This window comes from Protopterus annectens, chromosome 12.part0 (assembly GCF_019279795.1).
Source record: "Protopterus annectens isolate FY-2018-M chromosome 12.part0, PAN1.0, whole genome shotgun sequence".
NCBI classification, from domain to species: Eukaryota; Metazoa; Chordata; order Ceratodontiformes; family Protopteridae; genus Protopterus; species Protopterus annectens.
This window is the reverse complement of record NC_056746.1, coordinates 915156347-915228435: the sequence shown is the minus strand read 5'-3', so window position 1 is coordinate 915228435 and position 72089 is coordinate 915156347.

The following is a 72089-nucleotide window of genomic DNA, read 5'->3' as shown; positions in this document are numbered from 1 at the left end:
TCCTAAGGTTTAAGTCGCTTGCTCTAGTGGTTTTGGTGGATTTGGATTTTTGAGGTGGAGCATGTCCATTAATTCGGGTTGGACATGGCCTGTATGTCAGGCACATGTCACCTCTGAGCAGACGGTATGTGACTGAATAGAGCTGGAGTTTCTTCAATCTGGCAGCATATGACAGATTTTGGAGTCCCTTTATCCTTTTGGTGAGGAACTTTTGGGGTCTCTCCAATTGCTGCAGATGTCGGGTGAGATACATCCCGAATGGGGCATTGTACTCAATCATTGGTCTGATAAGTGAAGAGTACAGGGAACAATGACCTCACTAGATCTGGATGTGAATCCCTTCATGATCAGGTGGGCAATGTAGAAGGTCTTTCTAACCACTTTAGCAATGTGAGTGTCAAAAGAAAGGCCACTGTCAACCTGGGTCCCCAGGTCCCTGATAACCTCTTCTGTGCTTAGTGGATTGCCACCTATATGGTAGCTTGGGGTTACCTTGTTTTTCCCGAAGGGTATGACTCTACATTTTTGGCGTTTAACTTCAGGCCATGGCTCTGGCACCAGCTATCTGTTTCCGTGAGTCCCTTCTGAAGGATATCCATGTCCAATGCACTTTCCACTATGGCCAGTTTGCAGTCGCCTGCAAACTTTGTCAGCCAAAGTCCTCCCATGCTGGCCTGTACTTCTGAGAAGTAGATGCCAAACAATAGGGGCCAAGGACCGAGCCCTGTGGGACACCACTTGTGACCGGCTTGGAGTCTGATGCAGCCAGCAACTCTAACCCTGTGGGTTCTGTCCTTAAGCCAGTTTGCAACCCATCTTGTGACATATGGGTTTACATTTAAGCTGGTAAGTTTTTCTACAATACCGAGGGGGGTATTGTTGTCAAAGCCTTTGCAAGGTCAAGGTAGGCTGTATGGACTGCCTTTCCCTCATCAATGGCCTTGGTGACTGTTTTGAAGAAGTCTACTCAAGTTCAAAAGGCATGATCTTCCCTTGACAAAGCCAAACTGGGTCGGGTCCAATGTCTGCAAGTCCCCTATATCTTTGTTTATGAGCTCCATTATGATCCTCTCCATAGCTTTGCAGACTGGACTTGTTTTACCAGGGTCCGTGGGCGCCCGCCTTTTTTGAGGGGGGGGACATGTTGCCACCGCCACTCCTTTGGGCACGATCCTGTGGTAAGGCTGAGATTAAACAGCTGCCTTTAATTCCTCATTTAGCCTGTAGCACACAGCCGGGGACACCATCCGGTCCCATTGATGCTGTGTTTTTAGCTTTAGAGAGCAGCTTCACCCGCGCATTTGAGATGTCCGGGAGGCTACACTCGGCTGGGATAGTTATCTCTCCTTTAGAGAGGGGTGAAGTTTGCACTGAACCTGTCTGCCAGTATGTTGGCAATGTCTGTGGGTTCAGTGATTTTGTATCATTTTGGACTAATTCTGAGCATATCTGGGAGTTTCCACCCAGGTTCCTAACATAGCTGAAAAGGCCTTATGATTGTCCTTTGAATCCATGGCAATTTTTCTCTCAAAATTGGCCTTAGTTGATTTTATGAGTGCTCGTATTTTTTACTAATAATGATCAGGGGTGACTTCCCTTTTATGGATTTTGTTCTATCATGTAATAGCTTTCTCCTCTTATTGTAAAGTTTGTTAATGGCTGGGGTCCACCAGACTGGACGCTTGCCCTTTGTGGAAAGAGTCTTGGTTTTATTTGGGATTGCCTGATCCATGCAGTCCTGGAGGTGTTCATAGAAGGCATTTGTAAGGGCTTCGCTTGGGTTGTGGTTTCCTCTGGCTCAGGGGCCTTGAAGGATACTACACCAGTCTTGAGTAGTGTGAAGTTTGCTTTAGAGAAGTTCTTCACTATGGTCTTTTGTTTGGGGTGGGCGGATGTGGATTTCCAGTGAGATTAGTTTATGATCAGATCTCACCAATGAGGGATATACTTGTGGAGCATTTTGTCCCCATGTTTGTGACAATGAGATCTAGTATATTTTCTCCTCTCGTGGGAACAGTGACTAGCTGTTCCATGGCATTTGAATTTATGAACTCCAGGAACCATTGGGCTAGAAAGTTAGGGCTTGAGTAATGTTCCCAGTCTATATTCGGGTAGTTGAAGTCACCCAATATGATGGTGTTTGGAGATACATTTATACCCTCCAGTGTCTTCAGGAAGGCTGTGTGGGGTTCCTGAGTTTGAGAGGGTGGCCTGTAGCATGCTACAATTTGTAGAGCAGTTTTGCCTATGGTTAGTTGCACCTGGATGGTTTCGAAAGCTTCAGGCGTTGCCACCAACCTGGAGGTGTGGGTATCCTTTATGAATATGGATACACCCTCCTTTTGTGGTGTGGTCCGGTTTTGGGCGGAACGCATGATATGAGGTAAAACCTAATAGTGCCAGGGTGCTCTCAGGAGCCTTGAACCAGGTTTCAGTTACAGCACAGACATCGATGTTCTACATACTGAGAAGGGCCTCGAGTGCATGCATTTTGAGATTTAGACTTCTGGCATTGAGCAGCATTACCCTCAGTTTCTTCCCATTTTGTTTTCTAGGGTGGTAGGTTTAGAATTTGAGCCTTGCCTAAAAAAGGCACTATGGGGTGGCAAGAGCCTTAGCCAATATCCGAATCCCAGGGTGACAGGTGCAAGCCGCCCTCATAAGCAAGCGTGGTTTGTCAAGCATGTCATCCCAGGCAGACAGACACTGGATCCCCTTTGAATGACACCAGACATTAAGCCAATTGTTAAAGCTGATCATCTTGTCTCTATATTGTGGCATCATTCTTGGTGAAGGAAGGATACTGCTCAGGGTTAGGGTCATACCTGCCTGGGCTACATAATCAGAGAGCTCCTCTATGTCTCTTTTCATTTAGTCCAAGGAGGTACGTCTCAGGTCGCTCACACCAGCATGGACAATGACTGTGTCATATTTGTACTGTGCTTGTGTTATGTGGCGGATTCTAGCCCGATAGGCAGCTTACTGTGACCCTCTCCTTGTTCAGCCTGGTGAGTGGGACGTCAGTGTGTCTGACTATGGAGTCACCTATGACAAGTATGTTTGGTGTTGTATTTGGCCTTAAGGGCTGTGACTGCTTTGCACACTGCTTTTGTGGTTTATGTGTTGCTTGTGGGGTGTCTTGAGGTAGCAGTTGTTTGGGTGTCTGCTTTGGGGGCCTCTGCTGTTTAGGTAAATCTTTACTCAGAGCCTCCAGTATGTCTTTGTGTGTTTATGTGTTTGATTCAGTGGAGTGGTAGCATTATGTGAGGCTGGTTTTGTGGTGTGTGTAGTTGCTTTCTCCTCCTGTCTGGTCTTGCCAGTCCTGAGTTGAGAGAGCCCAGCCTCCAGTTTGGCTAAATAGCTGCATCTCTGCAAGTATTTGTGTTATGTGGGAGGAGGAGAGGGTTGTCTGTGTACATGAGGCAGTTATAACATTGCCTCAAGATTCCCAGATTCACCAGCTGGACCGGAGAGGAGATTGACAACTGACCTTTGGACATGCTAGAATAATATTGGGAAATCCTTAATTGAAAACAAGGGCCAGTGGGGAGTGAGGGTGTAGTGCTTTTAATTTTTAGTGCTGACTTATATAATTGCTTTAGTGAGCAAGTGCCAGGTAACTTGAGTGCAATGTGTTACAAGTAACTAAATGCAAAAATGACAAACAGTAACTTTCTTTCAAGTGAAACAAGGAAATAAGTACAGTAAGCAATGCAGATATCACTAGTGATCCACAGAAGCACTGAGAAGTTGTGTATTAGGTGGAATTAGCTTCCAGGGAAATAACAAGCAAACAAACAACAAGCATATAAACAAAGCTAGATTCAGCAGGCCTGGATCTAGTCTATGCTAGAGCAAACAAGGTGAACCAATTTCAGTAAGATACAGTTCAAATATTCAGGCACTATAAACCTTTAACCAGAAATTCCCAGCTCAGAAGGGCAGAGTCCAGCCTCTTCTCCCACAAGAGTGCAGACCACGAACGTTCTTAATGTAAAATAACTGGCCTGAAGCCCAAGTGCCTAAACCAGAACTAATACACTTGGACACTGGGCTCTCAATCAGCAGTTCCCAACTTAGAAGGATGAAAGCTACCTGTCCTGCCACCACAGTGCTTGCCACAAACCTTCCTAATGTAAAACAACTGGTCTGAAGCCCAAGTGCTTAATCCAAAAGACTTGAATGATAGCTACACTTTAATCAAGTTACAACCAAGCAGTAATAAATACCATTGAATACTTTAGAGAATGTCTGGATTAGTGCTCAAGTTACACAAACAAAGCTAGATCCAGCAGGCCCGAATCCAGTCTATGCCACAGCAAACAAGGCGCACCAACTTCAGTAAGAAACAGTTCAGATATGCATGCACTATCAACCTTCAACCAGAAATTCCCAGCTCAGAAGGGCAGAGTCCAGCCTCTCCTCCCACAAGAGTGCAGACCACGAACCCTCTTAATGTAAAATAACTGGCTTGAAAGCCCAAGTGCTTAAACCAGAATTAATACACTTTTTGAATAACAGACACTGAGCCCTCAATCAGCAGTTCTCAACCTAGAAGGATGTAAGGTACCTGTTCTGCCACAACAGTGCAGACCACAAACCCTCCCAGTGCAAAACAACTAACTGGTCCGAAGCCCAAGTGTTTAAACCAAAAGGCTTAGAATGAGTTACACCAAGCAGTAATAAATACAACTGAGTATTTTAAGATGATGCAAAAGTAAAAAGAAGACATTATACATACTCTGAGTAACCTAGCAAGTGGCTATTATAACAGCAGGCTGTAACAGGTCAGAATAGCTGCAGGATGTAGAGGCCATCACTTAAATGTGTCAGTAATTACAATCAGTGACCGCTGTTTACAGTATAGTACTGGAAAACCACAAATGTATGAGGAACACAACAGACATATAGGGCAAAATGCTGGACATTCTGAAAAAACATGTACAGGGAGAGGTATGCAGACTGTCACCCTGTGTGTGGTGCCACATCATGCAGTCACATCATACCTCTCAACCTCTTAGAGCAGGAAATCTGGCCAAAGCTATGAATACAAGTGGGACCAAGGCCCACAAATAGGGACATGTTTTAAATATTTGCTCCTTCAAACGTAGAATGTTGATAGAATAACAGGTCTTGCATTAGCATGAATCTCCCGATGTGTATGGAGTCTGAAACTCTAATGTCTGTCATTATATATTGACTTTAGTCTTCACTGATTTTCCATTAATTTGCCAGAAAACCACAGTGTTATGTGAAACGGACCAAAAATATGATGCAAACTTCTGGACAGTCTGTGAAGCTCTGTACAGTTGTGAGGTATGAGTCACATATTAAGGTCAGCAAACAACCAGGGAATGCCTTGAACAATATCAGGGAAGTGCAGTACTGTGGTAACAGGTGCAGCAGTCAGTGGCCTGCAGCACACAGAATCCAGGACTGGAGTACAGGTAGCTCTGGCCTGGAGTCACCTTGTAAGTACTGACAATCACACTTAGCTAACTTGAGCCCAAGTCTGTTGTTTCTACCACCCAATGACCTGCTATGTGGAAATATCTCTGTACATACATACAGCTGTGTATACATAAATCTGTCTCTCCCTGTCCCTTTCACACTTGATTAGTGTCCCTATCAGTATGCGGCACACACACACACACACACACACACACATATATATATATATATATATATATATATATATATATATATATATATATATATATATATATATATGATAACATCAGGTACATATAGCTATATAAAGTACAGCGATACATAGACTCCCCACATATATCTATAAAACACATTTACGTAATGTACACACGCAACATTTAAGGAGACATCCCTTTTATACACATTTATATAGATATGGATGGGGATGTATGAATGTCCCCACATACCCCAGAATGCTGGGGTTATCTGCACGTGCACATCATAAAAGTTGTCTGATGGAACCAGACCAAGGCTGCAACAGTACATAATCCACTCACCCACAAACCCCTGTGCCTGTGGACTGTCACCCTGTAGACAGACACAGGTATGCAGGTGGTGTAATGTACAACAGGTGCAACACATACCTTGGACAGGCCATATTGGCACTGGCCACATGTCTGCCTATCAAATTGCAAACAGCCACATATGGCCAAACTGGTAAGTGTACACAACATCAGAGATATTACCAGGTATCCCACCCCTAGGACACTAGACACAATAACAGTACCAAGCAGTATCACTCTGAAGGCCACACATGCTAACACAAGGCCACTTTGCGTACTCCACAAGTACTGTGCCTACATCAGCATATACAACAGACATAACCTGTGGCACCTGTGATAAGTACTGTGAGTCATAGTGTGTAGTACTAGGTAAGTAGGTGTTCTAATCACACATAATCCAACTCTGTGTGTGTGTATCAATATATCCCCTCACAGCAGTATGGACATGTATCTCTGTGCAATGGCATGCATTTTATGGCCCTGTGACTGGCTGATGGCCTCTAAATTCCCTCCTCTACAAGGCCTGCTGATATCATCCACTTTAAGAGCACTGGCTGACAATCTATTAATAGACACACTCTGTGGAACATGCAGTAAGGACTACAAGCTTTAGTGTGTACTATTAGATAGATAGGGGTTGTAACCTCACAGCATCCAACTTGTGTGCATATGTGTGTGTAAATAGATCCCCATGCAGCACTTCAAACAAGCCCATATGGGCTATCTCAGTACAATGGTTATGCATTTTATGCCCTGTGACTAGCTGCTGGCCTCAACACTGGCCTCCTTTACAAGCCCTGCTGATGTCATCCATCTTAAGAGTGTTGGCTGGCAGTGCAATATCAGATAAACAGCATGGAAAATGCGATAAGTACTGCAAGCTGTAGTGTGTAACAGTAGATAAGTAGGGGTTCTATTCTCACATCATCCAACTTGTGTACATGTATGTACATATATCCTCTTGCAGCACTACAGACATGCCCATCTGGTTTATCTCTGTGCAATGGTTGTGCATTTTATGGCCCTGTGACTAGATGTTGGTCCTAAATTGCCCTCATCTACATAAGCATAATTAGTGGATAGGTAGGGGTACTATTCTCACATCATCCAGTGTGTGTGTGTGTGTGTGTGTGTGTGTGTGTGTGTGTGTGTGCCCTCATCTACATAAGCATAATTGATGTCCACCACCATCTAAATTTGTACATGCAGAATACTCAGGTGACACATATCAAGGGTAGCAGACCTTGTCACAGGGTATGAAAGCATTATGACTCATTGTCTCTGGCACACTGTTCTATACATATGCACCTAGGGAGCCATGCACATATACTGGCATACCTTGCTGACATCATATTTCTGCTGTGCTGCCTTGCCATCCTGTGCCTCTATATTTCCACCATGTGTCCATAGTTGAAGCGTTCAGACACCTAGGACACAAACATACAGAGGTCTGTGACACACCTGTCATTCTGTAACACTGCCACCAGTGTACCATCAGGCAATAAAGACACGCAAGTTTGATGTGTAGTTAAGACACATGCCAGCATACGGTACCTGTCCTGGCCCACAACAACTACCATGGCATAACACTACTGCACTACACAAACACATGTAAAGTAAAATAGTCACCCTGTGCATCAGACACATTTGCAGGTCACTGCATTGATAGTACGGGTGGCAGGGATGTGGGACAGGTATCATCACATGCACAGGGTGTGGTGTGGGGGTGCCAGAGGCCTAGGCTGTGCCAAAGAGTTGACAGCATGTGTCTGAGTCAGGAAGGGGTGCTGATTAGATGGGCCATGGAGAGGTGCCGTGTGTGTTTGTTGGTGACCTCCATGTGACAGTGGTTTTGGAGTGTGTGTGTATACACAGTCAAGCCCAGTGTTAGCCCTACATGTGTGTATGGTGGACAGCTGTGGACCGTACATGATAGAGTGGAGAGTTCTGGCTTCATCAGAAGTAGCATGGGCACCACCATGCCCAAGGTCATATGTGGTGCTAGTACCTGACGGTGACTGCCCAGGACCACATGCCCATGGCCTGCCATGTCATGGTTTGGACAGCACACTTCCCTCTGTAGCGCTGGAGGTACTGCCAATATGGGAGTGTGAGTGTGCATGGCCACATGGACTCTCAGTAGATGATGTTGCTGGCCTACATCCACATGTCCAATGCCCAACTCCAACCAGATGTTCCAGCACAGACAATGTTTGGTCAGAGACAGACACTGTCTCAGCCCACCATCTGTCCACTACATCAGTGAAATATTCCAGGGCATCACCAATGCGGTGGAGGCAGTCACAGATGTCAGAATGTGCTGCATCCACAATCCTAAGCATCCATCTGGTGTTGAATTCAGAATGTGCCTGTGGCTCCATGACAGCCTGAAACATGCAGTGAGTGACCCATGATGTGACACCTGCAACAGGAGGTGGATGGGCAGTAGTCCTCTTTCGAGCACCCCTGTCAATCTGCCTGTGTGGGACTTCACCAGCTCTCTGGCTATGGCTATTGTCTACACTCACTGACACCATAGTTCTCAGACTGTCCTGTACTATGTCGCCACCCTCTGACTGTCCAATATCTGTAGCCTCTGGTGACTGGGTATGTGTGGGCATACCGACTCTGTGTGGGAACAATGGGGCAGAAGAGGGATGTCAACTTCTGGGACAGATTCAGCCCCCAACAACCCTACCTGTGCCTCACTATGGCCACCATCATCATCAGAGTCTGATGAGACACTAACAACAGTTTGTGAGGGGGACAGATTCCAACCCCCCATGTTCACCTGTGAGAAGCAATAAAAATGCAGTACATTACCACCTGCACTGTTATGTATGGTAATACACACAGACTCATACAGATGAGGATCCGCAACTACATTACATGTGCCACATCATCTTATCTCTGATCCCATGCACAACACACAAACTCATGACAACACACACAGTCAACCCAGGTCCTGTATAACATGCACATCACCTGCATCCAGGTAACGTTGCCAGTACAATACACCTGTGTGGTATGCAATATGATAATGTATGTGATAGAACTACACATAAAACCAAGTACACCTATCTTGAGAATGATATGCCAGTTGTAGTATAACTGCTTCAGGTATGTACCATCTCCCTATTGTGTTTGAATGGGCATCTTGGAGTAATTGCCTCATGTATAGCAGGCTGCATAGTTGCTCATAACTATAAGTGGAAACATGTTAATGTTTGTACAAATACACACCTGTCATTCCCTAGGCTATGCACTGTAGTTAACTGCTTTGAAATAGAACATACAACTATTCTACTCTGGCTAAGCACAACAGATGTGCATAAGGCAAAATGGCAGCCCTTAACTTTCATAGGGTATATATGATCCATAAAACAACTGTATCACACTTACCAGGGACAGGACCATGGACTGTGGCCACACTTGATGGGCCCATGCAAAGGTGAGGGAGAGGTATTATCAGCAACACCAAATGTTGCAGTGTTGCAAGGTAATCTGTGCGTATATCCACATGTACAGTAGCTAATGTGATACCGGCTATATTAGTGACATTATAAGTATGTGTGCACAACTGTGGGTAAAAGCCCAAACCCTCCCCCCAGTGCAGATAGACCTGACATCCATGTACTGGTCTGTAGAGCCTGCCATAATGACTGATACAGTATTATACAGGTGAACACAGTAAGCTTACCTGGATGCTCCTCTGATGTGGATGCTGTGGCACCCACCTCCAGGATGTATGGCATGATGGATGTCTAGGAACTGTTGGTTGATCCAAGGTTCACCAGGAATTCCTTTGTGGCCAAGAGTGCTTGTTCTGTTGCAAGTCCTCCACCAGTGGCAGCATGATCCCTGGCAACAGTAGCTGCCCTTTCACATGCAGCATTGATCATATCTGTGGCCCGGTGTTATACCTGCTCATAGGTCCTATCCTGTTGGCCAATCTGATTAACAGCCCTCACAAGGTCAGCCTACAATGCTGCCCACTGTTCATGATTGTGGCGACCCCTTGAAAGCAGGATGTGATGGTGGAATATGAGGGCATCCAGTCTAACATCATTCTCTGCAGATAAAAATGGTGGATATCTCCATTGGTACATTGTTCCTACAAGACAACAAGAGGGGAACACATTACAGGATCAAATACATGGATGTCCACTATGTACAGACCCTACACACCGATAATGGCCTGCACTATCCACTGTTCCCTCACACGTCATACCCCACAGTCTGGCATGTGTGTCTATCACCAAGATAGTAGCAATACTGGGTAATGTTCCTGTGTGCCGTGACAGATTCTGCTGTATGTCTCTACACCCATCACTGCAGTGTACTGTGGTGTGTCTCCTATGGTAAAATCCCTACTAATATGTCATACAACCACTGTCAGACAATGTTGCTATTACAACAACTATATTGGGACAGTCCGGCAACACCATTGGGCCACAATGACAGACATCAATGCAAACCTGCTGTAGCATATGTTCCCTCTAGGCATCATACCTCTCAACTATACAGATTTTTGCAGACTGTCACCATGTTTGCCTCATAGATGTGGTCCTTTTTGCACAAACATGTGGATGTGGAACAAATGGTTGTCCAATCATTGATAGTTGCTGTCAGAAAATTAAAATGGAATCTAACTGTCACCCATCGGACCCCTCAGAAAACACTTATACTGCAGTAATATTTATTAGTCTATTCACATTCTTACTTTGCATGGCCAGTATGTATACTCTGTAGCTGAAGGGCCTTTGTCCCTCGAATTAATTATGGCTTTGTCCTGATTTCTTACTGTAGGAAGTTGAGAGGTATGTTAGGCATAGCTCTCAATCAGACAGGGACGAATGTCCACAAAACAGGGACTTAGCCAGAGTACATCAGGGACATTTAGGGACACGTTTAAAATATTAGTACTATTTATGTGTGATACTGACAGACAGAGAGGAGGTGAATTACAGTACATTGTTTGATGTTACAGGAGTGTACATCCTTACTTAGTGTCACTATGTTTTACGTATAATCCACTATATTTACTACAACAGCTAACCGTTGTATGAGGGATTGACAAGGACAGAGCAGAGATGTGATTCAAAGCAGGGTCAACTGAGAGGCATGCCTGTAGGCGTTGGACAGCAGAGTATCACTAACATGTCAGTATCATAGATCTGATACAAGTCTATTGTTTTAATCCCTATTCCCCATACCTCCATCCTCCCATCTGCATCCTGTTTTATGGGGGAGCTAGTACATACCTGGTAGAGTGATGTATTCCCTTTTTTGAAGCATTCCTCTGTCAATGCTTTGCACATACACTGTCTGTGTGAGTAAAACCACATACAGACCTGTTCCCCATAAGAAGTTGCTTGCCTTTTCTAGGTAATGCTGATTAACAGGTAATTACCTCTGCACCAATCTGTGGCTCAGAATTGCTAATTGCATCCAAAACAGCTGAATTTCACTATCATTAGCCAATGACATGGCACCACAGTGCAATATATATATATATATATATATATATATATATATATATATATATATATATATATATATATATTTATATAAGGCCTTCATGTAGGCCTTGGCCCCTTTCTTAGTTTTTGAGAGGGACATTTCTGAAGTGTGGAGACTACAGCATCACAGAGGGTAAGTACAAATACTGTCCACTATAGACATGTATGACGTATGTCCACAGTTTTGCCTCATATGTTTGGTCAGTGTCCCATGACAGTGTGGTCATCTGTCAGTTTACTGGCAAAGATTGTGGGTTGAGGTCAGTAATGGTAGAAAGACATGTGAGTGCCACACTTCATACACATCAGAATGTGCATGCTAATGCAGTACCTGCTATTCTATAAACTTACTATCTTTGTAGGGGCAAACTGAAAAACATGTACTTATCTCTGGGCCTTTGCCACCCCTTTATGTATGGTTGTGTCCGGATTCCTTGTTATAGGGGGTTAGGAGATATGGTCGGTCTGTAGCAGCTACCTTAACATACAGTCATGTATGCTCCAGGTCGCAGCTGCTGCTGCAGCCTAGGACACATGGGAAGAGTGTGAACACTTTGGAAGCCAGCAAGCTGTATGCATAACTGTGGCAGCAGTGTCAGCCCTGTCTTTACAGCAGAGCCAGGGTAAGGGTACCCTTTACAGTCCAATCGAGGCATGTGCTTAAGGTACATCTGTTATGCAACACTGGCAATAGCAGAGTAGTAGGCAACATATAGTTAGGCTGTATGAAAATGTGCAGTGTGTCCCTACCTGCAGGCCTTTGACTTGCAAAACTGGGTAGCAGATAATTCAGTAGCAGTAACCTATGGGGATTAAAATTGCATGACTCAGTCATTACTTGCTGTCTTCACAAAAATGTAATTTAATTGCAACACACTGGATTCAAACCCAGGACTGTGTGTGGCAAAATGCTCTGTATGCAAGGCATTTAACAGACTGAGCTATTAAGTTTTGGAGCTTGTGTATTTGCCATATTTATGTGCAGACATACAAGCTGTGACACACGCTGTCTGCATCAATCAGTATGTGCATGGCTTTCAAAGGCAGTTGTTCTGCAGCAGGGTCCCAGTTGCACATATGTGCTGTGCCTTTCATGCCTTAGCATGTATTATTAATATTTTTGCATCAGAATCCCAGGTATGCTCCCACTTTTCACATTAGGTTTGATTTCAGTCTGTCAGTGGCAATCAGTATGTTTTGCTGAAAACAATTGCGCTAGTAAAGATCTGTGTGGCCTGGTGGGTTAGTGCAGTAAGCTGTAGTTGACAGGAGCCTGGGTTTGAAACGTTGCAGGGGTGATTATTTTTTTGTATGTGTGAGAAACACATAAGATCATTAAGGCACATTAAAGCTCATTTAAGCAGATTTGCACCGTGGCATGGTGTCATGCTCAATGCAAACCTGTGCTAAAAAATTATATAAAAAAGAAATGGGGGTGATAGGACAGTGGGGTGAGGACAACATAAATGTGTTAACAAGCCAATTGGACAAAATTAGTTGTGTTCGGTGGACTCATGCGAAATGGAGAGCTACAAAGAAAAATTGCCAAGGACTCCAAAGATAACCACAAAGCGTTCTTTAGCTATGTCAAGAACCTAAGTGGAAGCTCTCAGATCTGCTCTGAGTTAGTGCAGAATGGCACAAAATACACTGAACCGACTGATATTGCCAACATTTTGGCAGACAGGTTTAGGGCAAACTTCACCCCCCTCTCACCCTGTAAAGGGCCCATAAGCATACCAGAAGAATGTAGAGCCCCAGCAATCACTGACACTCAGGTTAAAACAGCCCTATCCAAAGCCAGAAATACAGCTTCAATGGGACCAGATGGTGTCCCAGGCTGTGTCTTACATGAGCTCCAAAATGAACTAACCCCTCACCTAAACAAACTATTCAAACTCAGCCTTTCTACAGGCTACGTACCCATAGAGTGGCGCACAGCAACAGTTATCCCACTCCACAAAGGTGGAGCCACAACGGACCCCAGGAACTATTGCCCTATAAGCCTGACTAGCCTGGTCTGCAAGGCTATGGAGTGCATCATCATGGAATTCATTAACAGAGACATTGGAAACCTTCAAACATTGGACCCTACCCAGTTTGGCTTTGTTAAGGGCAGATCACGCCTCCTAAACCTGGTGGACTTCTTTGAGACAGTTACCAAGGCTTTAGACGAGGGAAAGGAGGTCCACACAGCCTACCTAGACCTCACAAAGGCTTTTGACACCATTCCCCATCCTGGTATTATAGACAAGCTCACCAGCCTGAACATAAGCTCCTACGTCACGAGATGGGTTGCCAATTGGCTCATGGATAGAACCCACACGGTAAGAGTTGCAGGCTCTAGGTCCGACTCTAAACCAGTTACAGTTGGCATCCCTCAGGGCTCAGTCCTGGGATCCGTCCTGTTCGGTATATATATTTCTCAGAGGTACAGGTAAGCACAGGAGGACTGTGGCTGACCAAGTTCACAGACGACTGCAAACTAGGGGCCATAATTGACTCTCCAGCTGATACAGACATCCTCCAGAAGGGTCTCACTGAGACAGATACATGGTGTCAAAATCATGGCCTCAAGCTAAATACCAAAAAGTGCCTAGTCATCCCCTTTGGAAAAAACAAAGTACCCGCAAACTACCACATACGTGGTAGTCCCCTAAATACAGAAAATGTAATAAGGGATCTGGGGACCCAAGTAAATAGTAATCTCTCCTTTGATAATCATATTGCCAAGGTGGTTAGAAAATCCTTCTATGTGGCCCACCTAATCACAAAAGGGTTCACATCTAGAACAAAAGAGGTTATTGTGCCCCTCTACTCATCACTCATCAGACCCATCATAGAGTACAACGCCCCATTTGGGATGTACCTTACAAGACACCTGCAAAAGCTGGAAAGACTACAGAAGTACCTCACCAAGAGGATTACTGGCCTCAAATAGATGCCCTATGCAGCCCGACTGAAGAAACTCCAGCTGTACTCGGTTGCATACTGCTTACTCAGAAGTGATCTCTGCCTGACATACAAGGCCATGTCCAACCCAGAATTGATGGACATGCTCCACCTAAAAAAAAAAACAAATCCCCAGGAGCTACACGCTCCAGGGATCTAAGCCTCACCAGAATGATAAATAGAATGTGCTGGAGGGATAGATTCCTGTCCCAGAGACTCCCCATGCTTTGGAACAGGATTCCAATCTACATTAGGCAGAGCATCTCACTAACACTCTTCAAGAGAAACCTTGACGAGTGGATGAGAAACAGAAAATTTACCCTGGGGATCACTGCAGTGGCTCTGCTGGACAGAGGTACAGGGAACTAATCTAAGGGGGTGGTGAAAGCCAACACATTCTGGCTAGGCTTATAGATGCCCTCGGGCAGATAGCCTAGTACTTACCTATGAACCTATGTATGGGACAATTTTATTTTTGTGGGACAGGTGCCCTTTTTTTTTTTTTTTTTTTTTGTTATAAGGACAGAGTGGAATGTTGGGGAAGGGATATAGGTATGTGTGGGGAGGTAAGTCGGGTAGGAGAGGATGCAACTGAAGACAGACAAGACAACAGACAGGGGCAGTGTGTAGCATATGAGGGGGGTAAAAACGGTTGGATGGGAGAGGATGTTGTGGAATCTGACATTCCCATCCATGGGCAGTAGACAGTGCTCCTTCACTGCCCCAAAGGTGACTGTGCTGGAGGCTGGGTGCCAGGGCCAGCCATTCCCACCAGGATATCCAGTCTGCCCTCAGTCCGGTGCAGGTGACATTCATAGCTCTTATGGACAATCCTGTGCATCATGGCCAGTAGTTGATCTTGGGTGAGTACCACCCCTCTGCCAGTGCTCCCAGGGGGCAGAGGGGCCCCATCCCCTTAGGCAGTTCCACCCAAAGGTGTTGCAGGGCCAGTGGAGGGGGCACCACCGGCTTGAGTCTCAGATGTGCCGGGAACCAGTACCATAGCCATCTGAAGTAGGGTAGATGGATCAGCAGGAATCAGCCTACCCTGACGTGCTATGGTTATGGAGGTAAAGCAATATATATATATATATATAGGTTAGCTATGAACAATATCATTGTTAGTAATAACAGCATGTCAGAACATTGGAAATAACCCCATTACATTTCAATGCATATTATGTGAAACACAACAATAAATAACAGAGCAGTCAGTATACTAACAGCATGCCAGTAACAGTTACAGCATAAGGTCAACAGAATAGGTAATTCAACAAGACATGTTAATATGCAACCATTTTAATACATAACAATAATAAAACACATGCCCCAAAATAAAGTTTATGGAATCACATATGTTAATAGTAAACAATAACCAATGAATAACAATAATAAATATATGAAGATAAGCGGTGGGGGGGGAGAGAGAAATACAGTCCATTAAAACCATTATATGCTATATAGTTGACAACAGTACTGCTATCTACTCTACAGGTCTGTCCTTTCTTTATGCATAAAAGTGCCCTATAGTTGCTGTAACACATGCATACCTCTCAAGCTATCTGCATAGGATAGTATGGGCCAAGCAGTAACAACGGCAGCTACACAACTACACAGAACACTTGCACATCAGGTGTACCTATTTAACTACCAAGGTGTACTGTGGGCTGATATAGTGTTACTTTGCTATTTACATAATAATGTTGATGATACATCTGTGACAGAGGGGTTACGCACTAGTAATTACATTCTGTGACAGGGTGACGCTTGAGAGACATGTATATGTACAGTACAGAGAGTGAACAACTATCATGGCTTGCTTGGCAGGCATGTGGATAGAACCCAATAGCAGTGTAGAAGACATCTGTATCAACTGTATTAATTGACTGCAGCAACCTTTAACAAACATTCCAGGCATGCAGCCATACCAAAGTTTACACATTTTATTTCTTTTCTTTTCATTTATTATTATTATACTTATTTCCTTTATTTTGTGCTGTATTTTCACATTCCTGTTAATGATTGTAACAGTCTGTGACATCTAAATACACAATAATTTACTCATAATATGGGCTACCTCACCCATTTACCTGTAGTTCTTGTGGAGAGAATATCTGTAAACATTACTTGACTGATACTGTTATATTTAGTGCTACACTGCACTGGATTCAAACCCTGGCTTGTGTGTGGCAAAAATGCACTTGATACAGAGCATTTAGCAAACTGAGATAACGAGTCACTGCTGATTACTGACTGACTGATATCTGCCTAGAGCTCACCTGGCATCAAATTACGACCTAATAATAGTAGAACAGTTTTATACTAGACTGCAGTGACAGTTGAACACACATGCATAAAATTCAAGGATGATAGACAGACTAGGTAACCTGTACATTACTAGATAGAGTGCATGTGTACACAGTACATTGTTAGTCTGTTGAAATATCTGTGAAGTCAACAAACAATATCTGATTATGGGTTATTATTTGCAGTCTACAACTATTACACTGTTATACCTGACTGCAGCACTGTACCTCACAGCCTGAAAGTACGTAGCTGACATGCAGTGGTGAAAGCAAGACAATCCTGATGAACATGATTTACCTTGGTGTTATTGCTATTGGTTCATGTGTTGTTGCAGACCAGTTGTCATAATTAATTTATTACAAAACAGCACTGAATCTACATTTATTGCACAACAGACTTTATTAGCTATACCTTCATGCATGTACTGATATTATTTCATTTTTTATTACAGTACAGTTGTCATATTTGATTTCTTGCAAAACAGCCCTAATTCCTCACTTCTTGCACAGCAGACTTTATTAGAGATACCTTCATGCAGTTGCTGCTATAGTTTCAAGTTTTTATTGTACAACAGTTGTCATTATGCAGGTGTTGCAATACAGCTGTAATTCCACAGTTATTGCACTACAAACTTTATTGCATATACTTTATTATGGTTAATGCTTTAGTCTTCCCTGCTTGTAGCACTACGGTTGGCAGTATGCACTTATTGCAGTACAGCTGTAAGTCCACATTCATTGCAATACAATCTTTACTGTATATACCTAATCACAGTTAATGCTTTACTCTTTCCTGCTTATTTGACTATAGATAGCAAAATACATCTGTACTCACCAAACTCACAGCGCACCCTGGCCAAGCACCCGGCATGCACCTTGAAGTTGTGAGTCCTCTCCTCTGCAGCTGTTGTGAGAGAAGAACACCATTATGCATACCAGTTTAGCAGACATTCAGATTAGGTATTGGTGGAACAGAGATGACAGTACTTATATACATGTGAGACATCCCCTTCCTGAAATTCTTGGACCCAGGTGACCAAGAGATCCCCCTTACATCTCTTCAAGTCATTGTGGTGGTGGTGATGACACTGCTCAGCTGTGCGGGGGATACCAATTGCACCAGTGTGGTCCCTTGCCAGCTGGCCCCATGCCTTCACCTTGCACTCTGAGCCCTGGTAACCTCCCTCCATCAGCTGACCGTCACATTTTTTTTACAAGGAGTCCAACCATGACCCTGGAATGCAGGATGCCCCAACTCTGTGCCCAAAAGCAGTAGCCCTCTCCAATACCTGCCATAGTAGATGCTTTAGTACTCTCATCCTACCTATACCTTTACCCTATTTTATGCCACTATGGGCATTTATTTACTTCTCAGTTATACTAAAGCATAAATGTATTACAACTTTATATTTACTAATATTCTGAAGGGAAAAAAAAAAAAAAAAATATATTATTTATATATATTTGTATTATTTGTACTACTTGTATATTCTACTAGAGTACTGACTGTATATTCTTCTAGTTATCACATGCCATGTAAATGGTCCTCTGTACTACTTATAAATGTTAAGAATTGCTTTGTACTGTTTTCATCTAATATTGTATTGTATCATGGAGCTTTTCTCCCCGGGCCTCCGCTGAAAATGGACCTGTGTCCAGTCGGACTTTCCCGGTTAACAAAAATAAAATAAACAAATAAAAAATAAATAGTATCCCTCAGAAACAGAACTCCAATGGATTATGCTGTATTCTCACCTAGTGAGCTTAATATAGCCTTTTCCCATTACTGAAATGCTACTGCACCATGCAAACCAGCTCAGCTCAGCCAAACAGTGCTTCATGGTGTGCAAACCAGCCAACCAGTGCCAAGCAGTGCATAAACATTGTCAGCCATAATTTTGTTTATGCAGTGCTTAGCAGGTCTTAACAGGTCTTAGCAGAGCTTAGCTAAGTACAGCAGGCCAGTATTTAAAAATAATTTTCATAATTTCTGTTTCAAACAAAAAGGCTAACTTGTCCTTCCATGTACTCAGACCCTGCACCTACTGCACAGGAGGCCGTAACTCTAACCATTTAGCTATGGGGATATGTGGAATGTTGCTACCTTTTAAGCAGTGCTGAGCACTGCACCGCACCATGCAAACCTGCTCAGCTATGCTCAAACTTGACCTTTAAGTACATAATTAAATACATCCGATTTCTATGTTTAGATGTCTGGCAGGTGTCTTGGCACTGCTTAGTACTGCTGTACTCTACGCCATGCAAACAGGCTTTTAAAAAAAATTAAGTTACATTAATATAATTCAATTGGACAGTGCAGGGAGTGTGTTACTCATCTGTAGACAGAGTTAGCACCACACTCCCTACACTGATTCATTAACAATGTTCCACGGCTCTCCCTTGGCAATGTGCCATGATTATTATGCATGGCACACTGCCGAGGGAGAACCGTGTATACTGACACGGTAACATTCTGTGTAGGCTCTCCACTATGCCTACATGGAATTTATTAAATCTAGGGTGGCTCTTCTTCTGTGTTTTCAGTTTTTTTTTTTTTTTGGTTTGCCGGAAGTCGGCATTTTAACTGCCAACATTTGAATAGAGAGCCATTATATTGTTTAACTGTCTACTGACAGAAACTGAAATTACATTAATAGTCAGTTTTTGGGGGTGTAGCTAAGCATTTAAGTTGCTCTGCAGAACATTTTTTTTTTTTTTATTCTTAAGTTCAGACTCCAATCTATGTTGCTAAACCACTGGTGTCTTTTCAGTCAGTCTTTTGCTAAACTTAAATGGATGGTGCAAAGATGAATGGTCCGAGGAACAGATGCATAAGGTGGCTGCAGAGAGGACTGAGAGGATGGCAAGGACAGTGAAGAAAAATGAATTACTAAAAAAGGTAAATAAAAAGGATCCCAGAACAAATCCTTTAGATACCCTCATAATAACTGCAATAGGAAGGGTTAGAGTTTGTATAACCTTGACTCTTCAAGCATGGTTATGCAAGTAGCTGTGGTCCAGTTAAAATTAGTTAAAGCCTCGCTGAGATGAAACAGATAAGTCAAAACTTCAGTGTACAAAATCTGTAAAAAAAGTGATTTTTTTTTTTCGGTTTTGAAGTGGCAAATCCTTATGTACCTGTTATGTCCCCCCGCTCACTTAGTTTTTATTTTTATGTATTATTTCCACAGTTGTACAACAAGACCTGACATAGTGAATCATTGCCGACATGCAAATATAAATCACACTGACAGTGATTTCTAGTAAAAGTGATTTGAGTTCAACATCTGGAAATGAACTTGATGATAAGTTTAAACCTTGTCAGTAAATTGTAGGGTAATGTTTTGAAACCAGCCAACGTCAGTAGCTTTAAACCTATAATGCTACAGTTCAGAGTGCAGCTGTGGTGATTTACTGAGTCAAAAGCTTTTTCTGCTGCCGGTAAAGACAGCCCCTGTTTGTTGTTGTGGCCCATATAGAAGTTATGCTGATTTGTGTACATAAGGTCATAATGGTAAAGGTAGGAGCTGACTGAACACTGCTTTCTATAGAGTTTTGTTTAGTGAGGAAAGACGGGAGATGTGGCAGGAAGATCTTACATGCTTGAATGGCCCTTGTTTAGGCGGGGTTTAGGCTGGAACTGTAGCAGCTTTCCATAGTTGGAGAAAGTACTGGACTGCAAGGAGATGCTAATAACATAACAGAATAATTGACAGACAAATTATTTGTATGCTTTCAAGAACTTAAAAGCCCACCAGATCAATTATAGTCATAGCTTTGGTGAGACCTTCTATAGCCATTGACTTCTCTTAGGGTTGTTTCATGTGGTTTGAATGTTAAAGTAAAGTTTTGTAAGTAGCCATATATATGGTTTTATCTGAAATGTGGATTACTGATGTATGAATCAGTGCCACTGCCAAAGAATTTTGTGATTATATTGGTGATGGTGAATGGGAAAGTAATGAGTTGATATTTTTGTTACATTTTCACTTTGGGCTTGCAACCTGAGCACGTAAAACCTGTACCTGCTACAGAAACAAAGAGCGCTGAAATGTGCTCGTTGTCCGATGTAGCACATGGTGCATTAATCAACAAGAGAGAGAGAGAAAGCTACATTTTCAGATAATTTTGATTAACCAGCAAGGTTATTAACTTCTTGCAAGAAGGTTTTTAGTTTGCCTTACAGCCTTGATTAGAATGACTTTAGATACATTAATTTTACTTTGCTAAGTGACTTCGTATACTTATTTCTAATGCTGCAGAAGGTGACCCAGCTTGAATGGAAATGAAATACTGTAAAGGTGGTCCTTGCAAATTTTTGGACTTGAGCTCACTTTTGATTTCTGAGTAACCTAGAGTGTTGTTTTATTGCTAACCCTCCAATAACAGCAGGGTAGTACTCCTTTGAAGTGGAAAGATGTTTAGTGTATGTCAGCTTGGCAAACTGCACAATGCCCACACTGTTGGTACAATCAGTCTTTATATGTGAGCTCCATAACTGCATAAGTACCACGTATTGTATCAGCTGCGGAACACAAGCAGATATTCATAGGTTCATAGGTAGGTACTAGACTATCGGCCCAAGGGCCTAAGTAAGCCTAGCCAAACATGTTCTCTGGCTTACGCCACCCAAGAAAGTTATTTTCCTGTGCCACTGTCGAGCAGAGACACAGAAGTGATCCCCGGCGTGTATTTCCTATTTCCCATCCACTCATCAAGATTTTTCTTGAAGAGTGCTAATGAAGAACTTTGCTTGACATAGATGGGTAGCCTGTTCCAGAGTATGGGAAGTCTCTGGGACAGGAAACTATCCCTCCAGCATGTCCTGTTTATTGTGGTGACAATGTTTATGTCCCTAGAGCATGAAGCTCAGAGGGATTGGGATTTCTTTGGGTGTAGCATGTCCAACAGCTCTGGGTTTGACATAGCTTTATATGTTAGGCAGAGATCACCTTGGAGTAGACGATATGCTACGGAGTAAAGCTGGAGTTTTTTGAGGTGGTCAGTGTAGGGCATTTGTTTGAGGCCAGTAATCCTCTTTGTGAGGTACTTCTGTGACCTTTCCAGTTGTTGTAGATGTCTTGTGAGGTACATACCAAGAGGGGCGTTGTACTCTATAATGGGTCTAATGAGTGTCGAGAAGAGGGAAACAATGACCTCTTTTTTCCTGGATGAGAACCCTTTTATGATGAGGTTTGCCACGTAGAAGGACTTCCTGATTACTGTGGCGATGTGACTATCAAAGGAGAGACTACTGTCCACCTGGGTCCCAAGGTCTCTTATCATGCATTCGGTGTTAAGAAAATTGCTGCCTATGTGGTAGTTCATGGGTACAGAGTTTTTACCAAAAGGGATGACACTGCACTTTTTAGCATTGAGCTTGAGGCCATGGCTCTGATACCAGGCATCTGTCCCAGTGAGGCCCTTCTTTAGGATGTCCACATCACTTGGGGACTTGACTATGGCTCCTAGTTTGCAATCACCTGTGAACTTCATTAGCCAGAGGCCTTCTGTGTTAGTCTGTACTTCAGAGAAGTAGATACCAAACAGGAGAGGTCCCAGGACAGAACCCTGTGGTACTCCACTTGTCACTGCTTTGAGGTCAGATTTGGAGTCTGCAACTTTTACAGTGTGGGTTCTGTCAGTGAACCAGTTGGCAACCCATCTTGAGACGTAGGGATTTATACCTAGTTTAGTGAGTTTAGCTATAATTCCATAATGGGAGTATGGTGTTGAAAGCCTTGGCAAGGTCAAGATAGGCTGTGTGAACCACCTTACCCTCATCTACGGCTTTGGTGACTGCCTAAAATAAGTCAATCAGGTTCAGAAGGCATGATCTACCTTTCACAAACCTGAAAGGGATGGGATCCAGAGTTTGGAGGTTACCATTGTCTTTGTTTATGAGTTCCATGATGATACGATGATGGCCTTGCAGACCAGGCTCATTAGGCTAATAGGTCGATAGTTCCCAGGATCAGTGGTGGCTCCCACTTTGTGAAGTGGGATAACTTGCTGTGCACCATTCAGTGGGCATAAAGCCTGATGCGAGGCTATTATTGAACATGGTGCTTAAGTGGGGAGCCAGTTCGTTCTGAAGTTCGTGTAAAATGCAGCCTGGGATGTTGTCCGGTCCCATGGATGCTGTGTTTTTGGCTTTAGAGAGTGCAGCTTTTACCTGGATAGTTGTGATTACAGGGACTCTGCATTCTTCCTGTATAGATATGGGTCCTTTAGGAGGTGAGAGGGGGGTAAAGTTAGCAATTAACCTATCTGCCAGGATGTTGGCAATATCAGTTGGTTCTGTAATTTTCTTGCCTTTGTGTTGTAACTCAGAGCAGATCTGGGTGTTGCCATCAAGATTCTAAGCTATAGAATGCTTTGTGGTTGTCCTTGGAATTAGTGGTGATTTTGTTTTTGTAGCTAGCCTTGGAGGATCTTATAAGGCATCTCAGCTTCTTACTGAAGCTGACCAGGGAGCTCCTCCACTCATGAGATTTTACTGTCTTTTGCAACAGTTTCTTCCTTCTGTTGTACAGTTTGTTTATGGCAGGGGACCACCAGATTGGCTTCCTTTTTTTGGAGGATAGTGTCTCGGTTCTGTTTGGGATAGCACGATCTATGCACTCGTGTAAGTGCTTATAGAGTGCATTTGTGTAGGATTCAGCAGTTGTAACTGTATTGTCCATCTGCATGGGTGTCATGAAGTTCACCATTTCTGTCTTAAGAAGCATGAAGTTGGCTTTGGAGAAATTTTTTACTGTGGTTTCCTTAATGGGGGGTGGGGGCGGGATGTGGATATCAAGGGTGATTAGCTTATGTTCGGATCGGACCAACGAGGAGTTGACTTCAGGTGTGGAACACCGGTCACTCATGTTGGTAATGACTAGGTCTAGGATATTGTTGCCCCTGGTGGGGGTGTGGATAAGTTGATCCAGGGCATTGGAGTTTATGAATTCCAGAAAGCGTTGAGCTAAGGAGTTGGTTAATGAGTAGTTTTCCCAGTTAATGGTGAGATAGTTGAAGTCGTCCATTATTAGGGTGTTTGGTTGAACCCTAATATTTTCTAGTACATCAAGAAAAGAGGAGTGGGAATCCTAGGGCATGGTGGGGAATCTGTAGCAAGCTACAATTTGGATTGCAGTTTTTCCCAGAGTTAGTTGCACTTGGATAACCTCAGATGCATTATGCTGAGCAACTAGCCTGAAGGTGTGGATATCCTTAATGAATATGGACACACCTCCGCCTTTGGTGTTTCGGTCCAGGTTACATGGCCGGAAAGTGTGGTATGAGGTATAGCCTGGTAGTGCAGGGGTGTCTCTGGAGCCTTGAACCAGGTCTCAGTCACTGCACAGATATCGATGTTCTCCATGTTAAGGAGTGCCTTGAGTGAGTGTATTTTGAGATTTAGACTTCTAGCATTGAGTAGCATTACCCTCAGTTTTTGCTTGCCTGTTCCTGTTATGGTGGTGAATTTGTTATTTGAATCTTGTCTAAAAAAAGCACTATAGGGGCAGCAAGAGCCCTAGCCAGTATCCAGAATCCCAGGGGTGACAGGTGCAGGCCATCTGTGGCACAGCATCTTGGTCTTTCAACCATGTCATCCCAAGCAGACAGATATTGGATCCCCTTAGAATGACACCAGAAGCTTAGCCAATTGTTGAAGTCATTTTGTCCTTGTACTGCGGTATCATTCTGGGCGATGGCAAGAATGCTACTTAGGGCTAGGGTCATACCTGCCTGGGCTACAAGATTGGAGTGCTCTTCCTTGTCTCTTTTCATGTAGTCCAGGGAGGTACGTCTCAGTTCATTCACACCAACATGGACAATGACAAAGTCATATTTGTACTTGTTGTGGAGTGACCTGAGTGTTTGGGTTATGTGGCAGATCCTGGCACCCGACAGGCATCTGACAATAAGCTTCTCCTTGTTTAGCCTGGTGAGTGGGACATCAGTGTGCCTGACTATAGAGTCACCTATGACTAGTGTGTTGGGCACGTTGTTTTGCCTTATTGGCTGTGGTTGAGTGGCACACTGAGTCTGCGGGCTATGTGTCATTTGGATTGTGTTGGGGGATGGAGGTTGCTTGTGTTTCTGCTTTGGAGGTCTCTCTTGCTTAGACAGATTATTATTGAGAGCCTCCGCGAATGTTTTTGTATTACTATGAGTGGATTTTGGTGGTGTAGATTTAGTGAAACTATGTGATGAGTGTGGTGTGGTGCAAATGTTTACCTTCTCCTCATGACTGTCAAGTTCATTCTTGGTTGGAGAGAGCTTTTCCTCCAGTTTGGCTAGATAAGTGCATCTTTCACAGGTTGTAGTGTTGGGTGGTAGGAGGAGAGGGTATTCTGTCTCTTTAACAGGGAAATGACTGCTGGAATGGATTACCATAAAAGTGATCAATGCAGAAGGTGCAGTAGGCATGACGACATTTTAAACGCAATCTCCTTACTGATCATGTTATAATTAAAGTCTGATGTCCCTGCTGTGCACCTGAACCCTGAATAGCACTGTAATACCCAACCTCTGCACTGCAGATGTACCAAGATGTGTCACTGTCACTGCATACATCTCAGTGTAACACAGACTTGCGTAACTGTACTGTTGAATTTCATGCAGAATAATTCTTGCAGCTATGGAAAACATGTTAAATTCAGTATCTTTGCAGACTTTGTAATGTCAAACCACTAGTGAGTGCTACCCCTCCCACTCAGAGCAGCAAAATGTTAACCCACTGTACATAAAATATGCTTGAAGATATAGTGAGCAAACGGAGCTAGAAACCATCATAAACATTTTCTTTCCATGTCTGTATCTATCTATTTAGCCATGTGTCTATCTATCTATCTATCTATCTATCTATCTATCTATCTATCTATCTATCTATCTATCTATCTATCTATCTCTCTATCTATCTACCTGGAATTCAAGCAATGGGATCATTTAGTAATTAACCTAGCACCTCCTTCTTTTGGTGATGAAGGCACTTGCATCACCACAAGGGCTCTTACATCATGCAGATGCATGCCACTCCATACATGCCTGACAAAGGATTGCGATTTCTGCCTTGAGTGACCATGCACATCTGCCAGCAGCCTGATCCCCAGCCATGATCTGCTTCTACCCACTAACTGAATGTAGGTCATTTAAAGAGCAGTGGGCATGACCAGGCTGAGGCACACTAACTTTTCACATGCCCATCCTCCTCTGCTTATGCCATCACACATCTCGGTCACTACTTGAATTCAGAATACCTGGAGTGTAATACACCTTACATATCTGGGTCACTACACAAATTCAGATAACCTGGAGTGTAATACACCATACATATCTGGGTCACTAGTCAAATTCAGATAACCTGGAGTGTAATACACCATACATATCTGGGTCACTACTCAAATTCAGAATACCTGGAGTGTAATACGCCATCACAAATCTGATCACTACTCAAATTCAGAATACCTGGAGTGTAATCAGCATTCATCTCTGTAAGCCATCAGTGCAGCCTAGTGCATATTTGTTTTTAACAAAATCATTAATGAAAATATTCCCACAAAATATTTTGTAAAATGACATAGCTGATTATCCATAAATTCGTGTTTTTATGCACAAAATAAACTCAAGCCTAGTTAGGGGCTATAGGAATGCCTGTAGCAGTGCCCTGATTTTGTCTGTAATGCTGTATAAATTTAACACGTATTTTTGTTTATCCATTAAAAAGCAACATTTTATGTGTTAAGTTTATATAAAGTAATTCAGCATTTGGTAAAGCAGATATCATCAGGATTTGGTTTAATCAGCCACTTAATTCCTCCTTCAAGGCCTTGAGCATGCTTAGTGCTGTTGTATAGAGTTTATATAAGAAATTCAAAAGTCTGTTTCTAAAACCACTTCTTTCAGTTCATGCAAATGTTAATTAGTATCACAAAAACATCCAAATATGTTAACAACAAATGGTATAAGAATATAATCAATAAAACTGAAGGCTAATTCACTAACATAACATGTTCCCAATGCTATTTATTAAAAACTTAAAAAACTCAGTCGTTATATCAGGATTGAGTGTGGGCAGTCAGCTACTATAATGATCAATATTAACATCTATAAATGAGATGGCATTGCTTACAAAAGCAACAAAAATATTTCACAGTGTTGCTATTTCAAAGAAATCTAGTCTTAATTTAGTATCTAGTAAATTATTCTTCGTAAAAATCTGGGTGAACAACATAAAGCAGTGCTTTTGTCTATAACTTGCATAGAGCTGATGATCAACAGAATACCTTGTTTTTTTCTGATTATGTTTACAACGTCTGTTTTACAGAATGATAACAAATGGAAAAACTATCTTTGTGACACAATGTGCCACTTCTTTTATTTTATTTTAGTACTACTACTACTACTAAAATGATTACTACTATTTACTTTACTATCACATGCACCAATATCAGTAGAAAGAACATTGAAACATGAATTACTTAATTGAGAATTACATTCTAGGAGTGACAACAAATAATCCTTTGATGTCTGAGTGAACCAGAGGCTGCAAGGGTTGAAGATGTTTCCATATCTGGATGACCGATTCCTGCAGTCTCCATCATGAAACAAGCTGATGTCTGCTCAGGAGCTTCCTGTCAGTCTTGTTCAGTTCCTGGTCATTACAGTGAATGCTGCAAAGTCCTAATTGGATCTGTCACAGAAAGTGACTTTTACAGGCTGCATCCTCAAAAGCTCATCTTCCCACAGACGGGATCCTTCCACTACAAAACTTGGTCTCATAGTTTGTTTAGCCTCTGTTATTAACTGCCTTCATATGCCAAAGAGAGGAGAGATTGATGACGGTAAGAAGTGACAGGGTTCTAGTCACAAAGCATTTCATGCAAGATCCTATGAAACTCCATTCCATTGCTTGCGGTTCAGATCTCATTTGGTGACTTTATACTCCAGCCCTAGCTCTGGGCAGTCCATTCCAAGTCCCGATACCTGTAGCAGTTGCCACCATGTACACATCTCCCTAAAGTAGGGAGACACTGTCAAGGGCAAGCAGTCCAAGATGCATGATCACAGCTGGAGGTCAGTTTGCACATCAGTGTTCTGGAGATGAGGGTAATAATGCTTCTCACCCTACAGGTCATTCAAGACTCCCGTATTCAGGGTGTGATAGCCATCTACATTGGTAATATGGCAGCGGTATGGTACATAAACAAATAAGAAGGAACTGGCTCCTGTCCTCCATGCTGAGATGCCTTGAGGGTATGGGAATGGGCTATATCAACAAGCCACTTTCCGAGTGTGAACCACATTCCTTTGCAAGTCAATTCTCTAATGAACATGTTAATTTGCTGTTTACTGAGGCCTCATGCACAGTCCCTCTGCCCATTAATGGGAAGTAAGCTCTTTGGTCATTGGTGAAAACCCTACCGCAAACTGTTTGCATCCCCAGCCAGCATCAAGTGCAGCAAGTCTTTTTTTCCCTGACCACTGCTCTGGGGCAATGTCTCAGGAATGCTATCTTTAAAAGTGGCTTTCAAAACTCTTTTATTCCCTCTTATTCAGTAGTTCATTCAGAAAGGCAGTCAGAACAAGTACAAAGCAATTCTTACAGATTGTTTTGGCCTTGATAAGCTTGGTCACTCTTGCTCAAGCCTCATCTTCTGGAGAAGCCACTACAGTTGTAGTCCTTCATATCCGTACTGACCCATTTCTGCATCAGGCCTCATCCAGATCTCCACACCTTTTGACTAATTGCATGGCTTCTTCAGTATAATTAAGTATAATTATACATAATTATAATTATATATATGTATATATTATATATAATTAGAATTAAGCTCAGCCTTCCTCCATCTAAACCAAATGCTAGTGCAGAGTTAAGGATTTTGTCTTAAAAACATACTTTGCAACAGCCTTTACTTCATCTAGAAAAGTTTCAGAACTGCAAACTTTGTGCAGAAGCCCTTCATATTTTGTTTTTCACAAAGATAATGTTTAAATGTGACAAAATATCCATCTTTTATGCTGCTTAAGGTAGCCACTGTGACTAAACCCGTTCATTCTATAAACCCGCCTACATTCTTTCCAAACTTTCAAACTATTCTAATAACGGAGAATGATTGTTACATTCCAGTGATGTCCATAGACAGCTAAGATTTTATGTGGACAGAATCATTTTCTTTAGAAAAAAGACTAATAACAAAGGGGATCAAAAATAAAGTGACAATAAATGGTTGACTGACTGTTAAAATTATTTTACAAAAATACAATAAAACTTTATCTTTTCAACAGTGAGTACACTCTTCCAGAGTAGTGTTTGTCTCTCTGGAAGATATTTGTACAGCATTTATTTGGGCTTCACTAAACACATTCACAAGACACTATAAACCACACCTGCAGCAATCACTGCAGTTTTCTGTGAAACATGATTTAGTTAAATGTGTTTTTGACAAAATGTTTATTCAATGAATTTTATTCAACCATTTGTGATTTGACAAAAAGTGCATTAGATAAACTTAATCATAACCATGATTTAATGAATGGAATGCTTGTTGTTTGTACTCATTTTTCTGTGTTTATGTATAGCTGTTAGCAATGGAAACTAACCTTTTCAAAAGTATACACATTTTCCTGAAAACATAATTAAACTTAATAAGATTAAAATCTTTAGAAATATTTACATTTCTAGAAAAATCACTAAGCTGCATTTTTTTTGTAACTGAGACAGAGTTCTAACATTTCACAGCTAAGATTTGTAAACAGATAAAGTGACAGGGAGAGAACTTTTTTGTGAGAATATATATCTGAGTGCAATAAAATAAAATAAAAATCAGCAGATTGTATAGTTTCAGAAGAGATAAGGAACTGGAGCATTAATCAAGCAAATATTTGGTAGTCAGTACAGAGAAGTAAGAATATGAGCTTGTGGCAAGTTTGTTTCCTGTAGTCCAGGGTTTGATTCCTTCTGTCTACAATAAGACTGAGCATGACACTTAACTAGACAGAGCTCTTGGGTTGGCCCTGAAAAGGGATAGTTCTGTTCAGCAAGCATATGTGGGTAGTAAGAAAAAATATCCTTAAACTCAATGGGCACAAATAATATGTACATGAAACTACAATTCTGAAAAACATCATGAAATGTTTTATATTTATGTTAAGTATTTGCACAAAATTATTTTGTTCTACTATCCTTGGCTATAAACCTTGCAGTCTAACTAATGCACTATTGCTAGTTTCTGAGTGTAGCACTGCAAAACATTTTCCTTGCTGATGTTATTTTTCCTCTGTACCAAATCACATTATACGTTTGTTTCATAATGTGATATATTTCCATTCTTTTTGAATCTGCTACATCGCTGTCGGAATCGATCTTTGTAGATCCACTTACTGTCCAATTCTTATTTAATTCTAATTGCTAAATCGTCTGTCACTAGTATATGTAGAGGTGAGCGGCAGAGTTAATGTGATTGTTTGTTTGTTCTGTGGTTTTAATTTCTCCAAGTGTATTGGGTATCTAATACCATGATGGGAATGGACTGCATCCCTAAGTCAGGATACAGTTACAGTTCATGAAATTAGTACTGTTTTATAGGATCATATGGCCATATGAAGTTACTAGGCTAATGACCCTAGGGCCTTTATAAGCCTAGCCAAGTTCTTACCCTTATTTCTATGATAAGCATCTATTGCCTGTGTCCAAGAGGGACACAGGTGGAACCTCCGGGGTGAATTTACTTTCACCCATCCAATCGTCCAGATTGCGTTTGAAGAGGACCAATGAGGTGCCCTGTTTGACAGGAAGTGGAAGTCTGTTCCAAAGGTGTGGTAACCTCTGGGAGACAAATCTTTCCCTCCAGCAGGTTTTATTAATGTCACATACCAGGTTAAGGTCTTTAGAGTGAGTAACCCATGTATCATTTGACTTACAGAAATGTAGCATTTTGAATGACGCTGGGTCAGAGATTGCTTTGTATGCAAGACAGAGATCACCTCTGCATAGTCTGTATGAAACAGAATAAAGTGACAATGATTTCAGACAATACTCATAGGACAGATGCTGAAGACCTTGAATTTTTCTTGTGAGGAACCTTTGTGGTTTCTCCACTTGCTGCAGGTGGTTAGAAAGGTACATGCCAAAAGGGGCCATTGTACTCAACTACTGGCCTAATGAGGGCAGAGTACAGGGAGGTTATAATTTCTTTTTTTTTTGGAGGCAATGCCCTTCCTTATGAGATGAACAATATAGAATGTCCTTCTTACCACTGTGGAGATATGGTGGTCAAAGGTAAGATTGCTGTCAACCTGTGTGCCCAGGTCTCTCATCACTGAGTGTGTACTTACGGTGTTGATATTGATGTGGTAGTTAGCAGGAGCATCGTTCTTATTGAAAGGGATGATAATACATTTTTTGCATTGAGTTTAGGGCCATTACTTTGGCAGCAATCATTTGTTTGTGTAAGACCCTCTTGTAGGATGTTGACATCATTTGGAGATTCTATGACCGCTCCCAGTTTGCAGTCATCAGCAAACTTTGTCAGCCTCAGACCTTTAGTTTTTGCTTGAACTTTAGAGAAATAGATTCCAAAGAGTAGAGGTTCCAGGACTGATCCCTGTGGAACACCACTGGTTACAGGTCTGCTGCTGGAGGTGGATTCCCCCTACTTTGACTATATGAGTGGTATCAGTAAGCCAATTAGCAACCCATCTAATGATATAAGGGTTGATGCCTAGTTGGGTGAGTTTGTCAATGATGCCTGATGAGGGATAGTGTCAAATGCTCTGGCTAAGTCTAGGTAGGCCAGATGCACAGACTTCCCCTCATCCAGGGCCTTGGTGACTGTTTTGAAGAAGTCCACCTGGTTTAACAGGCATAATCTCCCTTTGACAAATCCAAACTGAGTAGGGTTAAGTGTTTGGAGATTACCTATATCTTTGTTTATTAGGTCCATGATGATTGCTCCATGGTCTTGCAGATAAGGCTAGTCAGGCTAATAGGTCTATAGTTCCTGGGGTCAGTGGAAGTACCTTTGTGCAAGGGAATAACGGTGGCTGTTTTCCATTCAGCTGGTATGAAACCGATGCTTAGACTATGATTGAAAAGAGTACCCAATGATGATGCTAATGCATGTTGGAGCCCATGTAGGATGCAACCTGTGATGTTATCAGGTCCCATATATGCTGTGTTTTTGGTCTTAGAGAGGGTATTCATGACCTGCTCTTTAGAGATACAAGCAAGAAGACAGGTGGTAGGGATTTCATAGGGGACATGTGGTGGGGACAGGGGAGTGAAGTTTTCACAGAACTTCTCCACAGGCTCAGTATGTGTGGTATCATTAACTACCAGTTCTACACAAATCTGGGCCTTTCCTTTTAGGTTATGGATGTAACTATAGAATGCCTTGTGGTTGTCTTTTGTTGAGAAAGTTAATTTGGACTCATAATTTGCTTTGGAGGACTTCACAAGAAGTCTTATTTGCTTGTTTAAGCTGAGGAGGGAGTGTTTCCAGTTTAGGAGGGCTCGCTCCCTCATACTCTTAGACAGCAATTTCTTCCTCTTATTGTAAAGCCTGTTAATTGCAGTTGTCCACCAGGCTGGTTTGCTCTTCCTTGAGAAGCTTGTTTTGGTCTTATCAGGTATGGCCGAGTCAATGCAGTTATACAGGTGTTTGTATAAAACATTGGAGTAGAGCTCGGCTTAGTTGCCGGTTCCATCTGAGGGAGGAGGTGCAGTGAAGCTATTTATACCATCCTGCAAGAGGTTATAATCTGCTTTGGAGAAGTTTTTTAGTTTAGTTGCTGCTATGGGGGGGAAGGGGGTAAGTGTGATAGTTACTTCAAATGAGACCAATTTGTGGTCAGATCTCACCAGGGAGGACCTCACAATAAGAGTGCTACAGTGGTCCACCATATTGGTGACCACCAGATCCAGGATGTTGGCACCCCTTGTGGGGATGTCAACCAGCTGGTCCAGGGCATTGGAATTAACAAAGTCAAGGAACCTTTGGGCAAGTGAGTTTGACTATCAGTAATTTACCCAGTCAATGGATGGGTAGTTAAAGTCACCCAAAAGAGCGGTGTTTGGATGTATCTTGATAGACTCAAGTAGGCAGAGTGGGTGTCCTGATTCATGGAGGGGGTCCTGTAGCTGGCAATGACTTGAATAGGTGTCCTACTAACAGTTAATTGCACCTGAAGTATCTCCAGGGAGTCATACTGTTTAACCAATCTGGAGGTGTATTTATCTTTAGTAAATATTAATACACCACCTCCTTTAGTTTTCATGCCTTCAGTTTGAGGTCTGAATGTGTGTAAGGAGGTGTAGCCCAGTATGGCTCCACAGCCTTGAACTAGGTCTCTGTGACTGCAAAAATGTCTGCGTCTTCCAAGTTGAAGACTGCTTCCAGTGAGTGCAGTTTCATGTTGAGACTCCTAGCATTTAGCAGCATAACCTTGAGGTTGTTTTTATATGGAGTTTTTTACACTGAAAATTTTGTCCTTGAGACACTATCTAAAAAAGGCACAATGGGGGTAGCAAGAGCCTTAGCCAGCAGCCAAAATCCTAGGTGTGGCAGATGAAGACCATCTCCAGCAAAGCATCAAGGTCTGTCTCCCATGTCATCCCAGGCTGATAGATTGCGGATTCCCCTAGAATGACACCAGAAACTAAGCCAGTTATTGAAGTCAATCATTTTCTGCTTGTATTGAGGCATCATCCTAGGTGAAGGTAAAATGCTGCTTAAGGCTAGGGACATACCTGCCTGAGCCATATAGTCCGAGAGCTCAGTCATGTCTCTCTTCATATAGTCCAGAGAGATACATCTCAAGTTGTTCACACCAACATGGACTATGACAGAGTCATAACAGTACCTGTTGTTGAAAGGCTTGAGTGCGTGTGTGATATGGTGCATCCTGGCACCTGACAGACAGCTGGTCATGATCTTTTCCTTATCCAGCCTGGTGAGATGGACATCAGTGTGTCATAATGGAATTACCTATGACTAATACTGGTGTGTGAGCTATTATGTGTAATATGTTCTGCAGAGGAAGTATTATGTGTAGTGTGCTTGTGTTTGTGTTTGGGAGGTCTCTGGTGTTTAGGTATGTTTCTGGTGAGGACTTTCACATATTGTAGGTATGTGTGATGTTGGTTTGGGTGGAGTAGGAGCTGAGGTGTGCATGTTGGAAACCCGCTCATTGTCATATGTCCTGACTGGTGAGTGAGAGAGCATGGATTCAAAGTTCTTAATATAGCTGCATCTCTCACATTTTGTGTTTGTGTGGACTAGGAGTAGAGAGTTGTCAGTGAACATGAGGCAGTTGCTTCACTGCCTCAGGGTGTCCATGTCGACCAAGCTGGCTGGAGAAACTGTGAGAAATCATCCATCTATAGTGATAGGTAAATTTATGTGATAAGGAAAAGAGGTCACATTTAGGATAGGCTAGTGGGTGAGATGTGTGTTGGTACCCCTAAGGCTAGGCTTAGTGTTCCACCTGACAGTAGAGCAAGGCCTCGAGAAACCTCTGGAGGACCACAAGCAAAGTGCTAAGGGAAAATTTAACAAACAAAACTTTTGCTTCGATAACCACCAATGGTAACCACTACTACACAGCAATCACGATGGAGCGCTACACTCAAACAAGTGCAAACACTGGGCTTAAATAAAACAAGAAAATACCCTTTTTAACTCAAACTAGCCAATAAGAATGCTCTCTATGAGATCTAGTCCAGTCACCCTTGATTAGACGGGATTCGGACAGCACTCTCCTCACACAAGGATGCAGAAGGGCCTTCACCTGCAAAGGTGGCTTGAAGCTGATGCTCATACATTACAAAACTGACCCAGAAATAGCAAACTTGGAACTGGGCAGTGCTACAGCTGAACTAGGAAAGTGTACAGTAAAATGCAACAAAAATAGTTCAGACAATTCAACAGACAGTGGAATGCAAATACAAATTAAAAGTGCAATATTAGAGCAAACACAGGCACTTATAGTAAGTTGGAAGCAACAGATGCCTCAGATATTTCAGTATCTCAGGGAAGAGCTGGTTTTAGTGCTCGCGTGATACTATACAGTATAGATTCAGTGAGTCTGAATCTAGTCTCTGCTATAAATACAGAAGTACGAGAAATTCAAATTCCCAGTATAGAAGTTTGGAGGCCACACTCTCCCTCCACAGAGTCTAGACCACAAACCTTCCTAATGTGAAACAGTTGGTTTTGGAGCACAAGTGTTTAAGCCAGAACTAAGGCACTTCAGAATACCAGACACAATAGGCCTTCAATCAGCAATTTCCAGTAAGAAAGATGTAGGCTATCCTCTTCTGCCACAAGAGTTTGGACCACAAATCCTCCAAATGTAAAGTAAGTTGTTTGGAACCCAAGTACTTACACCAGAATAAAGACACTTAGAATAACAGGCACAATAAGCCTTCACCAGCAATTCCCAACCAAGAAGAGTCTAGACTACACTCTCCCACCACAAGTGTATAGACCACAACCCTCCCGATGTAAAGTAACCAGTTTGGAGCCCAAGTGCTCAAACCAGAACTAAGACACTTTCAGAATAACAGACACAATGAGCCTTCAACTAGCAATTCCCAGCTTAGAAGGGTATAGGCTATACTTTCCCACCACAAGAGTCTAGACCACAAATCTTCCTAATGTAAAATAACTGGTTTGGAACCCAAGTGCTTAAAACAGAAAAAAAGACACTTAGAACAACAAGCACAGTAGGCTGTCACTCAGCAATTCCTAGTTTAGAAGCATAGAGGCTACCCTCTCCTCCCACAAGAGTGCAGACCACAAACCTTCTTAATGTAAAATAAGTGGCCATTTCGTTTTTGAGGATAGCCAAAAGTGCTCTTCTCAGTACCTGCAATGTGCCCAGAATTGCCTCCTCCTGTAATTCATATAAGATTACATATCTAGATACAACTGTGAATTCTTTTTTATTAGACCCATTGCTCCTACTACTACTGGAACTGTCTATATGTCTTGCATATTGTCTTCATTTCTGCCTACAAATCTTGATATTTCATGACTTTGTGGTTCGTTATGCATAAGACACTGTAATCATAGAATGTAGTCATTCCAATGATCAATGCTACTTTTGTCTTTTTTTGATGGACTACTATATCTGTTTTTTGGTAATGGTGGATTCCATGTGATATAAACTTAATCATTCTATATAATGCTTTGTGGATCTTCTAAACTATTTATATATTGAAGTGTTTGCACAATACCCATTGCAACAGTCTTGCCTCATTATTGTGCCTAACAATATATAGGCCCTCTGCCATGAGTCTATCACACCCAGCAACAGAATGTGCGACTGTTTGCAGTTCATGAATTTGTCTGTTTCTCCCAAATGTTCAATGAATTTTGTAAACCAATGTGTACATAGTTCACTATCCTGGGCCGCCATTATTAACCTTTCATATTTTGGTTTCAATTCACCTCTCCTTAACCACTCCTGAGTCAAATCTTGGTCAGCATGATTTTGTTCCAGGAGATCTCTGTACTTGCCACTATATTTACTGATTTTCCATATTTTCTTTGTTTCTTATCTGCTCCTTCTCCATATATATATATATATATATTTTTTTTTTTCACATTCAGTTGCTGCCTGATTTTTGTCTTCTTGTTTGATTTCCATTGGCCTTCCTTGGCCTATTACTTGAATGATACATTCACATGTCTTCTTGAGGGGGTATGATCTTGCATTCTGAATAGATGTATCATTTTTGGCTATAGCCTTTTGGCTTTATTAAGATATTATTAGATTCATCATATATGAGTGTCCATATTGAGTAAATTATATTTGTGTTTGTTATAACCCCTCTGGAATTAGGATTGCAGGGGACTCAGCACTGGACATGAAAACTTGGACTCAGTGAGGCAATATAGATTTTATACTGGTTTTGGCTGGTATAATTTTCATATGGTATATTATAATAGCCCCCATGGGGGTAGTAAAAAATATTTTAATACATTAATATAGTATTATTGTATCTAATTGCCTAGGCTGACATTGTCCAAATACGGAAGCCAGGGGCTGATATTGTCCATTTATAGAATATTTCTGGAGGCTTTCATTGACTTTAGTATATCTAATTTACTCAATATGGAAATTTCAAATTTGTTGCGGGGGCTTTCCTCTGATCAGGACGATTTGGCTTTTTTGGCATAGGAATAGATAAAGAGTCAGAAAGCGGGACCATACTGCTCAATAAGGAGGATACTTGTGAATCACTTTTTGTTGATTTGACTAAACATATGAGATCTCTTAGAAATAATGTTTGGCACTATAAGCGGTAGCGTTGTTGCCTCACAGCAAGAGGTTCTCCTGTTCGATTCTCGGCTGGAGTGCATGGAGTGCCTTCTGTGTGGAGTCTTCATGTCCTCCCCGCAGTTGGGTGGGCATTTGAAAGACATGTGTAAATGGGCGTGCCTTTGTTGAAGGTTGAACGTCGAGCTGGCACCTCGACGTTCGGGAAAATCTACTGCCAATCATTAGCGGACCGGAGTTCCGCTGTGGCGACCCCTAACCGGGAAAAGCCGAAAGACAACAACAACTATAAGTTATTTAAGGCCTATATGATTAAGGGAATCACACCAAGGGGCCTAAGAATTAAAACGCAGGAAATGGTTAGTAATCCAGATGATGCCCTTCTTAAACAATGGTGGGAAGCACAACAAAAAGCCACAATGAACTTTGTGGAAATTCTAGTGGGATACCATGATAGAACTATAGATGCTGAAATCACATTATGTGAACAAATCAAGGAATATAAGGGACAACCCACATATATCTCCTGTCTTAAAAAGTTGAGTATAGAATTTGTGAATCTTGAAACACAGCTAAAGGAGAGAAAAAAGAAAAAATATCTCAGGGATGTGGAAGATTATAAAAGAGGGGACCCTTTTACCAGAGATAGGGATAAACATGTCCAGTTTTCATAACCGTACAGAAATTATTCCAAAAGGAAGCATCCGAGATCAATACTTAAGAAATTCCCTACTTCTGGTACAGATACCTCAGGGGAAGATTCTTACTCTGGGCTTGACAGAGAGACATCAGCACCTACAGGCTCACCAGCACAGAAGAGAAGGAATTCCAGCATCCCTTTGGAATTAAACCAAAAAAGGAGGAGGAGGGGCAGAAAACACAGGAAATATAGAAAACATGGAGGGTTTTTTTCGGATGTATGTGCAGAAACATTAAATGAAAATGTGTTAAATATATCATCCTACCCCATCTCCTCCTTAGAGAAAAAGATTCTTAATAAAGGATTGTCATTTATACCTGGCTATTTTGTATGTGAAGAAAATTTTGCAAAGGATGTGATTGTTTATTTTAGAAATCTTAATCTGAAATTATTTTTTCAGGATAAGGAAACTATGGACAAACATGAGGATTTCAGATATCATAAGTCTACCTTTAACTCCCCTATGAATCACAATGTACTACTATTTCAACATTCTGTTCTTAGAGATTTACATTTTAGTTCTAGAGAGAGTTATGCTAGGGCTAGTAATGTTACCAAAGAGGAGATGACCACCATTAAAAGTCTAGTGAATAATCATGATATAGTCATCTTGAGGGCTGATAAAGGAAGAGCAGTGGTGGTACAAGACTGGGAGCAATATGATCTGGAAGCCAATAAACAACTGGCGGACAGTAGGTATTATGTGCATCTCACATATAACCTCACTAAGTACTTTAAGCAGCAGATTGATGAGTTTCTTTCTTTAGCTGTAGAAGAGGGACTCATTACTAATAGTACTAGGAAACAATTGACGATGTCAGATCCCAGTAATCAGTATATGTATTTTCTACCGAAAATTCATAAAGATCTCCACAACCTCCCAGGAAGGCAGATAGTATTAGGAAGGGGCTCTATGACTGAGCCACTGTCCTAATATCTTACTAGATATTTGAAACCTTTACTTAAATGGGTGAGGGCTCGATTGAAAGATACCACGGATTTCCTTCAGGTCATCTCTGAAATGCAATTGGAGGCAGATTGGTTACTCTGTGCCTTAGATGTCAAAGCCCTATATACCAACATTCCACACTGGGCTGGTATTGAAGCATTAGAATACTGGTTATATAGGTCAGAGTTACAGCAATCATGCTTTAATATTATTCTTCTTTGTCTCACCGAGCATGTACTGACACAAAATGTCTTTTTCTATCAAGAAAAATGTTATTTACAGATTAAGGGTACAGCTATGGGGGCATCATTTGCCCCCATATATGCAGATATATTCATGGCATATATTCAGGAGCAAATCATATATGATAGCTCCCACAATCTGTATATAGAAGAAATAGACATCTGGAAGAGATATTTAGATGATTGCTGGATGGTATGGAGATCGGATGAGGAACATCTGAAATAATTTGTTGAATATCTGAACGAAAACAAATAGGGGATTGAATTTATGGTAAACTAGGACAAAGAAAGGATTACTTTATTGGATGTTATGGTGATTAAAGCTCCTGATAGCACTTTAATAACAGAAGTCCACCGTAAATTCCCTGAATATAACTCCCTTCTCCATGCCTCCAGCTATCACCCCCCACATATATGTAAAAATATTCCTAAATTTGAATATATGAGGGTTAAACGTATATGCTCGATGAATGACTCCTACCAGCATTTCAGAGATGACCTGTCCAATAGATTTAAGGAACGGGATTACAAAGTGGGTCACATTCTACAAGCCAAAAATATGGTTGACAACATGGAGAGAGAATATCTCTTACAATATAAGAATAAAGCTGATATACCTAAAGACAATCTCAGGTTTGTGACTACTTTTGGAAGAAATACTGGGACATTAATGGACAGTGTGCAACGAAATTGGAACATCCTAATGGCTGATAATAAGCTTTCTGATATGTTAGGGGACAGATGTCAATTTTCCTTTAGAAATGAAAAAGACTTGGCGGCCTTCTTTAATCATTATAAACATGGGCCCCATAGTCTAAAGGGAAGCTTACAAAGTACCCTAGAGGGAGAAGTTGCTATAGGATGTTTTCCATGTTGTCAGTGCACACAATGTCATAGAATATTACAAACTAAAACTTATAGTACTAAAAATACTAGTCAAGTATATGATATCCCTTTTTTTGCCAATTGTAATTCAGACTGAGTTATCTACCTTGCCATTTGCAAATGTTCTGCATTCTGTATAGGTAAGACTTCGAGACCAGTAAAACATAGAATATGAACATTTTAGTGAAATTAAAAACAAGAGAAACACAAATGCACTATACAAACATACTGAGTCCCACAAAACTGCAATATTCCATTTTATTATAATTGATCGGATTTTTAGGAATAAAATTCAATAAATCAGGCTGGCATGAATTGCTCAACACTAAAGAGAAGAAATGGATAATTAAACTGGGAGGGCTGTTTGCACCCGGGTTAAATGAACATCTCTAATTGGTTACACAGGCTTTATAGACGTATATAAATGACTAGTTAATTATGTATTATTACACTGATGAAGGCTATGTAAGTAAGTAGCCGAAACCGGTCTGTTTGTCTTCTATATACTGTTGTTATGTTTATTATTAAATATAAGTAAGTAGCTGCCACAGTCTGCTGGTCTAATGTTTTGATGTGCTTAGATTTCCATTCCCCCTTGACACCCCTTGACACCAAAATGCTTCTGCTAAACTGAACAAAGATGTCATCTTAGACTTCTTCTCCTCATGTTTTAAAACTTTCACTAGGTTTGGATCTGGTGAGATCAGCAGATATGTATGCAGTACTGTGATTACATATCTACCATGCAATCAGTTTCAAGGAGGCCCGTGCCTTCTTTGGAATGAGAAGGATTGGGTCATGGCAGAAAGGTCTCGTTACAAGTCTATCTTTATAACTAACTAAATATATGAATCAATAAATTGTGTGATGCAACACTTTCATCTCATCTAATTCTTCTTGATTGAAGGCAGTATAATGACCCCTGAATTTAAGTACATAAACACTCTGTGTGAATTGGCAGATTAGCAAATCATCTTAATAGCTTAATTAAAATAGTGCAGTTTAAGACTGGTGATCATCATTAATGTTTCCATGTCAGGTACCATAGTTCTTATGCCTACTGACTAAACAATTATCATGATAATTAGCAAAAAATACCATCTACTTATTATTTTAATTATGATAAATCCCTCATGTAATCATCCAGTCATGTACCAAAACACTTCTGCAGACAAAATGTCGTGGTGTCCACACTTGTTTCAAATGATGGTATCAGAATACTGTCATCACAGGAGAGTATACAACAACCTTATGTACTGTTCTGAAGCCCATGTAAATAAGGTTCAACCCTAAGGGTGAAGGCTGAGAGGTTATCTGATGTTTAACTTAAATCAGGTACAGTATATAGTACTCCTGTGTGCTCCCTGGGATCAGTCTATTATGGTACATAATCACTGTGGCACAACTTTCAGGAAAAAAAAACAAAAACAACAAGATGGCTTGATTTAACTATTGTTTCTGTTGTACTGCACCTGTATTTTGTGGCAGAACATATATGCAATACCTGCAGAGCTACTGGAATATGCAAATCATATGTGGATACACTAGGTATTGTTATATCAAAACTGTACTACAGTAAGGATGTGACTGTCCATGGCTCCACAGTAATAGCAATATCCACTCATTCTATAAAATATCATCCTTTTGTGACTACCTCAGATATGTACTGTACCCAAGGGATGCAACTGTGCATGGCTCCACAAATAACAATATCCACTCATTCTATAAAATATCATTCTTGTGTGACAACCTCAGATATGCATTGTACCCAAAGGATGCGAATGTGCATGGCTCCACAAATAGCAATGTCCACTCATTTTATAGAATATCATCTTTGTGTGACAACCTCAGATATGTGTTATACCCAAGGTATGCAACTGCTCATGGCTCCACAAACAGCAATGTCCACTCATTCTGAAGAACATCATCCTTGTGTGACAACTTTAGATATGTGTTGTACCCAAGAATGGGACTCTGCTGATTCCAATAAGAATAAAGAACTAAGTGTGGAGATGTGGGAAACCATCTAAACATATAAATACTCCACCTAGAATCATGTCCTGAATTTTAGCATATTAAACCTAGTCTTTGAAGTAACTACTGTGTTGTCTCAATGCAGCACCATGACTGTTTTGTGAATAATGTATGAAACAGCACAACTGAATGTCTTCAACAGATCTAAAAAGAATCTTTTTTTACAATTTCAAGAACTGCAGTAACTATGGCATCAGAGATCTGAGCAAGGTGGAAGGTCTATTATCTTTGGCATGGAAATTTTTCTGTTCATGGCACAAAAAGTTTATATCTCTCATGATAGCTCATTCTTTAACTGAACAGGATTGTTTCATAAACTTTTGGAAAGTGGGAGAAGGAAATATTAGAGATGTCACATTAGCTTCCAGCTAGATTAGCATCTCACTTTTTTGTAAAATAGCATACTGATACTTGCTTTCCATACCTTAGTCCTGCTAAAGGTATGTCATATATATGAAACAAAGCAATGCCTTGCAACTGAGTTCTATTTCTTATCATTGTAATACCAGTTCCATCTAAATGTGCTGAGTTTTACAAAGGCAGGTAGTGAAATAATGCTGTACTCAAACCCAGAAATCAGTAGATCTGATGATATAATTAGAAGAACTGATCAGGGGCATTACCCATGCTGTGGACATCACCAGTCATGTTGGGCAATGCCATCAACCATGGTATGCAATAGTTTAGGTTAAAGTAAGTTCACAGAAGCTCCAGATTCAATTGTTCTGTTAAACAATGCATGGGCTTCTTTCACATGTACAGTCCTGAGATGAAAGACAGACAGTGAATCATTTGCTCTCCTGAAGTATCATAAATAAGTCATGCTGCATCCCAGATGGATTGCTAGATGATGAAAAATATTGCGTGAGTTCCTAAGTATGTGTAGTTATTTTTATTTAATTTATTTAATTATTTATATTGTTTACTGGGGGAAGTGCACTGATCTCAATGGGCAGGCACAGCCTGTGTGAGTAGGTCACATAAGAAATGGACAAAACATATTTACAGATAAAAGGATATGCTAAAAAACAAACAAATAAATAAATAAATATATATATATATATATATATATATATATATATATATATATATATATATATAGATGCAAGAATATCCTACAACATTTAGCTCAAGAAGCAGTCTACAATGTCAAAACTTGGATGGATAATAGAATTATGCTTAGCAGAGCTGTATGCATAAGATGTAGCCATAATGACAGAGACAGCTTATGCTACAGGGATAGCAGCACATCATTATATAGAGAGGTATGAAAATATTAGAAGAGGCAAGTGAGAATAGTTGTAGGAAAGGATACCAAGGGGACAAGACAGAGAAAAGGTGAGAGAAGCATGCGGAGGGAAGAGGAGTAGAAAGGAGAAGTGTGAGAGAGATGCAATGAGAGGCAGTAAGTAAAGGGGATAACAAGCCTAGATAAAGCAGGATGAAATAGGGATAAAGAGGTGTGAGAGGGCTGCAAGGTTCATGTAACATGACCTGAGTCAGTTCAGCTGCACTTTGTTTGGGCAAAGAGGTGTTCCTTGATCAGTTGTTTGAAGTCCGAGTACTTTTGGACATCTTGGATTGAGAGAGGAATGGAGCTCCATAGTTTAGGTGCAAAGATGGCGAATGCATGGCCAGTGCAATAAGGCTTACTTTTTTGAGTTAGTAGTGTTGATATTGAGAGATAGCCATGAGATACATGTGGGTGGTTTGCTGAAAAGCTAATGAGTGAGAGTGGACAATGTCTCAGGAGAATGGACAATGTGAATTAGTGATCCTACTAGGAGGTTGGTTGTCAAATGAAGTGGGAGATATTTAGCTTTGGCAAGAGATAGGCAGTGGTATTTATTATTTGGGGAGTTAGCAATGAACTAGCAGATTTTACTAGAGATAGTTAGCAAGATGGTGTCATTTTTCTTTGAGGATGATGCTACAATGGGTAGTTCATGTTCAAGTTGATATAAAAGTATTCCTTTGCCTATGCAGCTTTGGCTGGCTTTGACAGAAGAGGTGAAAGCTTGTTCACCCAAAAAAATAGTGTGTTGATCTTTTTGCATGTGTTTTGAATGTATAGTTGAAAGTTAAGAGATGGGTCTAGCTAAATGCCAAGGTATTTGAAGGATGCAGTAATTTCTATGGTGGTGTTGTTAGCTGGGTGCTTTGGCTAATTTTTGGTTGGTTGATTCCAAATAGCATTATTTTTGTTTTTGAGGGACTGAGTATAAGTTTCTGGTCTATTAGCCAATGTCTGAGGGTTTGGAGGTCATCTTGGAGCTGGGATTGTACAACAGAGTTGGATTTGTTTGACCTGTAGATGACCATGTCATCTGCATAAAGAATTAGAGGTATCAGAGAATGAACAAATGGGAGTTTGTTCATAAATATGGAAAATAGCAGAGGTGCTAAAGTGGAACACTGGGAGGCTCCTTTCATAAAATTAGCTGCTCCAGAGGTGTTGGTGCCTACTTTCACTTTCAGGATCTATTGGTGAGGAAGTCTACAAACCAAGTATCTGAAGATGTCAATTTTCATGTTATCCTGAACAGATGGGTTCCATTCTTATCCCTCAGAACCAACTTGTCTGCTTGCTAAAGCTCGTAGAACCAAAAACTCTTGAGCTTCCCCGTTTACCCATAATGCAACTGGTTCATTACCTCAGATCTTGTTTGCTGCTATCAGCTTCAGATGTGTTTTTTTGCCTTACTCTATAGCTCTTCAGATAAGTGAATTTTCTATAGTCTTTTTGTCTTATATTTTTCCCCCTTTTCGTACTTTGTGTACTTCTTCGGGCACTATTGTTAGTACCCTTCTCTCTACCCTTCAGTAGCTTCCATTTTACCATTGCTGGTATTTCTTTACTTTACCCACTATATCTTTAAAAAAAGAATTTCTATCATTACAAGTATCACTTTTTTCTCTGTGTGTGTGTGAATCTCTGAGTGCATATATGATGACTTTCCCCCTTCCTGGACGTCTTTCTTCTCTGGAGAAATCCACCCATTCTTCCAGAAGCTTCACTAAGGAATAGTTTGAAAGAGTGGAGAGGAAGATACTCTGGGCACAAGGAGTTACTGGAACCTGTAGGCCTCCTACCCCGATGGGTCAGGGTTCTTCTACTTCCACCCTCCAAGCAATTTTCCTCCTTTGACTTCTACAGTAAATTCAGAGTCTTTGGTTTCAAGTTGTCTGGTACCGACTGCCCAAGTCTCAAAGTTGTCTTCTTCATTGGTGCCGATCGTGTGTCTGAGCTCTCTGGCTCACTTGGAACCAGAGACCTCCTGGAGCTGTACCTATCCTGTGGGTTCTGAGGAGCTTCAGTTGGCCCAAGTTTTTCAGAGTCATCTGTTCACCTTGGAGCCTCAGCACACATCAGCTCAGCTCTGACTTCTGCCTCAGGAGGGATCTGTCCCAGTTGGGGGAGACTGTGGTGAGAGCTCTGTTATGCCCAGGCTCCCTTCCTACCATGGGAGGATCAGCTTTTGAGGCAATGGAGAGGATCTTGTCGGTTTCAAGACACCAATTGGTTCTACCCCCAGAACAACTTTCCAACTCACTCCTTGCACCAGAGCCTTATCCACTTCCTCCAGCTGGACAGCAGGTGTCAAGGCCTCTGGGAACCCCATATTTGGGAACATCTTCTTCCGACACCTCCCCTGAGCTTCCCACTGAGGAGGTTCCGCAGAAGAGGAAGTGTAAGAGGAAACACATTCACTCCTCTGAAGAATCATACACTAAAGACACAGATTTTGTGGAGGGTGAAGGATTCCCATGATCATCTTCTGATGATGTCTCCTTTGGAGACATCCTGAAAATTTTGAAACAGAGTGAGTGTTGGCAGTCCAGCAATCCTATATTGGATGTATCTGTACCTGTAGGCTTTTGGCACCTGACCATCTTCCTCCTGGGTGACCCCACCCACTGATGAGCTCATTGAATTGATCTCTCAGCAGGAGTGGAAAGCCTCTGACTCTATTAAGCCAATACCCTGGAGACCAGGCAAAATCATAACTGCACCCTTAGACAAACTCTTCTGGACCAAGGGCTTCAAAGTAGATGCCATGGTTGTGGCAATAGCCACCAAAAAGGAATTGCCAGATGAAAGTTCCACTATTCTTCCTCCTAATAGGGAGCCTAGGATGATGGATAGGATAAGTAAGTGAATTTATGCTTCATCTAACTTTACCTTATGGTCTTTGAATTACCTGGCATATTTTACAAGGTTGCAGAGGGATCTGATTAAAGAACTTTTGGATGCCCTCTAAGGATACGTTTCTGACAAGGTTCGGGGCTCCATAACTTCTCAGTTGGCCACCCTGACTTCCATTTCCCACTCATCCATGAAGCTCATTCCTCATGCATCCAAAGGGACAACAAGAGCCATTGGCTCAGGCATAACCTTAAGGAGACACACCTTGACACATTTGTGTGACCTCGCGGAACTTTTCAAGTCTCCATTCATCAATGCTGTCTTTGATGGCACTTCCTTGTTTGGGCCCAAAGTTAAAGACACACTCACTAGGTGTGAAAAGGATGGAAAGACTCTTTCTGCAGTGGGTGTACATTTTTCCAGTCCTCAGAGACCTTTTTTCGAGGAACAAGCTTATTGGTGGAAAAATGTGGTTCAGGAAGTCCAAAGGGTCCTTTCCTGAAACACATAGTGACAGCTCCCCTAGGGGCAGAAGAGGGAGCTCCAATGGAAGATGCCACTCTTGCAACAGAGGGGTCTGCAGAACCAAAGTTTCTGAGACTCATTCTTCAATAAACCTTTCCTGTGCTTCTGAAAGGAGGCCCAAGTGCCTTCCTTTGAAGACAATTAGGGGTGTTTTTTCCCTGCACCAGAGAGCATGGCTAAAGATAGCTTCCAACAAATGGATGCAGGGAATCATATCCAGAGGTTATATTATTCCCTTTTCACTAACCCCATCCTCTTACAAAAAAATCCCGGATGTTCCACCCAATCAAAGGGAACAAGCTGCACTAGAAATATAAAAGCTGCTAGAAAAGCTAGGCCACCAAAAGGTCCTCCCAGACCAGATAGGATCCGGAATTTACTCAATGTTCTTTTTAGTGTCAAAAAAGACAAGGGGACTGGAGACCTATTCAGAGCTCAGCAAACTAAACAAAGTGGTTTGTTCAACCAAATTCCATATTTCTGGAAAAGGACAACTGGATGTGCTCCATAGACCTACAGAATGCATACTATCACATAAAAATGCACATGTGATCCAGGAGGTTCTTACGCTTCTGGCTGGGAGTCAGTCACTACCAATTCAGAGTACTGCCCTTTGGTCTCATCACAGCCCCCAGGGTGTTCACCAAATGCATGGCAGTATTAGCAGCTCACTTGAGACTGCATGGATTCCAAGTGTTTCTGTACCTTGATGACTGGCTCATCACTGCCACAACCAGTCATCAACTCATAGAAGCCAGACAAAAAGTTCTTCAAACATGCTTCTCTTTGGGAATAACTGTCAGCTATGAAAAATGTCACCTAGAGCCAGTCCAAGTCATAAAATTCATAGGTCCTGTTCTAAACACACAAAAAAACCCACAATAAATAGCCTTTCTTCCTCCACAAAGATTATGGGCAATTCAAAGACAAGTTTCCAGCATAATCAGGAAGAACAAAGTGCTAGCCAAACTACTTCTCCAAACATTGGGCTCTGTGGCAGCATCAATTACTCCTGTACTCCTGGCCAGATACCATATATGAATTCTGGTTGATACTTACCCATCCTACGTCCACACAAATTTCCATCATCAAGATTTGCATGAAAGATCTTACGTGGCAGACTCATTCAGAACAAATTCTACAATGATGTCCTTTTTCTCCCCCTCAACCCAAGGCCACAGTGACCATGGACACCTCCCTCCTGAGATGGGGGGCATTGCAGTGGAAAGTCAATCCAACGCACTTGGTCCCCAGTAGAGGCCTTGTTACACATCAATGGTCTAGAGATGAGGGCAGTGCTCTTAGCACTACAAGCCTTTCAGGATGCTGTCCCCTCCAGAACGATTGGGATTCAAACAGACAACATGTCAGTAGTCTGGTAAATCAACAAACAAGGAGGAACCAGTCTTATCCAATATGTTGAGAAGCCCTGAGAGAGTGGCAATGGGCGATCTCATCAAACCGCTTTCTCATAACAAAGCACTCTGAAGAACAAATGCAACAGCTATTGTGACCTAATCCCCCTAATGGTGGAAGCCCCAAGGGATACTCTTCTTCATGATTGGCCCTCCCAATCTCTTTTATGCCTTTCAACCAACACATTTGATTTCCAAATTTCTTCAGAAAGCCATCAAGTTGAAGAGCAAAGTTATCCTCATAGCCCCCTTTTGGCCTCATCAGATTTAGTTCCCCTTCCTTTGGCCTCACCTAATAATCTTGGATACTGGATCCAATTCCAGATCTCCTATCCCACCAGACCGGCATGGTCCATCCCGACATTCAGCTTGGTATTGCCACTTCCAGTAGTAGCCAGACAATCTATGCTTTCTTCCCCTGTTTGATGCATACTATTATTGTCTCATAAGCCTTCCACACAAAAACTGTATTCTAGTAAATGGAAGAAGTTTGTATATTGGGCTCTGCAGAATGACATTGAACCTCTTTCAGCCCCAGTTCATGAAATCCTCAAGTCCTTGGCATTGCTTTTTGATAGTGGGGCCTCTGTCGCCACCATCAAAGTTCAACTAGCAGCCATTTCCAACTTCCATATTGGCTTCAAAGACTCTTCTGTGGCCTCTCACAAGCTCTATAAGTCTTTCTTGAAGGGTACACTTCTGTTATGACCTCCCTTCAAAGGCCCTACTACACCATGGGACCTCAACTTGGTATTTACAGGCAATCACTCAACAACCATTTGAACCTGCCCACACTTGTGATATTAAGTTCCTTTCCTGAAAGGCTATTCTGCTAGTCAAGCTTGCTTCTGCTAGTAGAATTTCAGAGATTGAAGCCCTATAATCTCAACCTCCATATCTAGTATTTCATAAGGACAGGGTTTCACTCAGAACCAACCCTTTGTTCCTGCCAAAAGGGGTCTCTGAGTACAACATCAGCGAATGTAGAAACTTGCCAGTTTTCTTCCCCAACTATTCTAATAAAGGAGAATATTGTTTACATTCTTTTTATGTACATAGACAGTTACATTTCTACCTACACAGGACAAAAGACTTCATAAAATCAGACCAGATTTTTATCCCCTTCTCACATACCAAATTGGGACAAGCTGTATCCAAAGTCATTTTAGCAAAATAGCTGGCTAACTGCATTTCCTTTACATATTCCAAATCCGGTATTACTCTTTCAAAATTCCAAAGGCTCATTCCACAAGAGCGGTAGCTACATCATCTGTTTTTCAAGCTAGAACATCCATGGACACCATATGTGCAGCAGCAACATGGTCTAAGCCCCATGCCTTTATTACTCTTTACAAATTGGATCTGGTCTCCATGGTAGACCATCATTTGGCTCAATGGTGTTTAAGAACATCCTTCTTTATTCCACCCAGGAAATAAGGTAGCTGGGGACTCTGTCCCATCCGTTGAGGATAACATGAAAATTGACAACTTCAGATAAAGAAGTTGTGTACTCACCATAGCATTCCATCTGAGTTGTCGATTTTTATGTAACCTTAACTCCCCATACCTACCTAATTTTTTTGGAAGAACGGGTGATTTCTATGTTATCACAATCTGGCTGATTATTTTAAATGGTGATTGAACCAAACTTGGTCCCTGTTGAAAATATAAACATTTTCTTTCCTTTTCTTCTTCTGCTTATTCTGTCAGCAAACTCATTCTGAGATAATGAACCAGTTGCATTATGGGTAAAGGGGGAAGCTTGAGAGTTTTTGGTTGCCACGAGCTTTAGCAAGTGGCTGAGTTGGTTCTGAGGGATTGGAACCCAACTGATCCATTGAGGATACAAATTAAAACTGACAACTCAGGTGGAAAATTATGGTGAGTACTTAACTTCTTTTTTGCATCATCACTAATGCCTATTTCAGTTAATTTGCCAAATAGAAAGTTATGGTCAATTAGATCAAAGGCTTTTGTGAGGTCAATAAAGACAGTTCCTGTCAGGCTGCCTTTGTCTGTATTGGCTAGGATATTATCTATGAGGAAGTACAGAGCTGTTATGGTGCTGCTTCCAGACCAGAATCTATATTGCTTTCTGAATAGAAGATGGAATTTATGTAAATAAGCAGTAATTTGGTTTTAGATAATATTTTCTAGTATTTTACTGAACGTGGGAAGTACTGAGAAGCAGTAGATGGCTTGGGTAGGTTTGAAACAGGACTGATTATTGCTGTTTTCCATATCTGAGGATAATCTTAATAATTAGACAACTTAGTATATATGAGTAAGAGAGTAGGAGATGAAGTCCTTACAAAGGTGAATGAACCAAGGGGGTAGGTTATCTGAGCCTGAGGCAGTATTTATTAGTATTTGGTTCAATTGTGCTTCAGTCTCTTTGGTTTGAATCGTTCTGAAGTGGAATAGTGGAAGGAGATGTTTCCAGTTATTATACATTGGCAGTTGGACACCATCACCTGGGATAAAGCATTAGGGACCATGATATCTAATTTATGTGGTTCCACAAAATCCTAGGATCTATACATCTGGAGATTTGCATTTATATACAAAATTCTTCACTACTGAATTAGCAAACTTCTATTTATACCACTGTGTATTCTGCAGTGTACTAATGAGGAATAGAAATTAGACAATATCATTACAAATTTAACATCAGATGGACAGGAATAATAGGAATAATAAACCACTATAATAATGTTTTTATACTTTGACTATAAACCATTATTATGGTGATGTAAAGTAGGATTTAGTCTCTGTCTCTGAATACCAGAAAAAGAGTTGCAGAGAGATGTCTTAGTGTTCTGAAAGTCTGTAATGTGATTCAGTCAGAATTGCATTAAAATGTGTCTCAGCATTTTTTCAGAAAAGATGTGTACATGAAGGCAGGATTATAATATAGTGAACTAAAAAAGCATCAGTCTGTCTATGTGCTATGTGCACATGGTTGAGCATTTGTGTTGTCCATTTCTACAGGGTTGGAGCTCTCTATTCTACTGAGAGCATGATGGAAAGTGCTACATGTTAAGAATTTGTTTGACTGCCTGCTCCCTTTCTTGCTACTTAGCAGGTGCAAATGCCAATCAGAAAGTTCAGTGTTTCTGCTGGAACAATTCTTTATTTGTATTAACTGTTATTTTAATCCTGGACTGGTAAATCTCCACATATTAAAATGTCCTTAGATTTGCCATTCTGCAGTACTAGACCTACAGACATAGGGTATCCCCGCTGTTTTCCTTACACAACATCCCAGCATTACCTGGTTGGTTCACTTTACTTTGTTTGGCATTAAAATATAAGGTACTGCTGTAGTCTCTCTGAATGCTGGGCTAGTATTAGCTTCTGGTTCTGCATTTATACTTTTTAATTTTCCCTCTGTCTTTGTAGATATTTGCTTAGCCCCTGCCGTTATCATGTGCAGTGGGTGCATTACTGCAGAACTTCTTACTGGCACGTCACTGCAGCCAGAGTCCCATGGTGCACTCTCTTGTCACACAATACAGTCATACATTGCATTTGTATGTCACTGGTACAGCTATTTTGCCATTGCTGTAACTTTTTTCAGAACCTTTCTTACTCTTTTATGAACATCATCACTAAATCAACTTGTGTATTCAACTCTGTGTTAAATGTTACTTCTGGAGTGGCCTAATGTCTCAGGAATATTTATTTCTAATGGGAACGTATCACCACATAGTATTGATTTATAATGGGAACGTATCACCACATAGTATTCATTTATAATGGGAATGTACCACCACATAGTATTGATTTATAATGGGAACGTATCACCACATAGTATTGATATATAATGGGAATGTATCACCACATAGTATTTGTTTATAATGGGAATGTATCACCACATAGTATTGATTTATAATGGGAATGTATCACCACATAGTATTTGTTTATAATGGGAATGTATCACCACATAGTATTGATTTATAATGGGAACGTATCACCACATAGTATTCATTTATAATGGGAACGTATCACCACATAGTATTGATTTATAATGGGAATGTATCACCACATAGTATTTGTTTATAATGGGAATGTATCACCACATAGTATTGATTTATAATGGGAATGTATCACCACATAGTATTTGTTTATAATGGGAATGTATCACCACATAGTATTGATTTATAATGGGAACGTATCACCACATAGTATTCATTTATAATGGGAACGTATCACCACATAGTATTCATTTATAACTGGAATGTACCACCACATAGTATTGATTTATAATGGGAACGTATCACCACATAGTATTGATTTATAATGGGAATGTATCACCACATAGTATTTGTTTATAATGGGAATGTATCACCACATAGTATTGATTTATAATGGGAATGTATCACCACATAGTATTTGTTTATAATGGGAATGTATCACCACATAGTATTGATTTATAATGGGAATGTATCACCACATAGTATTGATTTATAATGGGAACGTATCACCACATAGTATTGATTTACAATGGGAACGTATCACCACATAGTATTCATTTATAATGGGAACGTATCACCACATAGTATTCATTTATAATAGGAACGTATTACCACATAGTATTCATTTATAATGGGAACGTATCACCACATAGTATTGATTTGTAATGGGAATGTATCACCACATAGTATTCATATTTATAATGGGAACGTATCACCACATAGTATTCATTTATAATGGGAATGTACCACCACATAGTATTCATTTATAATGGGAACGTATCACCACATAGTATTGATTTATACTGGGAACGTATCGCCACATAGTATTGATTTACAATGGGAACGTATTACCACATAGTATTCATTTATAATGGGAACGTATCACCACATAGTATTCATTTATAATGGGAACGTATTACCACATAGTATTCATTTATAATGGGAACGTATCACCACATAGTATTCATTTATAATGGAACGTATTACCACATAGTATTCATTTATAATGGGAACGTATCACCACATAGTATTTGTTTATAATGGGAATGTATCACCACATAGTAATTGTTTATAATGGGAATGTATCACCACATAGTATTGATTTATAATGGGAACGTATCACCACATAGTATTGATTTACAATGGGAACATATCACCACATAGTATTGATTTATAATGGGAACGTATTACCACATAGTATTCATTTATAATGGGAATGTATCATCACATAGTATTCATTTATAATGGGAACGTATTACCACATAGTATTGATTTATAATGGGAATGTATCACCACATAGTATTTGTTTATAATGGGAACGTATCACCACATAGTATTGATTTACAATGGGAACATATCACCACATAGTATTCATTTATAATGGGAACATATCACCACATAGTATTCATTTATAATGGGAATGTATTACCACATAGTATTCATTTATAATGGGAACGTATCACCACATAGTATTCATTTATAATGGGAACGTATTACCACATAGTATTCATTTATAATGGGAACGTATCACCACATAGTATTCATTTATAATGGGAATGTACCACCACATAGTATTGATTTATAATGGGAACGTATCACCACATAGTATTGATTTATAATGGGAATGTATCACCACATAGTATTTGTTTATAATGGGAACGTATCACCACATAGTATTGATTTACAATGGGAATGTATCACCACATAGTATTAATTTATAATGGGAACGTATTACCACATAGTATTCATTTATAATGGGAACGTATCACCACATAGTATTCATTTATAATGGGAATGTACCACCACATAGTATTCATTTATAATGGGAACGTATCACCACATAGTATTCATTTATAATGTGAACGTATCACCACATAGTATTCATTTATAATGCGAACATATCACCACATAGTATTCATTTATAATGGGAATGTATCACCACATGGTATTTATTTATAATGGGAATGTATCACCACATAGTATTCATTTATAATGGGAACGTATCACCACATAGTATTTGTTTATAATGGGAACGTATCACCACATAGTATTCATTTATAATGGGAACATATCACCACATGGTATAGATTTATAATGGGAACGTATCACCACATAGTATTCATTTATAATGGGAATGTATCACCACATATTATTCATTTATAATGGGAATGTATCACCACATGGTATAGATTTATAATGGGAATGTATCACCACATAGTATTCATTTATAATGGGAACGTATCACCACATAGTATTTGTTTATAATGGGAACGTATCACCACATAGTATTCATTTATAATGGGAACATATCACCACATGGTATAGATTTATAGTGGGAATGTATCACCACATATTATTCATTTATAATGGGAACGTATCACCACATGGTATAGATTTATAATGGGAACGTATTACCGCATAGTATTCATTTATAATGGGAACGTATCACCACATAGTATTCATTTATAATGGGAACGTATCACCACATAGTATTCATTTATAATGGGAACGTATCACCACATAGTATTGATTTATAATGGGAATGTATCACCACATAGTATTGATTTGTAATGGGAATGTATCACCACATAGTATTCATATTTATAATGGGAACGTATCACCGCATAGTATTCATTTATAATGGGAATGTATCACCACATAGTATTGATTTATAATGGGAACGTATCACCACATAGTATTGATTTATAATGGGAACGTATCACCACATAGTATTCATTTATAATGGGAACGTATCACCACATAGTATTCATTTATAATGGGAACGTATCACCACGTAGTATTGCTTTTCTTCTGTTTGCATCTGTTTTACCTGACTTTTTCATGTCTTGCATCCAGTATTTTATGCAAACACTGTGATTCATGTAGTAGAAATTGTATACAGTTAAATGAATACAAATGAATAGGTAAATAATTCAGTAGAAGAATGAGGCGAAGCACAGAATGGTAAGTAACATAAGATTAGTGTGTGAAAAGGATTGAACAGTATTAAAAGCAATTTCATTGACACTGCTCTACTAGGTAAGTAGGAATTGCCCTTTTGATGAGATAAACTGTGAGCTTGTTTCTAATATTGTTGCATTATGAAAGGAGTTGCCATACAACTTCCCTACACAATAACACTAGTACTTTTTCTACTCTGGAATATCTTTTTCTAAGTGATTTAGCTCCCTTTCTCAAAGTAAGTCTCAGTGTGTATTCCCTGGTAGCATGAGATCTTGCACACACACACACACACACACACACACACACACACACACACACACACACACACACACACACACACACACACACACACTTGTAAGGTGTATGCTTACTTGATTCAGGACTCAGCTGTCTTTTTCTTTTTATTTAATTTTTGAGAAATCACTAACATACTTGTATATTACATTTTATTCACATAATATGCAAAAAAAGTATTAACAAGAAATTTTTACGGATGTATGGGTCAGCAGGCTGAGATCATCCACCCACAAATTAAAAAAAAATATATACATATATATATATATATATATATATATATATATATATATATATATACTTTTATATCAAAACCTTTTATGCATATTGTCTACTATTATTCACCAGTGGATCCTTCCCTCACCCTTCAAAGACATCCACAATACTACCTCTGCCCAACCAAAGAAATCCCCTACTTACTTGTCTCTTGAGATCTGCTCATATCTCTTCTATCCCTACTATCAGAATTTTAGAAAGAGCTATACTCTCCCAATTAACTTCTCATCTTAACTCTTTCACCTTCTTAAATTCCAGCAATGTGGCTTCAGTAAGGGATACAATACCACTGCACTCTGCTTTAGTAACCACATTCTCAGTGATATGGATCAAGGAAAACTCTTGAGTAAAGACCGTCTCAGCTTAATCAAAGTCTTTGATTCAGTGAAACACTCTGATCTCTGATAAGAATTGATATGTTTTTGGCTATCACCCCATGATCTTTCCTGAATGTCTAATTGTCACAATCAGAGCTCCTTCAAAGTTAAAGCAGGTGATGCCTGATCCAATCTCCCATGGCTCTATTCTTCGTCCCTTGCTGTTCATTCTTCTCAATAACACTTTCAAGCTCATACTCATTATTTTATGCACATGATTATCTGGTCTCTGAATTCTTTCTACTTTTGCATTGATCTGAACTTGAAAATTACCTAAAAAAACTGAAATTCCTGGATTCAGTTCCTTAGATTCAACATTAAATGTCAAGAAAACTAAAGCTGTGCTGTTTTGGGGTAACTAAACATCTATCCCCTTCTACTCTTCACCAGCATTCCATATAATACTTCAAATACCTAATTTTAACTTTGATCCTTAACTTGCCTTCTTATTGTACCTTAATTACATATCTGCTAGAATAAAATGGTTCTCAGCTACTAGCCATAGAATCTCTTATCTTTCAGCACCTGAGGCCACCAATACCATCATAAACATATACTTCTGCTGGCACCACAGTACAGCCTCCCTCTCATGACTGCTGGATCCTTCATTAAGTATAGTATCTAAATTATACTTTATACAACATTTGTGGATTTATTAATAGTGGACGTGACCTCAAACACCACTGCAACTCTCTCACCAAGATAGACCTTTTGCCAGTCATACCTAGAGCCATGTTATCCTCCTCTTCATTGACAACCCACATCTAAGTGCTTTCCTTAAAAATAAGCACCTCATCCAACACCTAAGGTCTGTTCTTCAAATCCATTTGTTATGTGCCATAAATTTGCACTCTTTATTTCAACATCTACCCATTAAACTGTCCTATTTTTAATGCAGAGGTTTTTTTTGGTATATTATCATCAATGTACTTGTACTGTTAAGAACATGATTATTTGATTTCTTTTTCTATAATTCTAAGTCTATTTACAAGTAAGCATTATTTTTTGATATTTAAAATTCACTTCTTATTAATTGTTGTAATAAGTGACCACTAAAGTGTTCCTGTAATTACCTTGCAAAAATAATACTTACTGCTATTCAAAATAATTGCTGATATTTTGCCTTTCTTATTTTCTTGAAATGTAAATTAATTAAATTCCTTTAAGGAAACAGAAAATGTAAGACTGTATACTATATACAAATAGTGAACAATTGTCAGACAGGTAATATTTAATTAAGGCACATCAATTATTTTACATCAAGTAAGCTGCATCAGAATGACGATAAATATCAGTGAAGGAGTAATAGATTTTGAACACAGCACAAGCACAATATAAAGCTTTACAAAATATTTGTCGCTATGCACAGTGACTTTTATCTCCTTTTGATTAGTGACACAAACCACCACCATGCCCATGTGCCTACCTCGTCTGCCATTTTGGTGAGTACAAGGTTCTCATATTGCCTACTACCTTATAATTTCCTTTCCATCTTTTCTTGCTAATTTCAGTTGCTTCTTTCATTTAGCTAATGCGCACATCATCTGACTTCATTACCATGCATTGGACCATATCCCAAGCTTCCTATTTTCCATGGTGTGAATGAGTTACTCTAGCGTAAAGTTGTCTTGCTAATAGGAATTACAGTGAAGTAGTTCAGTTATACAGAATTAGCAATTTAGAATCCCAGGGACTATATATTTGCCCAAGTGTGTATAAATGGTAAAACAATAATATTGGGAGATTAGATCTGATAGTCAAAGCTCATTTTACTTGTAGTAGCTGCTCTTCAACTATCCTGTCTTGCCAGTGTATGCATACACATTGTGTGTGCATTAATTAGAACACATGCTAGAGAAACTGCTGTCACAAATACTGGCTTCTTATCAGCCATACGTTATACTAATCTATAACATATACCACTGTATCTTTATGAAATGAGGAGTAAATCTTATTTGGTGTGCAAGTAATATGATCCCTCTTCCAGGACTGAGTAGTCACAGGAAAGACCTCATAGAGACTGGTGACACATCCAGATTTCCTGAGTCATTATTGGGCATCTTGGCAGACATTGTAAATACTACAGAGTGCCAAAAATAAATAAATTTATTTTATTTTTAGTCATTTATCATTCTGTAGCTCAGCAAAATAATTTTTAATTTAAAATTACTTTTTAACAAATTAAGATCAGCAATTAATTTTTAACTCAGGTTACTTGTGAAAAGCTGTTAGAGTGTTGTTCTTTCAAAGGAAATGTGGTTCAAATGCAAACAATTTTGCTTATTCTGCAAATCAGTTTAACATAAAACTGAAAACTGTAGATATAGAAGTTCACATTGCTCCTCATTACAAAGAGAATAAACAAGAAGCTGGAATAAGGTATAGGGACAGACTCCAGACGGTTGCTGTCAGTATACGCCTGCCCTTATTCCAAAAGACATGCTCTTTTTTTAATTTGTCCAAGTCTTTTGGGTTTCTATTACCATGAGGGGAATGGACCCCATGCCTAATTCAAAGCACAATTAAAGTTCATGAAATTAGTATTATTTCAATCTTTGATGTCAGCCAAAAGTACTCATGAAGCACCGGCAGTGTGCTCAGTAATTACTCCTTCTGCAATTTGTATGGAGTTACATGTATTGGTAACATATCTAAATATGATTGTAAATTCTTTTTTATAAGATCCGTTGCTTCTACTGCAATTGGAACTGTCTGGGTATCTTTCTTCCACATTGCTCTCGTTTCTGCCTACAGATCCTGATATTTTATGACTTTGTGTCTCTCTCTGTATGCAAGACCCTGTAGTCACTGTGTGTGGCAATTTTAATGATCAATGCTACTCTTGTCTTCTTTTCTTGGAGCACTATATATGGTTTTCTAGCATCTATCTTTTGAACTGTTAGTAATGGATGATCCCATGTGATGTAGACTTCTTCATTTTCTATGATGCTTTGTGGCTCATGTCTCCAGTGTTTTTCAGCCACTTCAGTAGCATAATGTTTGCACAATCCCCAGTGCAACAGTCTTGCCACATTATTATGCCTTTCAGTATACAGTCCTTCTGCCATTAGTATGTCTCAACCAGCAACGAGGTGTGCAACGGTTTCCAATTCGTTTTTACAAAACCTACATTTGTCTGTTTCTCCCACATGTTCAATGGACTTTATAAACCAATGTGTATGCAGCCCACTCTCTTGGGCTGCCGATATTAATTTTTCATCTCTTGGTTTGAATTTTCCTCTCCTTAACTATTCCTGTGTTCATTCCTGATCAACACGAGGTTCTTCCAGAAGTTTTCTATACTTGCAACTATATTTATGCTTTCTCCACATTTCTTGCCTTCTCATCTGATTCTTCACCTTATATTCTTTCATTTTTTGGCACATTCAGTTGCTGTCTGACTTTTATCTACTTCTGGTTTGATTTCCATTCCTGCTTGATGCCGATAAGCTTCTGCTAGATTAAGCAGAGAAGTCATCTTAGATTTATTCTCCTCATGTTTCAAAACTTTCACTATGTTTGGGTCTTGTGAGGTCAGCAGATATGTGTGGAGTCCCACAATTGTAGATCTATACATATAATCAATTTCAAGGAGGCCCATCCCTCCTTCGTAACAGGGTATATATAATCTTGCTATGCATTGATTTTTATAAATCATTTGGTGAGCATGAAGCATCCTTCTTGTTTTCCTATCTAATCTATTTAACACATTTTGGGGGCAGTCAATCACTCCAAAACTGTAAGTTAGGACAGGAAGAGCAAATTGATTTGTAGATTGGAGTTTGTTCCTAGATGTCAACGCTGTTTTCAGGATTAATTTAAGTCTTCTAAAGTACTCCTTACTAAGTTTTATTCACATTTGTTCATGTTTTATCGTTGATCCTTCATCATTTCCCAAATATTTATACATTCCCTCTTGCTCAAGTTCTTTTACATCACATTCTTGTCTCAAACTGATGTCTTCTTGGTGCTGCAGTTTTCCTGCTTTGAAGGTTGCTTTTGCACATTTATAAAGACCAAATGACATTCTTATATCATCTGAAAAAGTTTTGACAACTTGCAGTTGTGCTTTCAGTTCCTCATCTGATGATCTATACAGTTTTAAATCATCGACAAAGAGAAGGTGAGAAGTCTTTACATTATGTTGTTTTCTAGGAGCCAGATTATAGCCATGGCTTAAGCTGCTGAGTAAACAGCTTAATGGATTAAGGGCAAGGCAGAATAGTAACGGTGACAGAGAGTCACACTGGAATATCCCCCTTTGAATTTTTATCCCTGGGATAACAATCTGTCCTTTATTATGGCTTAATTGCAAAGAGGTCTGCCACTGTTTCATGGTCACTGTAATGTAGTTGATCAGTGTGGGGTGTATCTAATACATTTTTAAGCACTCTTTTATCCATGAATGAGGGATACTATCAAATGCTTTTTTTGTAGTCAATCCATGCCATACCTAGATTCTTCCCCTTTTACATTTCTCCACTATGACTTTGTTTAACAGCAAATGATCCTTTGTTCCATATGACTTTCTTTTATTGCCCTTTTGTTCTACTGCCATAATTGAGTTTTCTTCTACATGACTATAAACTCTGTCAGCATCAATTCCCATGTATAATTTATACATCGTCGGAAGGCAAATTATTGGTCTATAATTTTTAGGGTAGCTTGCAGGTTCACTCTTAAGTAAGAGCATTGTTTTTCCTGTTGTTAGACAGGTTGGTATCTGTTCTGGGTGTGCATATAAATAGTTCTTACTCATGGCTAAATCTTCGTGCAAAGATGTTAATACTTTTAACCAAAAGTTGGGCACTGCATCTGGGCCTGGGGGGTTTCCAATTAGAGGCTTTTCTTAACTTTGTTTCAATCTCTCTAGCTGTTACTTCATCCCATTTCATATCCTGTACCTTTAAACTTCTTATTCTTTCTTTTTCTTCTTCTTTCCAGTTAGCATCTTTGTTATGTTCCACAGGATCTTCATAGCTACTGCTCCAAAATCTATCTATTTCTTCTTTTTTTTGGTGGCCTTTCAATTCCTTTTACCTTATTTCCCAGTTCTCTATAAAACCTTTTTGTGTGAACAATAAATTGCTTATTTTGTACTTTTCCTTTATATTTATCTTCGTATCTTCTAAGTTTTTCTGCCTGTGCTGAAATTTTTAGTTTGCTATTTGCAATAGTGCATGATAGATCCTGGTCTGTTCTAATATTGCACACTGCTTTTATCACATCTATCTTTCTTAGTATTTTTGTGGATCTATTCCCTCTTCTATAGTCTTCTAACAGTGATACTTCTTGTCTTAGTTACTTTTTCATTTTCTCTATTCAATATTTCTATGATGGTATTGGATTTCTCCCCTTCCTTTCCCTTTACTATCCTGTGTTCTTGGGGTAGATCTTTTTCAGTTATTAATTTAGCTGCACAGTAATATATCCTGTTTACTTCTGTTATATCACATGGATCTCTATGGACAGTTCTAATTACTGTGTTCATTTGTTTTATCAGACTTCTGACTTTTTGGGTTTTACTAACCTTCTGCAGTCTTTTTCTTTCATTGATCTTGATATATCTGTCCATGTCTATTAAATCAAACAATTCTCTTAGCTCATTTTTTTCCAAACTGACGGCACATCCCTTGTTTTCCAGTATGCCGGCATTCTATAGAAGGCTCTATAGCATCTTCCTGTGGCACAGTGTCATCAATTTCATCCTGTGCCATCCTTTGCTCTATCATATGGGAACTCACTGGCCTATCACTCCTCAACATTGACTGCATCAGAGTTTTCAGTTTCCTGTTCCTTCCCTTGCTGTCTAGCTTCAAGTGAACTTTTATACTGGTTTCCTGTGGAAGGCTCCAAATTATCTTCATGTGGCACCAGACAAGTGGTTCCTGTCCCACTGGTTTCCCCTTAATTTGGACATCCATTACTCTGTCCTGTTGTGGTGCTTTCTGAATTAGATTTTCTACACTGAATCCTTGACTTTGCAGGTGCTCCATAACCTCAGTTTCTATTTCTTTAACTTCTGCATTACTAATCTCCTTTTCTACTTTTCCTCTTTGTCTTCTTATTTTTTATTGTAAAGTTTTTCATGTCCGGATGCCTTTGCCTGTATTTCTCTTCAAATATCTTTGGTGCTGCTCTTTTTGTATTGGTTAGTTTTGCTTTCTCCTTTGCATAAATGTTACACCATATTAAATCTCTTTCTTTCCCATGTCCATATTTCTTCTTCAGATGTCTCCTGATCTTCCTGTTTCTCCCTGGTTTGGGGACTCACTCCATCCTGCTGTGATATAACCAGTGTTAGATCTTCTACATAAAATCCTTCACTTCGCAGGCACTCCATAACTTCAACTTCTATTTTTTTAACTTCTATTTTACTGATCTTCTTTTCTACATTCCATCTTTGTGATATTTATTTTTTTCTGCTCTTTCATGCTCTCAGTGTAAGTGACTTACATCGATGTAAGGCATGTCTATAAACAGGCTTACATCGGGGGGCCAGATTGTAAAAAACCTGGTCTCAGTGTAGGTAGTCACTTAAATTGAGAGAAAGACTTTTGCTGTTGAGCCCGTTCCATGATAATGCGTTCCATGCCCTTGCAGATCAGACTCATCAAACTGATGGGACGGTAGATCCCGGGATCCAAGGTGGATCCCTCCTTGTGGAGTGGGATAACTGTAGCTGTGCACCCCTCAGTGGGCATGAAACGTGAGGTGAGACTATTATTAAACATGACACTTAGGTGAGGTGCCAGTTCATTTTGTAGTTCATGTAGTACACAGCCTGGGATGTCATCTGGTCCCATGGATGTTGTATTCTTAGCTTTGGAGAGTGTGGTTTCTACCTGTGTGGCCGTAATTACCGGAATTTGGCAATCTTTTGGTATTGAGATGGGCCCTTTAGGGGGTGAAATTGGCACTAAATCGATCTACCAGGATATTGGCAATATCCTTGGGATCAGTATATTTAATGCCATTCTGTTGTAGCTCAGAGCATATCTAAGCATTGCCATTTAGATTATTGACATAACTATAGAATGCCTTGTGGTTGTCTTTGGAATCTTTGGCAATTTTATTTTCGTAACTAGCTTTGGAGGATTTTATGAGGGATCTCAACTTCTTACTGAGGCTGGTAAGGGAGTTTTTTGTATCCTGGGATTATCTTCATTCTGCAACAGTTTCTTTCTTCTGTTGCATAATTTGTTTATGGCAGGGGACCACCAGATTGGCTTCCTTTTTTTGGAAGAGAGTGTCTTGGTTCTATTTGGGATGGCACAATTCATGCACGAGTGGATGTGCTCGTACAGTGCCTTAGTGTAGGATTCACCAGTCAAACCTTCAGCTCCCATCTGATGGGTGTCATGAAGTTTGTCACTTCTGACTTGAGTAGCATGAAGTTGGCTTGGAGACGATTTTTGCGGAGGTTTCCTTACTGGGGGTGGGAGGTGGATGTCAAGGGTGAATTGCTTATGGTCAGACCTGACCAATGAATGGGTGACCACTGGTGTGGAGCATCTGTCTCCCATGTTGGTAATGACCAGGTCTAGGATATTGGAGTTCCTGGTGGGACAATGGATTAGTTGATCCAGGGCATTGGAATTTAGGAATTCCATGGACCATTGGGAAAAGGTGTTGGTACCTGAGTAGTTTTTCCAGTTAATGGCAGGGTAGTTGAAATCACCCAGTATTAGGGTGTTTGGTTGTATCTTAATATTTTCCAGTATGTTTAGAAAGGTGTAGTGAGAATCTTGGGGCATGGTGGGGGATCTGTAGCAAGCTGCAATTTGGAGTGCAATCTTACCTAGTGTAAGTTGCACCTGGAGAATTTCAGATGCATTGTGTTGTGCAACTAGCCTGGAGGTGTGAATATCCTTGGTGAATATGGACACTCCTCCTTCTTTAGTGTTTCGGTTTTGGTTTGGTGGCCGAAAAGTGTGGTAAGAGTTGTAGCCTGGTTATGCAGGGTGCTCTCTAGAGCCTTGAACCAGGTCTCAGTTACTGCACAGATATCGATGTTCTCCATTTTTACATCAAATAAATTGCATCAGAATGACAATAAACATGGTGAAGGAATAAAGGATTTGAAGCATGGTCTATGCAAAGATATTTTTCCAAGACAATCTACAGGGATTAAAATGGAAATACAAAATTGTATGATTTATACTATTATGGGTAATTAAGAGATAGGCCCCCATATTTACTATTCCTCCATGCAGGAGTAGCAATAGTTCTGCATGGAGGTGGTCGTTTAAGAGCAGGAAGGCAGCGTGCCATGCATAGTAATGAGGCATGCTGCCTAAGCTCATAGTCTTACACGAAGCATGTAAGAGTGCAGGGGGCATGTCTGAGAGCAGAGCTCTCAGAATATACATGCCCTCACAATGAAGAACAGCAGAAAGGGGTCAGAAATGAGTGAGACTGCTCATAGGTGTCCGCATATCCCCACCAACAATCCCCCTTGTGTACAACAGCAACGGTATACATAAATTAAATGAACAAACCCTTTATTTTATTTATTTAAAAAAATCCGATTAAAGTTAACTATAGGTGAGCAGGTGTGCCCATCGCTTAGCTACAGTTAATGCAGCTTAAATGGCTGAAGAGGATGACAAGGAAGATACATGCAAATGAAGCAGCATAGCAATAGTGTAGTGGGCAGAGCATTTGCCTTACAAGCAGGCATTCCCGGTTAAAGTCCCACTGCAGCACATTCCATTTTCCATGGCAAAGCACATTATGATCAATATTTATGTTGCAAAACCCACTAAATAACATATTCTTATGTACTGGAGTCCTGCAGTAAATGCACATGTGAGCTGTCAGTGTCATAATGACTAAAGCACTATTAAGCAGGTTTAAGCACCACTAAGCAGTAGTAAGCATATTTAAGCAGTAGTAAGTGAGGTTAACCCCATTTGCACAGCGGTAAGCAATGCCTACACTCGTTAAGCAATTCTGTAGCTAACTCTCTGTAAGCAGATATAATGGCAGGTTAGCAGTGCTTACCATCATGCAAATCCACGCAAACTCACTTACAAATGCTCAAAAGTGCCTTAATCACTCTTTATCCAATGACCCTTGTTCTGCCCATCAACAAAATAAACAGCCATGCAAGTCTTGAACCCAATACCCTATATACCATAGTCACAGCAGTTAACCACCAAGCCATCACAGAAGTGCAGAAGAATGAGGTATCAGAAAACAAGTTTTCACCATAGTAAACCAAACTGAACCTGTGAAAGAAATCAGTATACAGACATATGTGCCTTAACCCACTACATAACATAAATATGTGAACCGGAGTACAGCAGTAAGGCCAGAAGTCAGGTATAATTGTAATAGAGTGTTGAAGTCCCCAATAAAACACAAGGACCCCATACAGTGTATGTATATATGAATCATGGATACTAGGCATAGGTATATAAGGTGTAATGAATAATAACTCAATTTGAAAAAGGAATTATAATGCAAAGTCTAATGTAAGCAATGCTAAGTACTGCGTAGGCCAGCATAGGATGTGTAAGCAATGTGTAGGCCAGCTAACTCAATGTGCCCAGTGATATATCCCTTTAAATAATGCCAACCCTAGGTAAGCAGGTTTGCCCATAGCTTAGACTTTTCAAAACTGGCCAATCATGGAAAAGTGCGGGAAATCGGCCCTACTTAAACCCAAGAGGTGGGAATACATCTCATAACTTGTTGTAGCTTCCCCTTGCAGGCACAATGGCAGTAAGGAGAGAAGATGTACGCTTCCGGGTGCAGTGCTGGTGCATCCAGGAGTCCAAGGTCATGACAGGACTCCTTGTCAAAGACCATGATCAGAGACTGCTGCAGGGCCAGTACCAGGGCTCCCAATATAAGGTGGAGGCCTGGGACCGTCTTGCCCGTGACCTCACCAGGGCCACTGGCATACCCTGAACTGAGGAGCAGGTCAGGCATCACTATGCTAACCTGAAGCAGCATGAGGGGGACTTCTTGGAGGAGTGGCTCCAAGAGGCTAGAGCGGCCAGGGGATGTTCCAGTCATGTGTATCACCCCACTATGTGTGTAATATTTGCCAGCTCAGGTATATCACGGATAGGTATGGCTAAATATTCCTCTTATGACCCCCACAGCTGCAATGGGGCAGGCTGTGAACCAGGAGGCCCATGTCAGTCACCTGGCGAGGTTGTGATGGGAGGCAGGTCAGTAATACTCATGCAATTACTGTCATAAGAAATAAAACTAAAAGTAGTAAATTAATTGCCTGTATAAAACCTGTACAGTTCAAGGCAAGTACTGCATACACTAGAGATTATGGTAGGAAGAGTCTCATATCGTTTGTATGTCAATAAAAGTGTAATAGCCTGACAATAAAGGTCTAACTGCTGGACTGCATGTGTATACTCTGGTATCATATGGTAATGTAGATTAGCAATCATGTAATAGTACTGTAGTATTAAGCACTGTTACGCACACTGTGCGCCATAAATTGAATGTGTAGGAATGCCTGTATATGACAGGTGTCATCCTCAGAGGCCATTTAGTACAACTGAGAGACACATAGACAGAAAACAGGGAAAATGCAGACAACAAAACCCAAACAGCACATGCAACTGAGTTGTGAACTGTTGCTTTTTAGCACACACAGCCATGGCTTGAATCCTGCGAGTGGTAGTATTCTGCATACATAATCATACCCCACAACTGTACAGAAATATCCAGAATGTCTAGTAAAGTGGCCCACATCTGTTGCCTATCAACATGTCCCCCTGGGAAATCAGTGGGATGATCCCAGACATATAGGCAGCAAACAGGAAATAAAACTGATTGACACACATCTATGAGAACAAAGCTGGCACACTCGCAACTCCACAATACCTAATGAGACTAAGAAGCCACGTATGTCCCATTTACACCCCAACTTGTCAAGCTGTGGTCAGAGAGTGTACAGTAACAGAGTGAGATGTATGCACACAATAGTAATGTGGAATCTGGTACTGAGTGTGGGAACATTCAGGTAGTGCACAGGTCTGTCAGATACCAACACTGTGCCCAGAAATACAAAAATGATACCCAGTACTGGTACTGTTTACATTGGTATTGTATGGCAGTGCGACTGATGCAGTTGCTCTGAATAATGAGGTATTACACATCACTGTCACCCACACTGTCCTACAACATATAACTGTCTTGGAAATCTGTATAAGAGTGTTGTAATACAAGGTCAGAATGCAAAAGCACAGAGGATTAATAAGACAGAAAGCAGATAGGAGATATACAGCAATATCTATATAGCAGACACAACTGTGATGGACAGTGTTTAAGTTGTAGCAGACACAGCCATGGTCTGAATCCTGGAAGTGGATGTAGGCTGCATACAGAATCATATCCCACAACTGTACAGATGAGACCAGAATGTACAGTATAATGGACCATATCTGTTGCCTGTCCCCTGGTAAGTCTGTGGGATGATCCCAGATGTTTAGCCAGCAAACAGGGAATACAAGTGATTGTCAAACACCTATGAGAACAAACCTGTCACTGTAGCAACCCCTGAAACTGTTAGGAGAGTAATATTTCAAGTATGTTCTATCTACACTCCCATGTTGTCAAGCTGTGACCAGAGTGTGCACAGTAACAGAGTGAGATGTATGTGAAAAATACTAATGTGTAATCTGGAAGTTTGTGTGGCAACAGTCAGGTAGTGCTAACAAACATTGCTCCCACAGGTATGTCGGATACGAACACAGTGCTGAGAAATACAGACCATTATAACCTGTACTCGTAATGTTCACTCTGGTGTTGCAGGGAATTGTGAGTGTTGCAGTTTCTCTGAATAATAAAGTATAAGTGATCACTGTCACCCACACTGTGCTACAGAATATAACTGTGTAGGAAAGCATGTATATGTGTGTGTCAGGTCACTAAAGGTGGAAGAGTGCAATATTCTAGATATGTCCCGGTACATCAGCATGTGGTCAACATATGGCCAGAGTCTGTGCAGAAAGAGTTGGATAGCTATGTGCACAACATCAACCCGGAATCTGGGAGTAGGTATAGAAACAGTAAGTGGGTGTTAACAAGCATTCCCTCCACAGGTATACCAGGTAAGAGGTGTATACTGCAGGTGAAACCAGATCATGTATAACGATGACGACAGCCATATCACTGTCCGAACTAAGGCTATAGGGTAGTGTAGTAATACTTGTAAGGGACAGATAACAGCAATGACTAGGAAAGTAATGTGGACTACAGGAATATACTAGTTATTAATTGACATCTTTCTCTCCCCCCATCATATCTCCAACAATAATCAACATAACCACCCCAACTGGTAGGTAATGACACCTATGTTCTGCTACTGTCCAGTTGTTTGATAAATATATTAATGGTGCCATCAATGTACCTGCATGCTGTTTTTACTACCACTGTGATCCCATATATGAATGTGTTCTGTTTGCTATGCAACTGTTCTGTATCTGGTGTCTGGGTTAATGGGAATATCTATGCATGCTGTTATACCTAACCCTGGAATGTGTTGACTATTATTAACCCACACATGCTTGGGAAGGCCGGTCCCAGTGGACCCACCTGTCCCACCTCAGCTGGCCATGGCACCAGGCACCAGCATGTCTGGGGCCCAACCCGGGACCTCCCTGTCCATTGGTCCTAAACTACCTACAGGTGGAACTGCCTCATGGGAAGGTGCTCACCCCCCCCGGGAGTGGGTGTGGATAGGCACCTGTCACCCGGTACCAGGTCGGGGTTGTGGTGCTTAGAGAGATCAACAAGCAGTTTGGTGATCTTCTACACCAGCCCGGGGGCCATGTGCCACAATTAGAGAGTCAGCCTGGTTCTGCAACTCAGCCCCCAGCACAGCCACCTTTGGAGCTGTGAAGGTGCATTGGTGACTGCCATGGGTTGGGACCTCAGTCCCACTGTTTTCTCTAGGGGGCTCATGGGCTTCCGATTTCCCAACACCCCTCCCCATCAAGGTTTTTAACCCCCACATGTGTCAAATACTGCTGCTGTATGCATCTTGTTTGTCTTGTCTGTTAACTCACCCAACCTACTCCCCCAAATATACCTATTGCCACTCGCCAACATCCCACTCTCACCCGAAAAAAAAAGAGCAATCTGTTCTCACAAAAAAAATCTCGCCCCACCGCATACATAGCTGTCCATTTCACACATTTCCACTGGATACATGTAATCTGGTCTAACTGGCATCACAACTTATTTTTGTTGTCCTCACCCCTCCCAGGGATTTGAGTGTCCAAATCTACCTCCAAATTCAGTGTATATGCACAGCTGTTGCTGTAGAAGAAATGGGCAGCTATGGACATTCCCTACACCCTTCCTGCAATTTTCCCTACTGTCTTTCCCTCTTTGTGCCCCTTTTTTCACCACTTTCCTATCAACCCCTTTTTCTTTTCTTTTAATGAAATTAGCATGGGGGTAAGCAGGAGTAAGCACTTTTAAGCAGCAGTAAGCGGGTTTAAGCCTGTTTGCATGGGGATAAGCAATGCCTACACAAGTTAAGCAATTTAGAAGCTAACTGAGTATAAGAAACTGTAACTGGAAGTTAGCAGTGCTTACTTCTGTGCAAACCCACTTACAGCTGCTTTAAAGTGCCTTAATCACTCAGTATCCAACGGCCCGTGTTCTGTCCAGCAGCAAAATAAACAGCTTCTGTAAGGCTCAAACCCAGGACCCTGCACACCATAGCTAAAGTAATTTACCACTAAGCCATGTCAGATATATATAACCCTGATGTTTTCAAAAAACATATAATCCAGCCCAGTCAATCAACAGTACAGAGAATAGAATATATTCCAACATTTAGATGTATGTGTGTGTGTGTGTGTAAATATATCAATATCTAAACAGATACAACATATCTATATATGTGTTTATATATACACACAAATATATATGAACATATATACATGCAAATGCCTACATCTGTAGATATATATGTCTACACCTATATGTCTAAATATACACAGCAAGTTACATATATGTAAGCATATATATATATATATATATATATATATATATATATATATATATATATATATATATATATGTGTGTAGGTATATGCAGACATAGTTATATATATGTAAGCAGATATATATATCTATATAGGTATATATGGACATACATCTGTAGATAACAATGGGAAAATAGCTAAAAGATATATGTCCACATGCACTGTTAATGGGGTTGAGAGGCCCTAAACAATATACATCTTGTACGAATAGGTATACCCCCCCACAGCCAAACACGTCCACCCTGTAATACACTATCAAGTGTTGCAGATACCATAACCAGGACCTGATATGACATGGGCACAAGATGTTAACAGTACTACATCCCACCTATATGATGTCAGGCTGGTATTGGTAACATATCATGCAGTACAGTCAGGCTCCCATAGGAAATGTACAATGTGGAAGCTATTAACATCCCCAGGATACATATACACAGACACATATATGCAGACACATATATATATATATATATATATATATATATATATATATATATATATATGTACATACATACACAAAGCTATGTACAGTAAGATACATATGCAGAAGGTGCACACAATATGGAACAGCCACCATGCCTACAGTTAACACCTAAACAACTGGACACTGTATGAGCCACCCATACAAATGACAATTGTTGCCTGCAACATAAACCCACAGAGAGGTCAAAGGATATAACACCACATACAGGTTTGCATAAATGGAAAACCTTTATTTGTGTACTATTACAGTTTTATATGCCATGTCATATAGCTGTTCAGACAATGACATCCATATAAACAGAGTAATGTAACTGTGAAACAGTTATACTAATTCAGTAGTCTGGAAAGGTTCACAACTGTTGCTGTCCAGGCCAAGCTCTTCAAATAGTACAATAGTAAAGACAGACTGAGCCACAGGATACCAAACAATCAACAGTAAGTAATGCAGGTGTATAGTTCAGCAGCCTCTATCTACACTCCGTACACAATCATTAAGTGGTAAAGACTGCAGTTGATCAAATGGGATGCAAGTGTTACATAACAATGCATAACTGACACCATCACAAGCACACTGACAAACAGAACAGTCTGTATGGCAGTAGGCCTGCATTAACCCAATTTATGTAACTAATGTAAATATAAGTGAATTGTATGGTACTGTACATCCAGATACCTTAAGGCAGCTCACCCCTTATACCCCCACATTTTGTAACAGCCTAGGTTAGTTATGGTGCATCCCTCCCAGACTCAATAATACAGGGTCATATACCACTGTTACATACACTGGGCTCTGCAGTGCATAAGGGCACACATGTATTGTGTAGGTGAAGCCCACACATATATGGCCCCAACCCCACCATATGTGTGGGGGATACAAAAGCAGTGGACTGATGGCAGCAATGGCAGCATGATATACTCACAGCCCACTACAGAACAACCCCTGACAGCATGTCATATGTCCAAAGCTTGGTATGTAGGTGGAGGACAAAGGCTGGAACACAGGCCTATATGTGGAAAAATGTTGCCATACACTAAGCAAAAACTACATTCCACTCTGCTACAGGCCCCATGAGGAGCTCAGTGTCTCTCCAACCTAACACCACTCTTAAGTATTCAACTGTGGTACCACCTTTATCATTCTTATAAGAAAAGCACAGTCCAGGTCTGAACTGTCTGAAAACAGCTAAAGTTAACTTTGAATCTAACACCACTCTTAAGTATTCAACTGTGGTACCACCTTTATCATTCTTATAAGAAAAGTGTAGTCCGGGTCTGAACTGTCTGCAAACAGCTAAAATTAACTTTGAACCCAACACCACTCTTAAATATTCAACTGCAGTACCACCTTTATCATTCTTATAAGAAAAGCACAGTCTGGGTCTGAATTGTCTGCAAACAGCTAAAGTTAACTTTGAGTATGTGTCTACCTGTTTGAGCAAATATTCATTTTCCCCTGGAGAGCACTCTGCTTTGGCTTGTAAGCAGCCCCCCCACACACACACACACACACACACACACACACACACACACACACACACACACACACACACACACACACACACACACACACACACACACTCATCTTCCATTTTCTCTCTTATTCCCTTCTGTTAGCAAATAATATCCATAACTGATCAATACTTTGTGTTTGTTAATTTAAACTGAGACCACAGTAGCCTACTGATACAAGGTTATCCTGTTGTTCCACCTGAAAATGGTTAAGAAATGACTTACA